A 60,948-nucleotide genomic window follows, 5' to 3' on the forward strand; every position below is an offset into this window, starting at 1 on the left:
GTTGGCGTTACCATCGTGGCTGATTCAAGTCCCTAATGACTGAGTCATTTCTTACCCATAGCGAAGTATAGTCTTCTGACTGAACTCGTACTCAGTCCCTTTCTTCGTAAAAGATCAGCCGTGATGCCACCAAAGGGACCTGCGATAGACTTCACCAAGAAGGGCGTGGCCGCAAGAAATCCCATCTACGTGTTGCGAGGAACAAATTTACAAAAAACATCATTCGTTTGCATCAATAATCTTGTCCTAGAATTAATTTTAAAGTCTGCAATGACATACTTTCAAGAGATCCTCTTGATAAAAAGGTTCAATATAACGATAAAAAGACTATACCGTCTGTATATCGAAATGCAAAATATCAAGAAGAAACATTGGAAGGCAAATGAGAATAGTGTACAGTCCCCAGTCAGAGGCCAGGTTACCAAACATGATTCCCCAAACTGGAACTGAGGTGAGAATCGACTTCCACGGTATTGCAGCATCTTCCTAAAGAACAACAATAACTAAAGTATCAATCATTGTGTTTTGGAAATTTATGCAAAGAATCCTTAAGATGCAGCCAACTCAGACATTCTTACGTTTCCTTTTTCAAAGCTTCTTTCAATGTAATTTTTCTCGTCTTCTGATATAGTGGGATGAGCTGAGGGTGATTCGTGAACGACCAGTTGCCAGGCAACAAACCACAGTATGCCAGCAGCACCTACAATCAATCAATCAATCAATCAATCAATCAATCAATCAATCAATCAATCAATCAATCAATCAATCAATCAATCAATCAATCAATCAATCAATCAATCAAACAATTAATCCATCCATCCATCCATCCATTAATCAATTTATCGATCAACCCATCCACAAGAAAACTCATGAAACCAGTAATAAGCGCTTGAAATTTTTCTGGCTTTTAGCGCTGCCATTAAATAGGTTGGGACTGGGAGAGACTAAAATAAATTCGTTTTTATAAAAAGAAAATAATAAAAAAACAAACAAACAAACAAGTGGTGTCTACTCCTCAATTGTTAAACTTCACTCACCAAAGCAGTAGAATACCGAAGCCCAGCCTCCATCAAAGCCGTACTTTGTCAAAAGCCCGGATAATGGCATTGTTATGATAGTGCCCACGTGACAACCTTGCATGTAAGTAAAATAAAAATTAGATTTAGATAAAGGAGTATACTTCGTTTACCAAACTTTCGGCAAACTTTTGTATCCTCACGAATTCTCATATATACATTGTTGCCTTTGTTTGACAGCTTTTAAAAAGGCCATGCTATCCGCCTGAATCGTTTAATAGCGTAATGTCACATCATCAGCGCGTCTGTACTCTAACCACAAACTACTCTAGACCATTCAAAACGCGAGTTTTATAGTGTTCATTGTATAAAAAAATGCATGCTCCGACTCTATAAGGAGTGTATAGCAGGTATATTTTAAATGATATTATAAAGTGGGACGCTCTGTATGCAAATTACTGAAGGTTGTGCTTTTACGTACAACGGACCTCAAGCTTGAAATGCAAGTCCACTAACCTGAGATTGCCAAGGTAACAAGTGTTGTTCTTTCCAGTGGCGGAGCCCATTTACTCCAGATAGCGTGGTTACAAGGAAATACCGCGCCCTGCACGACAAGTATGACATAATAGAGATTTTATAATAAATGTGTATTTTCAGGCAACGACACAGGCATACCGCCGTGTCACTCAATGGTAAAAATACATCTTCCTCATTTAATCACCAGAATCAAAACTTATCACCACGTTTCTTCCATTAACAGATAGTAGTAAACTCACAGACTCACAAGAAAACGTATCAACTTTGAATACTCAAAGAAAACAAAAACACCAGGCTTAAAACGCACCATCACATTTCTTGCGTTGCATAAAGATTTTCGTAATTAGTTGAGTTGTGGAAGTGGGATAGGATAAATGATCATTTTAACAACCCATTAAGATAACGCAACTCACTAGCATGAGTCCTTCTCCAGCTCTAACAGCTATCATGCCATACACACTGTACCGAGTGGCTACTGGAGTTAGAAGAGTCAACATGGAGGCGGCGAAAATAGCGTAACCAAATATCCTTGTGCCGCCTAACTTGAGAGCGAGGCAACCACCGGGGAGCTGTAAGAAGGCATAGCCATAGTAGAACGAACCCAGTACAATGCCTATGAAAACACACACGCATAAAGCCATCTTAAGAATGAGTTGCCTCTAGCCTCTTTTTGAAAGTGAGGACGGTGCATAAGTTTGTTTTACTGGTTTATACGGTTTAAGTTTTACAAGTTTTGAAATTATTTTCCAAGGCGTAGGATTGACTAGCGGATCCGCTAAAAAGATGCTGGGTTATTGGCTGTTTTTATCCAGTTCTGAAGTCGATCTTACAGTGCAACGAACTCAACTGGGGCCATCCAACATTGATCAGCCAATCATAGGTCACGTTTACAGCAAAGGAGTCTGGCTTTGGTAGTTTGTAAACCAATCGAAAATTTCAAAGTGTCGGGTTTTATCGGTGGCCCCGGTTGAGTTTGTTGCACTGTAAAAGTCTTTTCCTTATTTCATTTTTAAACGAAAAAGAGAAGCCTTGAAAAAGTGAAGTCAGGAATGACCTCACTCACTTGCCTTAAGTCCCCTTAAAACCAAGGAGACTGCAAATTAAAGTTCCAAATCGCAGCTGAAATCAGTGGATAATTTTTGTTTCTCTTAAATCATTTACACTGTGCTGCTTAATCGTTATGACTGAGTTTCGTAAATTCACAAAGTGCATTAAAGCCAAAGAAATGGATCACAGAACTCTTCATTGAGAGGCTCGGTGAACTTCAAAGTTAATTAGGCTAATCGTCCATGTGTGTCATCGTTCTTCGGCAAAAAAACAAAACAGCAAGGTTAACAGGGACTGTGATAGCATAGCGTCCTTTAACTTTCTCAGTTCTTGATCTCTGGTTAGATACGAGAAAGACGGTCAACTTCCTTGAAAATAAACAAGTAGGAGCGATTGGAAGGGGTACGGTCATGTGATCAACTTTATAGCTTTATTCAGCCGGTGTGTATTAGGTTTACTGCAACTAGTTACCTTGAAGTTTGGAATCCCAGTCAAACTCAGCTTCCTTGTGAAACAAAAATAGCAGAGGCAATATCAGACGATCAGACGGTATGTAATGAAATGTTGTCTTATCTGTTATTTGAGGAGGGAATTAGGACAAAGCGGCTGAGCTTTATCTTTACAGAGAAATTAGTGGAATAAAAACTATATTCGAACTGAGTGACCCCGAGTGAAACCTTTAGCGCAGACATGTGGTTTAATTGCTTTTTAAAGACTCCCAAACGTACTGACGCAAATCAATAATTATTTTGATGCCATAACAATATCTGATTCGTAGTGAACAGTTATTCAGTCCTGTTGTTATCTAAATTGTCATCTTTCACCTAAAATTGTTTTCCATCTTAAACCTGTTACGACCTAAAAACAAAACACGACGCATAAATCTTTGATTGACTTTAAAACTCAGACGAAAACAGTCCTTGCTTCGAATATAAAAAGATGGTTTGCTAATACAAAAACCGTGATATACACAGAAGGGAATTTGAATGAAACAACAATTCTTACCCGCACGACGGTATATCCCTTGAGTTGAATTGTGTGATTATTCACCATAGCACCTATAGCGACGTTCAAATTTACACGTAAAGCATACATGTTCATAAAACCAAGAAAAGTCATTATGACAAGAATGTAGCGCTTGGGAAAGCTGAATTCTCCGTTGGTAAAGCCAGCACCTCTCTCGAAATCCCCCTCTTTGGCATCCTTTTGATCTCCATTATGTTTTCTTGTTGTTTTCCGTTTTATTGTAGGACATTCGCAGAACTGACAAAGAACTAAAAATCTTGACATAAAGCGAAAACAGGCATAGAGAGTGTTCAGAAAACGGGTTAGACCCGACTCCAAGTTTCCCGTTGACTTTGCCATGACAAATTTATCTTTCTATAAAACTGTTTTGTTGTAAAGAAGTAAGGATTTTACTCGGTTGACAAATTAATCGTATTTCGGCGGCCATGTTTGTTCGGTGAAGGTGGTTAATTTATCATTTTTTTGCTGGTGTTTTCGTAATTCTACCTGCAGCTCTGCCAGTTATTGCCAAGCGACGTATTCTTTGTAAACAAAAGTTCTCTTTTCAATGCTATTTTACAAGTTGAAAGTCCTTACACTTAAACGGTCACCGAACACACGAGAGAAAAATTGCAGGTCTAAACTTGGAGAACCTGTTTTACAACCTAAAACAAAAGATGAGCCTACTGAATCCTTGTTTAATTTTAAAAATCACCTGACTGAAAGCAATCCTTATTTCATGTGTAAAAAATAGGACTCTCTGAGGCTTAACAAACTGAGTATTGTAAATGGAAAGAAACTTTAATCATGCGGGAAGTTCCTTTTTAAAAAGCGGCATATGATGTGCCCGCCCATTCTTCATCTATACTAATTTAGGTGAAAAACTGCAAGACATATGAATTATATTATGGCCATTGTTGGTGACGAAATATAGAATGTTTATAGAATTTCCAGCCGGTATATGAATACGCCATAAATTTTACTGGGGAATCTACCTCTTTCAGTTCAAGAAAATACCAATAATATGACCGCAGAAAGTTAAGTAGTTTTAATTAGTACGTATTAGTTTTTTGAGCGAGTCTTAGCATCACCACTGCATTCAGTGCTTTGTGGCCTAAGAACAATTCCACGTTTCAAAAATTTTCAAAAGATTTGTTGTTGGCTCTGGAAAAATTTCAAGTTATCAGTGCAATTTCTTATGGAGACAACTTTCCAAATCTTTTTAAGCTGTTCATAGTTTAATTTTGCGATCGGTTGTGCCGGACTGATATATTTGTTGAACTTTGATCATCTTAGTGCCGAACTTGGTGATTCGGCGCGCCAATTTTTGTAAACAAAACACTTGGGTTATAGGGTAAATGCGTTTTAATTAGTCAAAGTTCAATTTCGTTTAAATAACTGATCATGAAAGTCAAATGAAACTCACTATAGACTAACAGAAAAGTTGTGTTGTGTCTGTCGTCGTCGTTATTACCCATGCATTTCGTAAACAACAACAACAACTACAAAACAGTCTCGTTACACAAACGTCTTCATGTGATGTCATGTACATGTCTTGTTAACCAATGGTATTCTTTGAACCTGAGGCGTAGGCGTTCTGTTGTTATCCCCGAAAATGACTGGAGGGGAATTCTGGAGTAACACCAAGAGCTTGGCGTCCTCGCCTCGGATTCAAAGAACACTTTTGGTTACCAAGAAATAAGAAATGGCTCGCGTTAAGACTTTCGTGAATAGAGTTAAAAAAAAAAAAAAAGAAAACAACAAGAAAAAACAGAAGACTTCTTCATTGTGAATTTGATTTCACTTTAATTGAAAGGAGTTAAACTTGATTTAGTCAAAATGATATTTTGCTATAGCACTTTGTCAAAAATGTGTCTAATTGTAGCTGGAATTTTTGCTAGTTCAACAACAAACTTCAATAGAAAAAAGCCTGCCAATACTTGCTGTGATAGATATTCATTTTCAGCGCGAAACAGTTTTTCCACTTCAGCTCCCGACCTAAACAGCGAAATAAAATCCAGGAAAGAATAAATTATTAACCTTCAAACCTACCGATGAGCTGCAAAGTTCTCACTATGATGGCACTATGTATATATTATTTAAAACTGGATCAGTTGTGTAATGCAATTCCAGGCCGGGTTTAATTGGCTTAGCATGCCATGGTAAATGAGCCATTATACCATGCCCAAGAAAGAATTCCATTAAATTGTCTTTTAGTTGTTGTTGCAAAGCGAAGTCAGCAGGATCTAGCAATATTTCTTGATTGTTTTTAATAGCACAGCTATTCTACTCACGATTGTTTGATATGAGATGTTCTAGCTAACTCGGCGCTACGCGCTTCCTTGGCTATCTATAATTTCATATCCAACGAACGCTCGTGGAACAATTGTTTTTTATCTGTAGGATTTTTGCGGCTCTCAAGTCACTATAAACTTTCTACGGTCGAAGTATAACGGCAATTAACAGCTGTAGCTGTTAGCAGCTATACGTGTGATGTTTCCTAACATAAAGGCATTTTAATTTGTGCAGTTTATGACTGTACAGATAGAGCAGATCTTAGCAACGGCTATCCCAATCCATAAAGAAAATTGGGGGTAACAAAGCATTTTTAAGAGATAAGCATCAGTAAAGCATAGAAATTAACAATACGTAACAGTAATAGCATGCACGCTGTGCGCATTTCAGTATTTATTTTTATTTAGTTAGTTTTTCTTCAAGTGTTCGTTTTCTTTTTCTGGTTCAATATTTGCGAAAAAAAAAAAAAATACAGCAGATTACCGTTGATCGATGTTTGTTCATTTAAGTTTTGCCAACAAACGAGCTTCACATTGGCCATAAAAAACAGGTACTCTCTTGGCGCTGTTACACCGAGGTATAGAGAGAATGCTTAGTTACTGATTTACATTCTTGCTCTCAATCATTTTATTCGTACGTTTTCAACAAGCTTTCTCTAAGTATCAAGCTTTATCTCTCAGCCACTTTGTTGTTCAATGAGTAGAGCCACGAACATCGAGCAAATTCGCTCAGACAATTCAGTTGATCACACCAATCAAATTTTGGTATCTCACTTCATGATTACAACGCAGGAGAAAATTTTCTTTAAAAACGAACCCCTTTTTGCAACAAAATATTTCAAGTTGTCTAAGAAGAACAATTTAATCGTTTTTGGATATCTTACTTTAATCTCGTGTGTAAGGAACTCAGGTTTGCCATTCAATGAGTCTTTTGACTGTCGCTGAAAAGCCCAACAATTCCGCAAATCATAATATGCAAGGACCAATCAAAACTTGAAAACAAAAGCAAAATTTAAGCTGATGACAATGCCGCTAAAATGTGGTTCTGTCACAGTGTTACTCGTGGACGCTTGAGAGACCTCAAGACAGCTCTGAGTGGAAACACTCTCCCGCGATTCGCGTTTTCTCAAGAGCTACAGGTTCTCTCAAACTTGAACTACTTGTGTTCTCAGAGTGACTCAGAGACTCTGGTGTATACTGAAAAATTTTCACCGCAATTCTGCGGTCAAAAAGCAGAGCCGTCAACAGTATAGACAATCAAAATATTAATTTTTTTCGATTTCTGAAAAACCCATGGGATTTGTTATTAAGTACACTCTAGAGTCAAGGTGTTATATGTTTAATATTCCTGAGTACCAGGGTTATAAAAGTCATATCCTAACGTCATCAGTCAACATTTAGCTTATTAAGCGGGTTTATCTCCAGCAGATTTATCTTCGTCAGCTTTATCTTCAGCAGTTTTATCCTGTTCCGCTGTACTATCTTCCGGTTTTTCGTCGTCTTTGTTTTTGTCATCCTTGCCTTCTGCCTCCTGATCCCCTTCCTTTTTCTCGCTGTCCTCCTCGCCTTCATCTCCTTTCTTCTCGTCGTTACCATCCTTTTCCTTCTTATTTTTTCCGTCTTCCTCATCTTCTTCGTCTTCATCATCCTTGCTCGTGTCTGCCCAGGGCTGCAGATCACCTGACACCAGCAAACCGAAGATCACAATACCGATGATGTAGACTATCGCTGTTATCCAGAATACAATGCGCCACTCTCCTGCAGTCTAACAAAAGAAATAGTACGTACTTAGTGGCTGAATTAGGGGATGGCGGTACACGAGCAGTAATTGACTATAAGAAAGAGTGTCTACAGAAAAAAGATGGCGGCTGTCGTTTTACCACAATACCTTGCGAATCTCACAGCCAATAGGCACCTAGAAAGCCATATATTATTGCGAAATTCGTCCCTGTACTAACAACATTGTTCGAAGTTGTTAGAACTTTTCTGTGCATTTTTATGAGTGTTTTTAGGAATTTCGAACGCTAAGGATTATGGGTAAATGTAACAGTCGCCATCTATTTCGGTAAGGTTGGATAAGTCATTTTATCAGAGAGGTTAAGAATGACGTCTACGGCGACGTTTACGACCACGTGACCATGTTTATCTTATATTTGCCGCTTGCTATTTTGAGCTTCTCTGTCAACTCGAGTAGTTTTGCACAAGTTTGCACTATTCTCATCTTTGTACTCTTTATTTCAAAAAAACATAAACGCGAATCTCACGTTTGCCGTTTGAGGTGAACGCGGTTCTTTTTTGAGAAATTGTAGCGCAAAATGCACAACAATACTGGGAGGTGAATAGCAAATTTTATCCGAAGTTTGAGTGGCCAATCAGAGCAAGCGAAAATTTCTATCGATTGGTATGGTATGTACTAATGACTGACACGTTACTGATATCATTACTGACAGCATAAGATTGGATTGCCTGCTTTCTCGTAGTCTTAAGCCATAATTGCTTTGCTTTGAAAGGATAAATGAATGAGAGACCTTTGCAGTTATATACGCAACTTTAAAGGTGTTGCGAAAAGAAAGCTTAAAAATAAATAGATGAAAAATAAAATGCAGGCTATCTTTTCGCAACTGCTTTTAAAAGTTGCGTATATAATTGCAATGGTATGGTCTCTCGTTTTTTCTTTACCTTATTAGGAGTAACGATCCCCACAATCTGCGGACTGATGAAGCCTGGTGACGCGCCAAACACATTAGTGACACCCATGATGACGCCTGCGTACTGAGGCGCAATATCCAGGATGTTGACAGCATAGCCTGAAGCATTCAGACCTGTTATTCCAACACCAATCGTGAGGAAGGCTACAGCGAGGGCTGGCGTGGTAGCGTATCCTGTGATCAGGATGAATAATGAAGCCGTTGTACAGCCTAGGAAAAGAAACAAAATGATCGGTTTTAGTGAAGACCTCTGCGGCTGGCGGGTAACCCCTGTTAAGGACGATGCCTACTTTTCTTACTGCACATACCTGTGTATCTTAAGATACTCGGGTTTCCTATGGTTGGTTCCTGCTAATACAGGGATATTTTTACGCGGCTTAAAACTATGCGAAGAAAGCAAAACTTGGCAAGTGCTTCTGTATCCAAAAAGAAAATTTGGGGTAACCATGCATTTTTCAGAGATCTAAAAGCTTCAGTTTGAAAAAAAAAAACCCCGCCATACATTGCTTTGTAATTTACTGTTTTTTAGAATAATTGTTGCTTAATTATCTCTAAAAAATGCATGGTTACCCCCAATTTTCTTTTTGGATTTCAATAGCCCTTTTAACAACAACAATTTATTTACAGGTTCAGATTATATAAAGGGCTTGTCCCGCAAATAGCCATAAAGCTAGTCGGGGGGGGACAAGACAAAAAAAATTACACTAAATTACAAATATGCTGGAAAACGGAAAACTTAACTTTACTTAATAACGCAGATTTAGATAAGGCTATACATCAAAATTAAAGACAAAATTAAGCCCATGCTTAGATCTGCTTTCCACGCATAGTCATAAATGAAATCACACCGAAAAAACTGACTTCTTTATTAGTAGGCACCGTCCTTAAGCGGACAGCTTGGTGACAACAGTTCCTTGTACTAATATTCAGCCATTGTGTCATTTCGTTCCTTTTTGTTAGAGGAACTAGTCTTAAAACTAGCTTTTTAACAAAGCCTGGCCTGTTGTATACAATAAATAAAGTATTCTCTTATATTGGGTCTCCAAGGATGGGCTGAATGGTAAGGCCAGGCTGGGTAAGGCATTGAAAAGTTGCATGCTATCTGAAATGAAAAAGGGTTTATCGTTTATCTTACCAACTGTAAAGATGCATCGTCTTGTGTTCCTAACGCTCATCTTGGTTTTAATGAGCCAATCAACGAGCACTCCACCTGCCGGTCCCACAAATGCCTTAACGACATATGGTAAAGCCGCTAGGAATCCTGTCTGTAAATGAAGGTGTCAGAGAGCAAACTTTGGCCTGTGTTAGTGGGATTGATGGTATATATAGACACCTAAGCTACAAGTAGTTTAGCAATCTAAAAGGAAATGGTTTTGCAGGGAGGCAAACTTGTTTTGGCCACAACATATTTTTGAAAATGACCAAAGCAGACGTCTCCGTTCATTTTAGTTAGCCTGAAGAAACAAAAATGACGGATTGTACAGGATTTCGTTCAGCATGAACTGCAGCACCTCTGCTTAAAACTTTGAAGATTACTGGTTCAGATATCAACCAATCATAACAACAAAATCATAAGTGAATACGAATATATGTAACATATATTGGAACTGCGGATGAAAGATTAAATAGGAGAAAGATCCTCGCAGTTATTACGCAACTGAAGCAGTTGCGGAAAGAAAGCCTGAAAATCTGCGTACTAAATGCGAGGATCTTTCTTCCGTTTAACAAACTCATAGTGACCAAAAGGTCTGGATGGCAGCAGACATGTTATAATTTTAACAAAAGACACAACATTTTTGTTTTTACAAGACACAGTACTTTGTGTTACTTTCAACTGAAGATGACAGTAGAACTGTTAAAACATGTCTTGTAAAGCCAAAAATGTTGTGTCTTTTCTTAAAACCATAGTTGAGGTAAAAGTAACGTAAGACAACGACAAACAACAACTGAACAAAACACAAACACATGAGATGCTAAGCGAGGAAAAACACGCAAAGTTGTCAAAGCTATGTGTGCCATGCTGAAAGTAGTATAGGTGTAACTTTTTAAACTTACCTTAGCTAGGTCGAAGTGCAAAACCTCGATGAAATATTTAGGGAGACAGATCAATATGGTATACATGCCCCAGTCTGCGGTGAAGTTCGCGGTGATAATGGCCCATACGGGACCTGACATAAAAATAGATTTCCACGGAACTTGGCCTTTCTGAAAAAAAAACGGCAAAACACATTGGATTCGTCAGCTTCTACTGACTTACAATTTTACCGTTTTCGTCTTACTGAACGGAAGGGACTAAACATTATCGTGAACAATTTCCTTCTGTTATCTGTATGTAACATTTAGTTTTCTGTTGTTTATGTTCTTAGCCTGGATAATAAAATTCGTTGCTCGGGTAGTAAAACTCCGACGGGACGGTCTAAACAGTTCCTGTTTCATAAGCTTAATTTGACTTTGTTTTTTTCAAAATTGAAACACTTTGCTCCTTTCAAACGTACGTTGTAACGGAAGCGGTCCATCGTAGCGGTCCGAAAAGGAAAATTCGGACCGCCCAGGTAGCCAATCAAATTGCCCATTTTCAGCGCGGACCAGTTCAGCTATATAATAAAGTGGTACGTTAATCATTTACCTTTGCTTTTGGTAGTTTTGCTATACTCTCCTCTATGTAGTCTCTTTCCTCTGGTGTAATAGTTGGATGTTCAGATGGGGATCCGTGGATTGCAAGCTGCCAAACAAAGAACCACAAAAGGCCAATCGCGCCTAAAAGATTAATGAGAAGCAATTTGTTAAACGCACAAATATTAAGATAATTTTCATTAAAATTTAAGCCGTACAAAGGACTAAAGGATAAAGTTCTCACTAATATTGGTCTCTTACCGAAGCAGTAGAACACTGATGCCCATCCACCATCAAATCCATATTTGGACATGACGCCACTAAGCGGCATTGATAGAATAGTACCCACCGGACAACCTGTCACGTGACAATACATAGTTCGTCATGGTCGGTGCTACATTGTAATTTTTAACTTAGAACTCTGAAAAAAAATCAGTGTTTTTTCCTAGAAACACCACAAGGATTATCCCAAGTTTCCTTTCCAGTTAGGCTTCCTTTAAATTTCGACTCCTCTCTGAACAAGCTCTCAGATGGCACCACTACTGACTTTTGATCAAACTGAAAGCCCTAATATCATTTATTATGACGGAATAAACAGAATAAGAGATTTTATTCAGGACCCAAGGTACTAGGTTTGTGAATAAAGTCTGCAGAAACTTCAAATACGACGTTCTCATTTGCGCACCACCCTCGGTCCTGTGCATTGCCGACCTTTAGAGAAGGAGCCTCGATCCAAGAATGAGATTTAGGTGACGCATGGTAATCTTAAGCCCTGGTCAAACGGCGCATGATAGTCGATGATAGTTGATGATAGTCAAAACTATCCTCAAATATCATCAACTATATATCAAGCGGGTGGTCAAACGGCTCAAAGAAACTTGTGCTGAGCCGACGATAGTTCATGAATTTTTCGCGGCGAAAGAGGGCGGCAGTCTGTTTCGTTTTCCTTCAGTTGTTGGAAGAACTAACCAAAAATGAATCTAGAGAGCACTGGTGGAGAAAACAGCTGACCAAAAAACTATCATCAACTACCATGAAGAATTTAAACACGCTCGAAGTGAATGATACTTGATGAAAGTCGATGATACCGCATGATAGTTGGAAGTTAAATGAGCTCGCGAGTTTTTTAAAACTATCATCGACTATCATTAACTATCATTGACTATCGTGTGCCGTTTGACTAGGGCCTTACAAACCCAAATTTGTAAGTACTCTAATTGAGTTATGCGCTGGCCGTCTTAAATACAGTAGAATCCCGCTAATGAGATCACTATAGGGCTATTGTTTATATTAATGGTGAGTCGAAATTAACGGGGTATTTAATTTTAGATAAAAAATTGCAATAATTGCTTGGTTTTTGTTGCCTAAAAAAGAGTGGCCGTTCGTTTGATAAGAACGAGACAGTCGCATTAGGTAGGGTGGACGTAAGGCGTGATGTCACTGTGGTCCCTAACATTTTCCAACCAGGTTCTGCTCAAAGAACTTTTATTTCTTCCTGAAGTTAAAAAGTAAAATTCACCTGCAACAGTGATGGTGAAGAGTCGAGTTCTTTCTGAAGGTGGCGCCCATTTGCTCCAAATGGCGTGGTTACACGGGAAAAGAGCTCCCTAAGCCAAAAATGAAACAAATTTCAATTAAATTTTGCATCTTTGAGATCTTTGTATCTCTACCAGATTCACGAATCCCTCCTAAATAAGAATGTTTCCTAAGTGTTGCTTCTTGACAATAGGCTATTGTTGGACTAACAATAGGCTATTGTTGGACTAACAATAGGCTATTGTTGGACTAACAATAGCCTATTGTTGGACTAACAGTAGCGTATTGTTGGACTACCAATAGCCTATTGTTGGACTACCAATAGGCTATTGTTGGACTAACAATCGCCTATTGTTGGACTGACAATCGCCTATTGTTGGACTAACAATAGCGTATTTTTTGGACTACCAATAGCCCCAATAGCCTATTGTTGGGCTAACAATAGGCTATTGCTGGACTAACAATAGCCTACTGCTTGTCTAACAGTAGCCTATTGTCAAGGAACAAAACTTATGAAACATTTTAATAAAGGAGGGTTCTTGAGTCTAGCCCCTGGTTCATAAGTGTAATAAAGGCCCGTTTAAACAATTTCAACATTTTCCCAACATCCGTTCAACCAGGAGCCCATGAGTTCTCCTGGTTCAACTGATGTTGGGCAAGTGTTGGACAAATGTCGAACGGAATGTCAAAACGGCTTCAACCCCATTCAACATCTTCAAGAACAAAGAAAATGTTGAATGGATGTTGAAGGAAAGTTTAAACCAATTTAAATTTGATTCAACACACTTTCAACAAGCTTTTAACAATGTTGAACGATCTTCTCAAACGCCCCCGACAGATGGTTCAACAAAGTGTTGAACGCACGTTGAAGCAAATGTTGAAACCGTTTAAACGGGCCTGCAATGTGAAAAACACTCACGGCAGTTAGTGTGTATGTTAGGGCACGATCGGCTATATTAGGTAACTCACCAAAGCCAGCCCCTCTATCACCCTGAGAGTAATCAAAGCGGCAACACTCGTACGTGCCGCTATCGGCGTCAGCATGGTCAGGATAGAAGCGATCCCGAGACAGATCCCGAACACCCGCGTCCCGCCAAACCGCTGACCTAGCCAGCCTCCTGGGATCTGCATAGCAGTGTATCCATAGTAAAATGCGCCAAGAATAGTGCCTTGTGAAAAAAGAGAAGATACAGTAAATAAGGCAACGAAAACATGAAGTGATGAGAATATATATGGGGTCAACCAATATCGGCTTCTAATGGAGTGTATGCAACCAGACGATGTAATGTTTAAACAAACACTACAGGAAAAAATAAGGCACGGCATTCATGAAAAACAGGTTAAGTAAATTTTAACGTTGTAATTAGCATAGTATTTATATGATGTATTTTAGACTTAGATATTAACATTTTTTACTTCTGTACTATTTTAGACCTGATGAATTTTTACCGTGTATAAATAAAGGTTACTTTACTTACTTTACACCAACATGGAGGCGATGACGTCACGTGCATACATTTCATATGTAGACGGAATGTCTAACTGTGATCGAGATACCGGCTAATATCTTAGGCATAATGCTAAAAAAAGTACTACTTTCGACAGGAATGTCCTTCTGATAATCCAGTAGGCTGTCTATCACAAAACAATGCTTCCGCAATCTATACGAATCGATAATAACTTCCTTTATCATGGTTACATGAAATATCCTGATTGGGAGATGGAAGGGAGAATTTGACACCTTGGAAATGACTTCAGAGCGATGATTAAGTAAACGTGTAATTGGTATAATAAAGGATTTTTTTTTAGTAAATCAGTACCTTGTAGCTTTGAACTCCATTCAAACTCAGCTTTCTTTAAGAGAGAAGAAAAACATTCAGTCGTAATTGATTAGTAGGCAGCAGACGCTAAAATGTTAACCTCGGCCCCTCCACCTGCCATATACAATGTTGATTTAACTCAGACTAAAACCTGCCAAGATATGTTAAGAGCGTTGGACAAAGAAAGACGGGGGAGGAGGGGGTGGATAAAAGGAACTTTCGACTTTATGTTGCCGAGAAATGCTACTCCATGGCATGTAGAGTCAACTCTTCGACGTTGACGGGGCCCGACTTTTTGTTTTCAACGAAATCATACCTCCAACTCTTAGACAACGCGAGCCTCTTCAATTTCAACCTAACTTTTTGGAATTTTATTTCAAAGAGCGTATAACGCTATCCCGTGGATAAATAGTTATCCAGCAGATAAAATGCATTGCAGCCAACACATTTTATCCGTTGGATAAATTATCCGCTCTTTGCACTACTAGGTCTACCACTGTAAGGCAGGAAGAACACCCCAACTCCCCTCGGGGTACTTCCTATAAAGGACTATACGGGGAGCCTTTTTCAGGCTGAAAGTGTATAAAAATTTCACGAGCTGAAGTATAGAAAAGATATAGTAATATACATGGAAAACTGTCGTTTAGGTATTTAAAAGGGCCTTTCAAAACATCTCGAGCAGACCATCTGAAAAGAGACGTAGTGTGCCCACTGTAGGTATGTGGAAGGGGTGCCATTTTCTTTGGAATGTATATGAAAGGGTTACCTTTTATGTCAAAAATGGTATATAAATTGTTAAGTGTTCGGACCGAGAGACGGAGCCCAACAGTACAAATTCGAAATTTAACCCTCCCCCCGTATAAAACTTTGTTGAATACCCTCCTTCCGCGGGGACACCAACCTTGTTAATGGTGAATCCATTCTGCTCAATTGTGTGATTATTACACATAGCTCCTATGGCCACGCTGAGATTAACACGAAGAGCATACTGCACACAGATACCAAGGAAAATCATAATAGCCACGATGTATCTTTTGGGGAAACTGCCTTTCTTGGATTTGCCCCGTTGTTTGGTTTTCTCTCCTTCATCGTCGACGTCTGGGTCGGGTTGAGGTTCGGAGGCGTCCGCCATGATTCAACTGTTGAAGAAACGCGAGTGTAATCAAGTGCTCTGTAATAAAACTGAAGATGATCGAGTAACCGTCCTTACGTTCTGGACATAAAACCTTTTCATTCCCACGCTTTCTTCCGTTGCGAGTTTTTTTACCGTTTTTTGGCCTTCGAGTTTGTTTTGATTGGGCGATGTTTTCTGTGAAACCTTGTGCTGTTTGGCTACTTTACTAAGGTGTTTTTGGCTTAGTTCTTAGCCCACGTGTGAGAACATGATATAAAAGCGATTCGCTCTGACGAAGCACTCGAATTCTTGACCGTGGCCAAATCATAACTTATGAATTCAGTTGATAAAAACCAATATTCAAATAAAAGCACTCCAATACTGCAAAACAGGAGTAATCAAGCAGTGCGCTCTCACCCTGCTTTATCTGCAGACATTGTGTGTGCATCAATTTTTATATCTACTCGCTGCGATCCAATATATGAACTGCTACTGAAAGATTCAGAATATACCACAAAAAGACATGTTTCTGAGCTTCAAACAGAAATGAATCGATGACCACTCGACACCCACGACAAAAACGAACTGAAAGGTCCAAAAAAGTGAAAGTTAAAAAAATGAACTCGCGCGGCTAAAGCCAGCATGCGATGTCAATAAGTTTCATCCAAAGACGGAGGTTTTTTTTCTTACCAAAAGTAAGTCAAGTATGTCAAAACTAACCTGTGAAATAATTAAACAAACAAATAAACAAACGCGATAAGAGGAAAAACAAATAAACAACAGAAAAAAAATTAGATGCCTGGATGCATGCCGATCCCAATGCCGATCCCCAATCCCTGCCCCGTGTTTTACTGACAATCCAAAAATGAAACGAAGCGATGTGAACGAAACTTGCTAAGTGATGTCTAAGACAGTCTTTCTAACTTATTGGACGGCAGGTCGTCTGCGAATTTATTAAATCAAGCGATCAGACAGTGTTCAATAGAATAGTGGACCTTTTGCAAACAATGATTGCTTTTCTTATACTAAAAATTTTAAGAATTTCTTCAGCTTTAGTAGAGAAGTACTGGACCGTATCGGACAGATTATGGAAAGTGAAGGGAATAAAATGTTTACGAAGTTCTTCTCCAACTAGAATTTTTCAAATCTCAAACAAATTTTGAAAAGGAGGGAAATTATCTGTCAACAGCTATCTAATGTTGATAACACGCGAACGTATTTGTTCTGTTCCGGGTCTGGTGTTTCCATAGTTCTCTTAATTTAATTTATTTCATCTGAGAACTGGAAAAACGTTATTTATGTCGTTCGCGGTCACAGTTGAAAGATCGAAAGATATATGTGATCGCGCTTTGTTTGTATTTGGGAACTGGTACCATAAGGAATTTTGACACGAGACTCTTGACCATGATCTTTCCACACAGAATGTGGTTTACTGCAATAGCGTCAAAATGTCATTTCGTAAAATTGCTTTGAGTAGTTTTCATCACCTAAGTAACGATGAAGAAAACCTTCTGATACTGATATGATACTGTTAAATTGCTCTTTCTGATGCAGAGAAATCAAGCTAAATTATTTAACAGCTCCTCAAGACTTTTTCTAGTTGTATCAGTCGCCTATTTCGGTTCGATTTGAACATCTTATTTAATTTTCGCTTGTACTGGCCCAAAAACTAGCCTTTGATAATTCAACTGTCATAATTGGAATTTACAACGTGAACGTATAAGTATAACTTAAATTAAATGTTATAAGAATGTATTAAAATTATCGTCAATTGTATTTACTAGTTTGGACTAAACAGTGTTTGAAGAAAACCCTGATTTCGTATTTACACATTCATGTAGCCATTAAAAACAGTACTTGGAATATTGCAAGCTGTGATGTTCTTTAAATTTCAATAAATAGAAACAACTCAACTCGGAGGAATGAGCTAGTGTAATTCTGCGAAATATCGGATTGTCGGAAAAGTCATGTTGTTGATTGCATCAGAATTAGAAAGTAAATTGAGATCATTTTCACATTGCTGAACGTAAAAGGGCAGCTTCCTTTTTGTATTTTAAAACTTTAAGTCTTCTATAAAACGAGACAACTTACCTAAAGTGACAAATCTTGTGTTGTATATGATATAGCGAATATTTTCCTACAACAGGTACATGACGCAGCTTCAGTGCACTTGTAGTTGAAATCTCTGTCCGCGAAAATCTCTCTCCTGGAGAAATCTAAAATATTGCGTATCCTCAAACTTTTTCGCAGAACAAATGTAGGTCCCCTATTCAGTTACTCAGTCGCTGTTGTGGCAATTGTAAAACTCTAAAAGGATCAAAAAGTCAGCAAGAAGAACCTGTTCGGGATAAATAGACCGCCCTCGTTCCGCTTCCAGTGTTTCTACTTTTACGATTATTAATATTTTATTATAAACACTCAGTGTCTTAATAAATCGTACGAATCAAAACACAAGTGCACTCCAGAACAAAAAAATTTCCCTTTTTCAACAGCTGAGATAATATTGCCTAAAAATGAAAATCTTGGAATTCAGTTTATTATTACATGCGCTATTTTAGTACAAATTAGCAACGTGTAGATCGAATTCCACGGCGAAAATGGACCACTACTGCGCGCGCTAAAATCGAGCCTCTGGCTTGGTACCGTAATGAACACTTTAGTTTTGACATAATTCTCTTAATTTTTCCAATAAAAAATTGCAACATTTTCTCTCTCGATTATCACAATCCATTGTCTATAGCTAACTGAAGTGTCAGTCAGTCGTAGTTTTAATTAAGCGCTATTAATTTTAGTAATGATTTTTCACGCATTCCTTTTACCCATCTATCCGTTTTGATGTTCCCAGTGGGCAATAAGAAACAGGCATATTAAGTTAATAACTTTTAATAATATCTTATATAAAGAAAATAAAGAAAATAAATAACCTATTTAAAGTTGTGTGCCTAGTAGCCTAGCCTTTGAGTTGAAGTGAGGGTGGGGTTGACTTTGTTTTGATACAAACCTCTGATTTTCAAATGTAAATACAACTCGCTAGTTAGCATAAGAACGGCACGATTTTCTCATGAAAAGCAGTGAGGTTAGTATCAAAACAAGCTCAACTTCAGCCTCGCTTCCATTCAAAGTCCAGGTCACCAAGCATATTTGAAAACCCCGGACATATTTCGCCTGTTGTTTTTGCCGCGTGCAGTTTTCATGAATTACGTTTCTTGTTTGGCCCAACTTCGTGGAATTTCACTCTTCAAAGAACAATTCAAGGCAGGACAAGTTGATCCTATCCTCCTGCCCACGATAAACGGACACATGGTTTCACTTCTTCTTAAGTTTTATTGAATATCATACAAAAGCACAGTTTTCATTGTACATAAAAATCATTGTTTTTTTAAAGACGTTTGTGGGCAACGAGGGGATATGTGGTTTACTCACCGAGGGGGAAGCCCGCGGTGAATGGATCACATAAGTCACAAAAAAATATAATAAACATGTTATTTTTTCGTTTTTGATACGCCTGATATATGGATGCTAAACAAGCTAGACAATACATGAAAGATTCTGAAAGAACGCGCTGGGATTTTGACATTGCCGAATGCTACTGACAACTTCATTTCAACCACTTTTTCACCACTTTACTGCAAAAGTTGGCAGAAATGAGTGAGTCTGAGGAAGAACTTTTCCCACAAAGTAGTTTTCATGGTTCGGTAAATCCAGACAATGAATCAGAGAAATTGCTAATTCTCTAAGAATCTGAAAGAGGACTACGAAAACGTTCAGTTTAGCATTAAAGAGGCGACAGAAGGAATGTTTAGCTTTGACCAGGCTGAAGAGTATCAAGAAATCTCAATCGGCAGCGTTGAAAAGGGGACTCAAAGCGTCGAAGAGGGATTTCATCGCCATGGATGACAAGGAGTTGAGCTGCTGGCCAGGAACAGTGAACGCATCCCAAAGAACACTAAAAAAAGTAATCTTTTGGTATTTGCATGTGGACGTCTGTTAGGAAGTCTGCCTCTCTCTTCTTAAGGTGGCCGAACACAGTTTTCCAGTATAAAGGTGTATTTCCTGTTTTCCAATTCACTTATCATTTGCACGTCCTTCCCTTAGGCCCGGTTCATACGTCGAACTTTACATGAGCCGAACCTAATACCTATTAAGGTCGACCCAAACAATTAAGTTCGGCAGTTGATTCAGACGTCGAACCTAACTGAAGTCGAACTTAATTAAAGCTAAGGTGAGAAAGTAGATTTTCGTGGTCAGCGGCTGTTGTTTTTACTCAGCAAGATTCAAAATGGCGGGAAAGATGAATTCTAACATAAAAGAAATTGTTTGGTAAAATAACAAAGATAGGCCAAACACGGCTCCTACTGGTCGAGTTAGGAAGAACATCACCTTCAAAGCTTACGAGTACGTCTTGTTAAGATCTCTCTTTTCTGTACGAAAGTAAGGAAGGGTCTTTGTAGATCTCCCTTAGCAGAGGCTGATTTTCTATCAAGTGTCATTTACCAGGAGCCATAATCAGGGATGGAGACCGTAACGAGATGCCATTTTGACTTGTGGGCTTGTCCCCATGTGTTGTACCAAAAAATCGATTTTTAAAAAAATATTGCGCCATACGCGCGTGCGTGCACGCGTGTAAGCGGCCCGGATCGCGCGTGGAGAAATTGAAATTTTTTTTCTACCCGTTCAAAATTTTAAAATTCTGCCAAGGAATATCTCCTCAGTGCTCACATTTAAGGAATTAGACTCTCACAAAAGAAAAGGTAACAATTGAAAGGAGACGGGAAAAGTTGGAATAAGCGGCCTATTGATCACACGACTCTCACAGTAAAGTCAAAAAGGCGCCAAAACGGTGGCGCTGCGTGCGTTGTTACTGTCGAATGAATGTAAAAGCTTACACACTACGGACATGTACTCAGACAGGTAAGGAATTTTTTATCTTAAGTGAATTTTTTCTCAGCTGCTTTACGTGTCACATATAAGGTAGCAGCCCCACGCAAATTTGCGTGTATTCACGCGGGTTTATGACGTGAGGGGGGGGGGGGGGGAATTTTTCTAAAAATAGATTTTTTTGGTACAATTCACGGGAACGCGTAGACCCCACGCTTACGGTCTCCACCCCTGATTATGGCTCCTGTATTTACTCATCTGAATTGTTTTAGGTTAGGCACAGAAGGACGATATTCCATGACAAAGCTCAAAATGTTTTTGCGGGTTTTTAGTTTGTTTTGTAGTGCCGACATTCTTTCGCGGAGGTTGACTTCTGAAAGAGTTTTATTTATCAGGTTATCGAGGTAACCTCTGTTGCGTAATCTCTGTTTGAATAGAGTAATGTTTTCTTCAAATGTTAAGTTTGAAGATTTTGTTCTGAGAAGTCTTGACACTACGCCTTTGATAGAGCCTGTATTGGAAAGTTTCTGTCGGTTTGAAGTGCGTATGCACTTCACGAAAATATTCTTTTTTTTTTAATCTTTCGCATCTCAGACAAGTATATTCAGTTGTTTCGAAACAAGAAGAACAAGCACATTCCTCTTTTCCCGCCATCTTGTTCAGAATGAAGTCCTTTGCGCACATGCCAAGTCGATGGAATGCACAGACCTCTGGGATAGATATAATTTATATAATTTATATGTAACGTATGCATTTGGTTCGGCACATGAAAAGTTCGACGTCTGAATCGAAGTCGAACTTTTGCCGTTCTATTCGACTGGCGCAGTCGAATAGAACGGCGGGTCGACCCAAATACAAATCTGTCGATCCTAACTGATTCATACGTCGATCTTTACATGCACCGAACCAAATGATTAGGTTCGGCTCATGTAAAGTTCGACGTATGAACCGGGCCTTAGAAGGAGAAAATGTTACCCTGGAAAATACTACTAACTTGAGTACATGCATCTCATTTGTTTTTATAAGGTTTGCAACATACAATGTGCAGGTTACAGAAGAAAACGAAATTCACCTTTAAATGTAATTACATTAGTTAATGCACTTGAAGCGATACATAATGAATAAGCCCCAAAGGTGTAAAAACAGGAACTTCACTGTACTGATTCCCTCTCACAAATCAGACTGTGTTGATACCGATTGTTGTTTTATTCATTGTTGTCGTTACTGTACAGCATGATGAAAACTGCAATCAAATGCAAAGTTCTTGACATGAACATGACCGATCGAAATTGATCTAAAAGGGATCTTTGTTCTTGAAAAGCAAATAATGGCAATCCACCTGCAAAGAGACATTATTGCATGAAGAAAATCACATCAAGTAAAAAAAAAAAGTAGTTGGCCTTCGATATCACATTTCCAGCAACACAGAGAGCAGGCTTAATTAATTAATTAATTAACTATTTGAGGCTTGCTTATGCATGAGAGTTTCTCTTTATCTTATCAAATTAATACAGTGCTGAATCGAAACTGTTTAAGTCGGTAGAAAGTATCAGTTCTCGTGCTTCGGCTAAGATATAACCGTCATAATTAAAACAAATCCATAATCAACACGTATAGACGAGTCAGACACTACTGACACCGAAGTTAAAGTCTTGAGAGATCTCACTTTTACCTTCGATTTATTTGCTACCAATAATTTGATGAGTGTGGCTAAAGAGAGTTGTCGATAATCACAATCATTAACTTTTCACAGCAAAAACTTAGGAACTAGACAAGAAAACACTCTTTCAGGGACTTAGATCCATTGTTATGGTCTAAGCTTACTAGTAAAGAAAGAAATGCGCCCTCCTCAAACGACTTAAAAAATATGATCGATTGCAGCTAGTTGGAGTGATATATCGTTTCCATGGCGGAACTCCCGTAATGTAATCTTTATTCTCTTTTAACTGTACATAAACCTCTTCGAAATTTGTTTAATCGGTGTTGTATCTATCTCTTTATGGTAATTATAAGAAAAGGAATAACTCAGTTATATAAATATATCTTAGCTTCCTTTATTTCCATGATATGACCCCTTTAAGTTCCCCTTGCGTCAACAACAGAAATTGCTACAGCAAAATAACGTTGACAGAACGCCGTTCAGCTTTGTTAACAGTGAAGCTTGATGCTTCCTTGCCCTGCTATGTTTAAAGTAAAGTGCCTGACTTTCGTGTTCAACAAAGGCCATAGAATTTATCCCTCGCTGTAGTCGGCATCACACCAAGAGTGTGATATTTAATAACTGCCAACCTATTGGCAAAATCTAACTGATTATTGCACCTATGTGATTTTGCAGAAGGAGTCAAATTTTTTAAAAGTTCTCATGAATAAACCGGTTCAAGTTTAATTTGAACTTGAAATGTTTATTGCAATAAAAACAAAGAATGTGGAAGATTAGAGGCGGCATCAAAGTTGCGGAAGTTACTCAGTAAATTTTGATCATCTTAAATATCGGAAACCGAACAGGATAGTTGTTCATTGACAGTCTGCTGAACAGTATTGCTTCGTGTGCTGCGTGACATTTCACTTTGTGTCATCACGTTTTCCTCAGCGCACAGCAATACTTCCCGATATGCATTTCGGAAGTCGCGGTTTGACAGCCAATAGATAAACGGGTTGATAGTGCTTGATGTGAAGATGAGAAAAGCGTTCAGCATGAAAACTGAGCGCGGTAAATTCCCGCCTCCAGTGAACACATCAATAAAGTCAATAACAGATACCGGTATCCAACACAAAAGGAAGCCCAGAGTAGATAACACCATCGTCAATGTGGCGCGAATTTCGCGCTTTCTTCTCGATTCGTGCTCTGCCTGGCGCGGATTGTCGTCCATCTGTGCGACTTGACGGTTGCTGGATCTGATGGCGAAAAAGCACTTAGTGTAGCTGAACCCGATGAGTCCCATTGGAGAAGCGATGAAGAGAAGCTGTACAATAGTTGTGTAGATCATATTGACGTTGAAGGGGTAGATACAGAACCCCTTACCCGCGTTAAATGCGTAATATCCCCAGCCCACCAAAGGAGGGACGCTGGCGATACTCGGTAAAAGCCACAGAAGAGCGATTATTAGCAAAACATTTCTCTTGGTAAAAATGACTTTGCAATCGAATGGACGACACACAGCGAAGTAACGGTTCACGGCAATTGCTGTCATAGTCGTTTGCGAAACTATGCCAAATGAGAACATGAAGAATCCCTGCAGATCGCAAACCACCGCGCTAAACGGCCACTTTCCTGAAATGAGCACGTGCAGAGAAATTGGCATGCAAATGGTCGCCATCAAAATGTCGCTAACAGCTAAGTTCGTTACAAACATGTTTGGAACCGTGCGGAGACGGACGCTTTTGAAAACGGCGACGCAGACCATAAAATTGCCAACAAAGGCTACGATGACGAGGAGAGCGAGAAGGGCGGATTCTATTATCCGTACTGAGGTGCTGCGGTGAGCCAAGTCAAAAATCAGCTGTGGGTATTCGTCCAAGGAGGCAGCCATTGTACGTTGCTATAAGCAACTGCTTGTTTCCTCTCTCTTGTTAGCTTTCTTTTGATATCTTTGAACTGTGAAAATAAATTTTAAATTAATATATAGCCAGGATTTGAAATACGTATAGAAAGTTAAAATAAATGTGCTCTAACTTTCGGCATGGAAATATGTAAGGGTTATTTATAGACACTCAGTTATCTTTCGGGTTGAAACGTTGGCGATGAACCTAAATACAGATAGATTTTAACTCGTAAATGCGCGGATGCGCAATGAATGAGTAATCGTAACATGGGATCCAACTGCTGACCAAAGGATCGTAGGCTCTGGGAACTGGAGGTCACTCGCTCGGTCGCTCGACGTGTCGTAAACTTTATCTTAATTGAATCGGAATTTAATCAAAAACATAAATTATTCATTAGTCTACGTATAGTGCATGTACTATATTTATGTACTGTATTTATAATTTCCCATCTGTGGAGCGTTTTTGGACCACTGGGAAAAGACACTATATAAATGTATTATTATTATTATTATTTATTATTATTATGTATTCACCATCAGCCGCCATTACGGGACAAAAAACAAGGACGTCAAATCTGAACGCAACGAATAATATATTCTTAAAAGAAAACAGCTAGTAGGTGTGTTGTCTGCTAAATCCTTCCATTTACCGAAACAAAGGGGCAACTTCCTTTGAGCATGGATGTTTTCCAAAAGTTCGACTTCGATTAGCCTCTCTCACAGACGCTCTTTTGGTTCGTCTTGTTCATTGGGGAGGAAACGAGCCAAAAGAGCATCTACGAGAGAGGAAACACTTCGATAGGCGGAACTGCTCGTTTCAACAAACATCAAACGCAAACATGAAACCTTTAAAGGAGCTTACACTAAAAATCCAAGGAAACGACGTGAGTGAAAGAATCGGAAATTCTACAGTGCGTTTTAAAAATCTCTCTTCGGTGTCAAACGTATAAATCGATAAGATCATAAGGTCAACACTGAATTTACATACAGCCGAACTCAACACTTCACGCATTTCTATCTCCGACCGCGGTGAAAGTTTAAGGGTAAAATCGGAAACTAAAACTTCGCAATAAATTTCTTTCGGGGTCCAGTGTGAAAGAAAAGATCGATTCACCAGAACAAACGTAAACACTGAAAATTTGCTAATTCATAGCGACAATCACTGAGAGTCTACTGAGTACCGCAACGCATGACGCATTTCTATATTTACGTTCACTTGGCCAAAATAGCATCTTTAGCAAGATTGAAAGCTTCTTCCGATGTTATAATAAAACGCTGACAGAAGTCATCGTTTGAACGTAGAAAGGAAGATTACTATGCTGAAAACACCGGCAAGATTTCGGTCAGGTGCTAGGCAACCAAGGCGTTCACATGTATCAAGTTTAATTCGGCAAGAACACGACGCGAGGAAAACAAAATTACGGAGGTTCTTGGAAGAAAAACTGGACGCTTTTTTGGTCGATTGGCAGCCAAGTAAACCACCAAAAGAACGTACACTTCGGCACCTTTGCGTTGCTTCGCGTATTGAAAGGAATCAGAGTGCATGTGTAATTTAATTGTTTTGAGCGTTAAGCAAATAAATTTATACGTAATGCTTTCCCGAAATGCGGCATGGCGTCCACGAATCCTTGTAGCGTAGTTTGATGGGAGTACTGCTTTACGGTTATCACTATTCACTTCTGCATTCTCGAGTTGGCTCACAGGAGCCTTTTTTACAACCACAGTTGTAATATTTAGTATATGCTGTCCTGAAGAAGAATCGATGAACGAGTACCGCCGTTAACAAACCAGAAAAAGGTTCAAATCACTTGAGTTTAATGCTGAAGAAATTTGGGCTTCCTTTAGTGATACAATTCAGATGACGATCGCGCTTGCCTTATACTTAGTTTTGACGTCCACAAAAAAGCCTGTAACACTTTAAGGTGTTTGCTTTAATAATAATAATAATAATAATAATAATAATAATAATAATAATAATAATAATAATAATAATAATAATAATAATTTATTCGCTTATATTGCGCATTTTCCATGACAAGATGATCAAATGCGCATTACAATAATTGCAAAAGCACAATATGTATTTTAACAATAGGAGTATTACTTCGATTATAATAAGTTATGATTGAAAGTAAAAATATATAATAAAATGTAAAATGTAAAAATAAAAAAAATTTAAAAAAATGTATATAAAACTACTTAAAAAAGAAAAATAAAAAAAAACCAATCAGGAGCGAATGCCATAGTAAAAGTATAGTAAAAGTATGAACGAGAAGTATGAACGAGAAGCATGCAGAGAATTAAATTATACTTCTGTTTACTGAGAAACGATTTAAACTTGACAGAAGGGTACAGTTCTACTTGCGAATTAAATACATTTATTACGTTAAATGGGATTAATTGTCCGCGCGGGTTGTTTCACGTGAATCCTTCAAAAACGTTAGAGTGCCCCTTAAATCTTCGCATAAAATCCCCAGTATAAGTCCTTCGCAAAAAGTATAAGTCCCCATCCCTCACATTCTCCCAAATCTCAGACACAAAAAGTTTTCCAGTGATAAGCCTTTCTTTATATAAGTTCATGGACTGTTAAGGAGTAGCTGGGTTTCAGTCACGGTGCTAATTAAATCTGACAAGTTTTCAAGCATAACGTTTCCCTTGAATAAGCCCTCCGCCAAAACAATAAGCCGCTAAAAACCCTTCCAACTAATATAAGGCTTTTACGGCTTTTACGTTAATCCATTAAGGAAGGTTTTTGCATATTCTTATGAACTTCAGTAATCGTGTTAATACTAGGAAATATTTTAATTCATCGGAAGCTCTTGAACTGTGTTTCTCAGCTTTCGTGCCTTAAAAAAGGTTTGAGGCATTTTCGAGCGAAACAAACAATTTTTAAAAAACTTTTTGGCTGCTTTATAGTGCTACTATTTAAGTTTTTTAGAACATTTTTCCGTTAACGTTGTTATAAATCGCCTTACTTCAAAAAACACATCTTTTTGTGGTACATTGCAGGCCTCTGCCTATGGTGTTGAGTCAGGCGGACACAAAAAGTACGTCTGACGGCCATCACACTCAGCCCAAATCGCTGTTTCAAATTGTAATGTTTTTAAAACTGAAAAATACCAAAATTTCGTTTCCAAATTTGTCAAATATGAGAAGCACCAAAATTTATCGACTTTAAATGCTCGCCTTTCATGTATTAAGACAAACCTAATTTGGAGGGTGTTTTTTATTCCAGACTACACGCACCATGGAGCGCTCTTCTGAGCTGCAGTCTGTGCTTCACCTAGAAATACTTACCCACATTGTCTGGTCTATTGTACGATGATTTCAAACCGTTCTTCTTGTAGCATGTAGCTGAATTATATGGGAACATAATTAGTAGAAACAACGTTGGAGGCCATGATCTCGTAAGAACTTTTAATTTGATCATTTCACATTGTTTTAATCTGCCAAGGACGTCAACTAGAAATGTACTCAAAGTTTTAACGTACGTCGGTGCAGAGCCACTGCTTTGGTTTTGGCGTCCATTGCCATTACCTTCGTGTCTGAGTAACCGGCGTTTAGAGCTTCATTCAAAATCGGGTACCAGAGCAAAGAAACAGTGCAAAATAAAATCTAAAGGGAGAGAAATTGAGGGAATCATAAACTTGCAGAATTGGAAAACTTCCGATGTATTTTGTTATTAAAAAAGGTATGATTTTATACCACCACGGGTCAAGCCGTCACTTACATGGGGTGTGTACGTAAGATTGCTACTCGCAATTAGTATTTTGGGTTAATTGATGATGACATGCGCACTTGTTTTGACACACTGGTGGTGATGTTCACGGTAGCTCCTTTCAACTAGCTCGCGTAGAATTTAAGCGTTCGCCTGGGTTTTCCTTTTTTTTTTCTTTTTCACTCACGGGCGAATCCTCCAATTTTTCTCTGTCATCCTTATTTACACGGGGACTTTAAACGCCAAAACTTATAAAACCACTCATGGACTGGCTTGCAACGCGGACTAAGTTAAAATACGAATAACTCTTCAAAGTCGTTTCCACTTTAGAACCAGAAGACCGTAAAACAGCCAGTAATTGCATAGGTTTAGGTTTTTATTATTTACATCTGTTGAGGAAAATCTTATATGGAATCAACAGCAAACTACATGGATATATATGTTTGGTCTTCTAAGTTACGCCGCTGGAAATATCTAAAATACAGTGAGTTAGGTACTCAAACTATTAAAATACTTGAGGAAAAGTCGAATATAGGTCAAGTTTTTGGATTAAATAATCAAACACACTCAATCATATATCTGCAGGTAAAGTTTTTTATACATCAGCGGTTTTTGAAGCTTCGCATGTAAATACAATGTGACCAATATCTCATATGGTTCACCAGCCGGTAAATTTTCTCCGGGTCTGATTGGTTTAAATTAATCACGTGACGTGGCAGTGATCATCCGTGGAGCTGAGAGACACTGGATAATACTCGTCCTTAAACAAGCGTCGATTTATTCTCGCAATTCATTAACAAACAGATGGCTTTCATTGTATTTTCACCCTTTATGTTGTTCATTCGTCTTTTTAATTTCAAACTTTAATTTGCCTTAAACGTCAACTTGACGAGCTTAGAATATTAACCTTGCACAGAGTAAACAGCTGCAATTCAGACCATTGACGGCAAAGTAAGATTTCTTCTTTTATTTTCCAGTTATAAACGTAAAGAAACACTGAACGTTAAGAAAAACGGTTATTGGCCTCTACCCTCCGTGACTGTTTGCAAAAATGTTTTTACGCACGAGTCTAAAAGATCACGAAATATTTTATTTATTTAATTGCCAAAAGGTGATTAAAGTCTAGGAGAAATTTGCATACCATTTTACAGTCTGTCACTCTCCCACTTTTTATCCCTTGTCGAATTTTATTTTGTGAATTCGACTTTTTATACGTTTTTCTTTTACTGGGCCCGTTTCTTAAACGTCCCGATAACTGAAAATTATTTTGTGTGCCAATGCCCCGAACGGAAAAACATTAATGTTATTTTTAAACCCAAGGTCAGATTTATTCATAAATTTAGGTAACATATACGCAAGTTTTAACCAAAAATTCTTGCCTTATTTTAAAGGAAATAAAATAAGTACTAATTATTTACCCGAAAGGTTATCTGGTCTTTCGAAAAATGGGCTTCATGTACCCTATTCTCAGAAAGAGAGTTACTGACAAAACTGACGGCGTGTTATACTTTCAATAAAATCTAAGTTATTCTTTGAACGATACCACAAGAATTCCGCTATCCTGCATGGCAAGTTTTTCCATAACTTTTACTTGCTTGTGGGTAAAAGGTAAACAAGCGGTTGTTGATGACTTTGAAAGGCTATGTATGTTTGCTCACATCTACAAGTTTTCCTGGATCGCCGTATCAGTACTAGTCGTTTACAAACGGCAGAGCAAATTTCTCTATCAATCTGCTTTGTCCATAAATCGGCGTGAAACCTGTACTCTGATTTTTGAAGACGACTTGCTACAGAAAATTCTCCAAACTTCCTCATAGCCAAAGCTGTGGTAATATAAATACCGTTTAAGAAAACGTGCTGTTCAATCCTGACAAGACTGTTTTGCCGGGTTTTTTTTACAACGGAAACTTACCGAGGTAAAAATCTCACAACTTTTAAAAACTTAACATAAAAAAATGCCGAGAAAATGTTTCCTGTGTTAAGACTAACAACTCAGTATTGTCTTTACTGAACCTTATATCACGTTCCTGTCAATTAAATCAGTATTTTCGATTTCTTATGGACGACAAAATTTTTTAGCGATGTTTCTTGCACTTTGACAACAGTACATTCATCTACTGGTAAATCACACTCACCTTCGGCAAATGATGACTTAGCAACGATCCAAAAAAAGGATGATTTTTAGCTTAAGACAACTGTTCAGCCAACAGTCGTGTCGGTAACTTGACAGTGGATAACAACGAACTAACCTTTGTGTCCTTCATAAGTGAGTGCAGCTTGTAAGGTGTAGTTGACAGGTGTAGATGAGTTAATAAAGGGATATAGATTATCGTGCAATTAGAAACGGAGGTTGTTTCTTATTGGTCGTAATGCCCATAACCTAGTGTGCATTAAGCTAGAGCTGAATTTTCAATCTATCGGATCGTGTCAGAAGTCCATAAGTGTGGCAATTATAGAAAGATGAAGCGAACTGTTTTTGGTATAAGCCGACGGGACATTAATTTCTGGTATTTTCTGTTTGCCACCAGAATTGTTGTGCACGATTTCTGGCCTCCTTTCTGAAAACGTTCGCCGTTTGTATTGAACATCCCTTAATCCCTTAATCCTGGGAAGGTAGAGTGTGTTGCTACAATTCCATGAAGCATTGGCTCTGATTGCAAATTGCGCCAACTTGGTCAACTTGTTCCACCTATCGTGAGTTGTAATAGTGTTATAACTCACGATAGGAGGATTATTAAAAATGGCAACAGCTAAGTTATCGGAAAGCTTTAGAAACAGCCACCGCGTAGATCACTTTTAAAACAACGATTAATTTCGACTTTTTAACTTCTTCACGTTGCGACTCATCATTAGGGACATTACGCAGCCATACGACGGCAACGGCAACGAAAACTCTTTACCTAGAAATACATACCCACATTATCTGGTCTATTGCGTGATGATTGGAAACCGTTCTTCTTGTAGCATGTAACTGAATTATGTGGGAACATAATAAGTAGAAACAGCGTTTCCAGTTTCTGTTTTCCAAAGAACTTTTAATTTGATGATTTCATGTTGGTTTAGTCTGCCGAGGACGTCAAAGAAATGCATTAAGATTTTTCATGACACAGAGGCATTATTTTGCTCATTTAATCTTTTATTTTTCTTTGTTTTTAGCGTCCGTTGTCATTACCTTCGTGTTTGCGTATTAGGTTCCTCACCGACAGGCTTGCAAAGCAAATTATTAATAAGTGAAAATACGAATAACTGGCCAAAGTCGCTTCCCGGCTTTAGAACCAGAATACAGTAAAACAGCTAGTAACGGCATAGGTTTAGCTTTTTATTATTTACATCTGTCGAGGAAAATCTCATATATATGGAATCAACAGCAAACTACATGGATATATATAATTGGTCTTCTAAGTGATGCCGCTGGAAATGTTTAGAATATAGTGAGGTTCTCAAACTATTTTACTGATACTTTAGGAAAAGTCAAATATAGTTCAATAATCAAACACACTCAATCGTATATCTGCAGCTAAAGTTTTTCATACATCAGCGGTTTTTGAAGCTACACATGTTTAATAGTAATTACAGCGTGAATACTAATTTCTCATATGGCTCACCAGTAAATTTTCTCCGGGTCTGATTGGTTTAAATTGATCACGTGACGTGGCAGTGATCATCCGTGGAGAGACGCAGTGTCCATATCAGGCGAAAATGCCCGGATTGATAGTATGCTTTCTTAAACAAATGTCGATTTATTCTAGCAATTCATTAACAAACAGGTTGCTTTCATTGCATTTTCACCCTTTATGTTGTTCATTTGTCTTTTTAATTTCAAACTTTAATTTGCCTTAAACGTCAACTTGATGTGTGCGAGAATAACCAAGTTTGATTTACATGTTTGAATTTGTCTAGACTTATCTGTCATCATAGAGCGTGTTTATTGTTATATGTATTCAAAGATTGTGGCGTCTAAGATAGTGAAACAGAATAGAAATAGATTGCAGATTGTAAACATCGGAAAGAGAAAGAGAAATAAAGATTGTGAAAGTCGAAATATACAGTCCTCTTTGTGATCGGACTAGGAGCCCGTTTCTCGAAAGTCCCGGTAACTACCGGGCCTGATAAGTGTCTTTCAGGTGATGAATGTTTCTTAACAGAAGTCGGTTGAAAAATCGGTTGAAACAATGAAAATAAGTTCTTATTCACCCAAAATGTTTTCGGGTCTTTCGCAAAATGGGCTTCATGCCGACCCTACACTCAGAAAGAGAGTTAACTACTGACAAAATTAATGACGGCGTGTACTGATACTTACAATAAAATTTATGTTAATTTTTGACTGATACGACAAGACGAGTGCTACCCGGAATGGCAAGGTTTTCGACAACTTTAAATTGCTCGTGTGTCAAAGTTGAACAAACGTTTGTTGATCACTTTGAAAAGCTATTTATATTTGCTCACATCAATGAGTTTTTCTTGGTCGCGGTAGCAGTACTAGTCTTTTACAAACGACAAAGCAATTCTCGCTATCAAGCAACTTTGTCCATTAATCGGCGTGAAACGTAAATTCTATTTTTTGAACGAGACACGCTACAGAAAAAAATTTCCAAACTTTTACATAGTCAAAGTTGTCATAACATAAATACCGGTCAAGGAAACGTGCTGTTGAATCCTGAGACGACTGTTGTACCAATTTTGTATTTATTATTCAGTCCAAGGTACACATGATCTCCAGCCCGTCCGCCGCTAACACTCGTCGTCGACAGATCTTAAGGCGGGTAATTTCAGAAATTTAGCTGAAGTGGAGATCAAATCAATCTTCCAACACGGCCGCCGATAAAACATCACCATTCACAACAAACACTGACAGAAAATCTTATGCCGAAAGCTCTGAAATTCTGTTTCCAAACCAGCTGCAAGCTTTCACTTTCCCAGACAAAATCAGTATGGACGCTACCGGATTGTCTTAACTGTGTCCACGGTGTCAGTTGGAACGAGAGAGTTTACTCAGTGTACGTAGTGCGAGTCAGCTTAGTTGTATCCATATTTGTATGTAGACCAGACAGTCAGTCAGAAGCAGGAGGGCTCTGAAAAAGTCTAGTGAAAACTCAGCTCTCCTTTCTGACCTTTCTCCATCCTCTGAAATAGGCAGAGAATGCCTGTTGCTATAGTTCACTAATATGATTCCAAAATGGAATTGTTTTGCGGTACATTTTCTCCCATTCTCTTTCGCCTTTTGCCTATTGAGTTAGGCCGTCGATAAAACTCGGAACATGGAACATTCCGGAACACGAAAAACAAATAATAATAATAATAATAATAATAATAATAATAATAATAATAATAATAATAATAATAATAATAATAATAAACTGAAAAGTTATTCAATAAAATAGACATAATAGTAATCTCTTTATAAATATATTCCAAGCAAATTGCTATTTACAAGTTAAAAGTAGAACTATTAAAACCTTTTTACAATTCATTTCGATTAAAAAAGAGGTTACTTTCAATCACAATTTTTTAAAGAAAAAAAAAACAAATACCATAAAGTTACAATGCTATTCTTATTATTGTAATAATAATAATAATAATAATAATAATAATAATAATAATAATAATAACAATAATAATAATAATGATGATAATAATAAATTAAGATACAAAATAAATAAATAAAAATGAAGGAAAAATAAAACAATAACAATAACAACAACAATAATAATAATAATGATAATAATAATAATAATTATAAGTGTGAGTATATATATTTATATAAAATGAGGTTATATTGTATCCGAAAGAAATTCATATAAGAAGAAGGACGGTAGGATAAATGGGGTGTTGTAACTGACCACACTGAATGAAGGCGCAAGTACTATCCTCCACATAAATTACTATGCAGTGGATAAGTGCTAACAACACGAACTATACGTGAAAACTGCAAAGGACCGCGAACGATAATGCTTTCAGTTGACGTAGGATCTACAAGAGACCTAATCAGCCAAAAATAAACTGTAACACAAACTGCAAGGCTGATACTACGTGAAAGAGTTGACCTTGCGAGACAACAACCCGACAGAAACCGACAAAACAGGGCTGCAACCGTGGACAGCTGTTTCGTTCTTATTGGAACTCGTCAGCACGGTGTAGCAGTTCTATATGAAACCAGTAACAGAGCCAGCTCAAATAAAATGCAACAAAACCTATGTCTTATCAAGTTGTTGTTGTCTCGCAAAGTCAACTCTTTCACGTAGTATCAGCCTTGCAGTTTGTGTTAAAACAAACTATGCTATCCATTGGGTAGTGATTTATTCGGTGGATAGTGTTATCTACCCCTTAAACAATTGAGCCGTGAAGTTTACAAAGCTGACTTCTGCGCTTATAACTATTTTTCATATGAACTAAGTTTCCTGTTAGGCTTGCCTTCAGTTTTTTTTAGATAAAATCCATTGAAAATAGCATGGAAGGCCAGAGAAGGTTTCGTGGCTTTCGTTCGGGAAACGGGTCCAAGCTCCCGATCTTAAGTCCCGAGCGAGCAACAAAGGAGTACAAGTACAAAACGGTCAGACCCCAGGCGAAGACGCAAGGAGCCCGGGGAGAGTTTTGGGAAAAAGACTGCACGAACGACTTTTAGTTCCATTCCAAAAATTAGGAAATTGATTTTTTGGTCAGCGGAGCTGGAACTGATTCATTTCTGGCGCAGCGGACACGACGATAAACACGTGCTGCAAACGGCGGGAACTACATGCGCCTTCATTCAGTGTGGTCAGTTACAACACCCCATTTATCCTACCATCTCACCTACTCCGTACTTCTTCTTATATCAATTTCTTTAGGACACAATAAACTTCATTTTAAACAAAGATATCAATGTACACACACTTAGTTTTTTTGTTTTTGTTTAGCATTTTTCCTTTATTATTATTATTATTATCATTATTATTATTATTATTATTATTATCATGTAATAGTAATGATCTATTTTATTGAATAACGAATAATAAAATAAATTTTACAATCAACATGACTCTAAGCGTACTGTACAAGTATGGTTGCATGCACTAAAATTCAATAACATAATTGGAAATCAATTATTATTATTATTATTATTATTATTATTATTATTATTATTTTGTATCTTATTTTTTTTTTATTTTTCCAGTTTCGGGATGTTCCGGAATATTCCATTTTCCCGATTTTATCGACGGCCATTGAGTTAATGGACGAGAAAGTGCAGAGGCGCTTGTATTTACTCTTTCACTGACAGTAAGACTTTCTCCTGGAATGAACTACTGCATTTGTTGTTCTTCCGGCTAAGCCGATGTTGCTATGCAAATGAGAAGCATACGCTGTTCAAGCAATCTTCCAGTTCCGGTGCAAATCTCTTGTCAATTGGATTGCTTTGAGGCCTTGCTTCTACTTTCTATTGAAACGCAGTACAATAGAGCGGTGATAAGATCATCATTTACATTTCAAAGTTAGAACTTCCTGATTAATTTGCATACATTCACCACGACAAACAAGTAGCCTTGAGATTACATTTGTCAGAGGCCAACCATTTCTAAACTGATCGTGAAAAAATATGCAGAAGTCATTTCTAAAGAGCAAAAGCGACTCCAAATCGTCTGAATCTGTTCAGCGCGGCGCAACCGTGGACAGCATCGAAGAGACCAGTTCTGAGAAGAAATCAATGGAGGGTTTCGTACCGACCGTAGCTGAATACACCACGAAGGATGGGTTGAATATAAGGTGCGTTTCACTCGCCAGCCACGAAATGGCTCCTTCCAAGTTCGAAGAATTGCACTTTCTAGAGAACAAACAAGCAAAGCAGTTATTCAAGCAGTACAATGCAAAAGACACCATCAACCTGATCATGGAGGGGAGGAAGAAACAAAATAAGGGCGCTCCTGTAGATTTCATTTCCGCATTGGGATCAGACGAGGAAATTTATTCAGTTGGTGCGGATTGTGGCATGTTTGCCGCCGTTTTCACAGCCTACAGTTACCACTACAAACTCCGCACCTCGCCGGATGACTGGTGGTTTTGTGTCATCAAACAAGTTGCCCGCGCTATCGATCAAAACTCAAAGAAAAAGTCCGTTCGTGAGATGTTTGTTGATCATGAAGGAAAGAAGACCATCGAGGTTCCAGTGGAAGATCCTACCATCGATACTGTAGATTACGACCGGTTCTTTGATGAAATAACGAAGGCAATTAAAGAAAACGTCAAAGTGCCTGAGTTTGTGGATGGGATGACAGCAGATTTCAGTACCACCACGCCAGTGAAGAAGACTGTCTCGCAGATTACACTGATGCATTCGGTAAAGCATTACTTCGGCTTTGGCCTGCCGTTAGGATGCGGAATTCCAGCAGTGGAGATGCTAGGAAACGAGGAAGACTGGAAGAAATTAACCTCCAAATTAAAGGTGCTGAGGACGCTGTTGGAACCCATAGAGAACGATCTTTACCTTCCATCGGCATGGTGGGATGTGGTTCAGAAAGTTTTCTGCAAGTTGCTGGAAACGTACCAGGGGAAGCCAGATGAAAAATGGTGGAGTCACATCATGGATTATCATCAGGAGTATGCCTCAGGTATGTTTTGTTTTACAATCGACGTTTTAGTCACAGTCTGTCGAAGGAGGAGCAGAGTGTCCCAATTCAGTTCCTATTTTGTTTGAAGAAAGTAAATGACCTCGATTTTATCAGTCTGTCATGCATGGTTGTATGTATGTAAAGACCAACAGGCCAAATTCATTCGCTTTGAAACACTTCAGTTCCACTTCCCCTTAGAATTCATTTTTAAGTTTTAAAGACAGGCACAAGGCGAATTGTGCGTCTTGATCGACTATCTTTAGCGACGCATTATCGACGAAAGTTTGTGTACATGTGTAATCCGTCTTGTTCCCCTTTTTTATAATAGACGATCTACGAGAAACATAACAAGACCCGCTCCAAATGTTTTCCCAAGTTCGTCCCAGACGCATTATATTATGCGTCTCTGGCACAAAACAAAATTGAAAAAAATAGGTTTGTGTCATACCCAAGGAACTAACCAGCCCAGCGAAAAACGTTTATTTATTTATTGATTTTTTTTTATAAAGATATAACTTAAGATATTGTATGTGTTCGAGAGAAACAGGTTGTTTACAATACATCACTGCTTGTTTTGATCTTCAGGTATGTTCCCCACGAACAGGCATCACATCAGAGGATGGATCACCGACTTTTTGGAAGAAACAGAACGCAAGTATGGTCTGTTTGAACCTAAGGACTTCACAAGTGGCCTTGTTAGTGTACCACTCACCATCACACATCCGTCTGGTGCACAGGACACTGCTGCCCTAGCGGCAGGAATGTTAGGTTTTACTGTCCACAGGACAGACACTTCTGATGCGGTGACTGTCCAGCCATTCCAAGGATGGTCTCTTATTCTAGCTGACGACTCTCCTTTTGTGAAAACTGACTAAACTGACCTTGCAGAACAGCTGATGTTTGACTTTCATCAGACGTTGCCCGAGATAAAACGTTCTATGTTCCTTGACATAGAGTATGTTTCAGTAGTGAGTAAAAGTAAACCACTGCAGCCTTAGCTTTCCTTGTGAGGTGGCGTGGGTATAATTGCATTTTTTGGTTACAATCAAGTTATTGAAATCAAGTGGATTTTCAAGAAAGAACGAGCTAGAATATATTATCAACACTTTTACCTAAGACACAAGGGTAAACCTTGTGTTTGACGATCCCAGTGCAGACTTAAAGACCTTTTAAACATAAGGATTATTTAGTGTCAAATGTATATGATCGATCATAGAAAGTAGAATAAAGCAACTAAGAACATGCCATTATGCTTTGGTGATTGTCTTGCGTATTGACCCGTTACACTGATGGCGTACTTCTCGAACACATTTTGGTCCGTAAGGCTTATAAGTTTTTTATGTGTACAAAGTTTATTGTCAAACGTTCAGTTACTATTGATCATGGAAACTAAACTATAACATTGTAATGTAGATTGAGAATGAAACAGGTTTGGCTTATTCTGCACCAAAACTAAACTATTGCTACTCAAGAGAAAAAGGATCAAATTATGAGTTATTGGAAATGTCTTCGCCGTCTTCGGTAGTTACCCATCACCCCTTGCCTCAATTCCGACTAGGTTTCGTTATAATGTCAATGGTGTTTGAATACGACGTGACTTAGAAGTTAATCAAAATTAAAGAACAACAAATGAAACTTTTTAATATTCTTTTATTAAGTTACATGCCAGTTTTAAATAACAATTATGTAAGTGAGATGCCCTAATGCTTGCAGTTCGAGCGCCAATTCATGGCAATTCAGGTTGAAATATTATGGCAGAATGGCATGTGTTTTCCTGGCAATTTTTGAGATTTAACTACCAAAGTTCGTAAAATGAAGGCAAAAAGATCACATTCAAAACCAATCTTGACAAAAAGAAGAAAAACTTGAAGATGAACATGTGACTGGATGGGACCAGAATCATGTGAGCAAAAGCGTCTTAAGAGGGTCTGCATAGGGGTGGTAAATTCTCAGCCATCAGTTAAAATTTAAGCTATTACTCAGCTATCAGCTGAAATATTTCGGCCATTTCTGATCTCGGTTAACTTTTACTTGCGCGTGTTTTTGCGGTTTTGTATCGTTTCAGCAGTGTCCCTCTCGTTAGCCGAACAATCTCGAGCATTTCCGAAGATTTCCGAACAACTTACGAGTGATCCGACCTCTTTACGAACACTGCTTATCACCTTGTGATGAGCTCCGAGTCGTCTTCGTTACCAAGTTATTCTCCAGCCATTAACTACTATACAGTTATAAGCAAGTTATTTCTGAGTGAAAAGAACAAGTTTAGCCATTTCAGATATTAAACTTCTCAGCTATTAGTTAACCCCATGCAGAACCTCTCTCAAGTTTGTTAAGGAAAAGTGCATGCATTAATGTGGTTTGTTTGTCAATTTTATTTTTTCATTTATTCGCCTCTTTTTTTTTTTATTTATTTATTTTATTTCCAATGCACATTTTCTCAGCAAACAATAGAAAATATTTACAAAGAACCACTTCAAGATAACAGTTGTACAGTTTTCACCCATTTTCTTAATTCGTGCATCATCCACAGAAAATGTCTAGTTCTGCTCTTTTCCAAGGAGCGTGACCAAGACGTTTTAAATTTTTTAGTAAAAACTGCTCCCATCCCTCCCCCCCCCCCCCCCACGTTGCAGTAGGATTATGACATAAGGCGTTCGGCAAGACGACTAAAAAACCGCCTCACCCTTCGGATGCTCCCGATTACTCCGCCATAATACCGAAGATTGTAATTCTGAAAAACAAATCATAACAAAATATATTTACCTGATGGCCCCATAATAAACTTCGGCCATCCAGCAATTTTAGAATGAAGCTACCCACCTCTTCTTTAAGAAAACTGTTCTCTTGAGAGAGCAACTCTCTTTCGCTTGTCAGCATTTTTAGTTCCTCTTTCAATTTTTTGTTGCTTCTATGGGTTAAAATGCAAAATAATAAAATTAAAAAATATTATACTCCAAGAAGGAAAAGTGAATGTGAAAATCACAATTAACAATTTCTCTCTAGCTTTTGCCGAAATGTTTAGTTTTAAAAGGAACTGTCTTAAATAACATTAATCTTTCCCATTCTGTCAGAGACGCCGTTTCTATTTCAGTATCAATTTCATCCGGAATTGTAGTCGTATATCAGCAAACTTATAATTTTTGCTTTTCTTGGAACCAAAACGAGTAGCACCAAGGCCCTACCGTCTTATTGGACAAGAATAAAAATAAGTAGCATTAACGAACAAGAACTGAGGTCCACTTACTTTTGCAGTTCATCACGTGCTTCTTTCTCTGTCTGATAAGTGAAAGAAACAAGAAAAGATTAATATTTTTACGAACAATGTCTTGTATGTGAAAAACGCTGAAACTTATACCGAGAGTACAGAGACACGAATTAACACAGACTGACTCTAGATGACAAAGTGGAGACGCATATAGAGAGAACAGTTTACGAACATTGTAAGAGTTTTAAACAACAATTCAAGCTTGAGACGTCAAGGAGGCAATGCTTATAAAAAAAACAACAACTAAATCTAGCGTTATACCCCCGATTTACGACACTACACACTTTTCACGTGATAAATAATCACGTGACCGATTAACAAGATCAAACGACTGAAGAATACGTTGAGATAACATTGAAATATTTCGTTCTGAAAAACTATTTGCTCTGAGTCGACATTTTTTTTTCTTTATCATTATTATATTTCCAGAGCAGGAAAATAATCTTTTCAGAAGATGATAAGGATTGTTTAATGCAAAGAAGTTTAATTTAACTGTCTTGACTGGTAGCTTGAAAATGGCTCATGGCTGCGCTCTCAGTATAAACACCACTCCAATTTGCGCAATTTCATTCAAAGCTAACTCCTCTAGTTTTCATCGTTACCTCAATAATCTTTTCTCCTCTGGAGCATTTGTTTGTCAGCGTCTGTATCTTTTTGAACAAAGCCACCTTCTGTTTTTCAGCTTGTTCACAAATCGTTGTTTTCTCCTCTTTGATCTTCCTAAATTTATTTCTCCACAAGTCAGACTGCTGTGTGAGGGACTCTTTCTTCTGAATAGCTACGCTCAACCTGAAAAAAGGGATTTTATAGTTGCAAAGAGAGCTCATTTTTTTACTTTAAGGTTAATTCCTTATACGCCGTAAGCCCTCTTCATCGTCAAGAAAAAAAACCATGCGAGGCTTAAGAAGCTATTAACCATTTGCCCAAAAACTCCCGGTTTGCTGAAAATATCAGGACCATTAATCAACATCCACCCACCAGCTTCACCGCAACTGCCTTCTTCGTGTATGCGGATAAACACTGGCCCTTGTTACAATTGCAAGTATCGCTGTAAAGCAGTTCCGTCAGTTGTAACAGTAACATATTAGGGTTTCCACGATGACTTCTCAAATTGAAGCACTTCAATTTTGGACAATCTTTTGTTAATGAAAACCTTGCTTTTATATACTTACACTACATAATCATAGAAAATTAGTTTCGAAGAGGACTAATTATGACAATTATACAAATTAGAAACCCATATTTATTAGCTCACATAAGTTTCTACAATCATGTCTTATGGTAATAGTGGTCTCTTGTTGTACGCGCGCTTGTCCTGGGACAAACAGTAAAACATGAAGTTCACCTCTTACACTGAAACTGCCCAGTGGGTTCGGCATCATTTTAAAAAATTACTTTATGATTAATTTTACTCACTTTTTCGTGGCTTTCTCGTAACCGGACTTGTAAAAGGCGACCTAAATTTTACGAAGGAAAAACGTGTATTAGGCGATTTTAATTGTTACAACTTATTTAATACTAACTTGAGCAAACAGCATCAAACGTAATGAATTTTTCAGAAATTTATCTGGAACAATTTGATGTGGCAGGCTACTGTTCACTGAATTTGATGTTTCCAAGGCAATCAATTATTAATAGGCAGGTTTTGCAGCAAAAACTAAAATATTCTTACTATAACTTTAATGTTTTTAGCTCAATTGAGTATTCTTGGTGTCGACTACAGACTTATCGGTCAATTTTGGTGATTTTAGGCCCCATCCACACTGATGCGCGTGCGTTTTCGTTTGAAAACGCACACATTCTGATACGTTTTCGCCTATCGTCCACACTAAAACGCCCGAAAACGAAGACTTTCGAAAACGGTTTCAAAAGTGGAGACGTTTTAAAACGCATCGTTTTGAAAAACGCTCCGTTTCTAGTGTGGACAAGTGAAAACGGAGACTTTTGAAAACGGTGACGTAAAAAGCGTCACATGCCATTTGTTCCAGTCCAAATCGGAGCAATATCCAAGATGGAGGATGGTTAACACATGCGCAATGCCAGGTCCCAGTCGTTTCATCGTTTTCGGGTGTTTTAGTGTGGACAGGTCAAAACGATACAAAAACGCTAGTGTGGATGAAAATATTTTGCTTCGTTTCGCCGTGATGAAAATGGATACTTTTGAAAACGAATTAGTGTGGATGGTTCAGGTTCAGGTTCAGATAGGGCCTAGAGAAATCCAAGATAGCGGATCCAAGTAGGAGAAGGAGGAGGGAAGTAGATCGATAGCGGAAGTATATAATGCAGACTCTGTCATATTTATAATGTTATACCTGAGATGAAACTTGCTCAACAACAGAAACATCAACCTTCGAGTTGCTCTGGTTATCCAGCGTGGCCGCCTGCAGGAATATAAAGGAAAATGTTGGCTAGTTCCACCTACCAGTTCCCATGAAGGTAAAACTGAATAGTATTTGACACTGGTTATACATCAGTCGTTTCCACCATTGCCTAATGCCGTATCCTCCCCTCCCCTCCCCTCCCCTCCCCTCCCTCGGTGGACATCATGAAACTTATTCATCTCTTAAGTTTCACTAATTCCACGTTCAACAAAACAAAAACATAATTCGACTGTGCTGCTTCTGTTGCGCCTTTAAAAAAATATGTGCGAGACTTTAAATTGCTTGAACAAAAAAGAAAAACCAAAAAAGAACATATATAGAGCCTAAAAATAGATCAATAAATAATAAATAAACTAATATATTAAACCTGATGCGACAAAGCTTATTTCAGTTCTCAAATTCAAATTCAGTAACGTTTGTTTGTGATTAAGCTCACTACGAGTCGAGAACAATAGTTACGTATTTCGTATTTTAATAACTTGACAAGTGCAATATTTTCTTGATAGACAGAGGAAGTATATAACGTAGAAGCTGTTATATTCATAATGTTTCACCTGAGATGAAACTGGCTGCCCAACAACAGAAGCAACAGCCTGAGTATGAAATCTGCTGTTCACCCAGCATGGCTGCCTACGGGAAAATAAAGGAAAATGTTGAATAGTTCCACCTCCCATGAATGTCATTAGACATTTTAAGCAGGAAACAAAGTATTCGACAGCTTATGCAAAAGACATTTCCAGCATTGCACAAAGCCCTTTCCCTCCCCCTCCCTCCTCGGTGCAGCCGCTGACATTGACATTTTTATAAATCAAGCGGGCAAATGCCTCTCTGTGGGGGCTGATGGACAGATCAAACAACCTAGAGCGCTAGAATAAAAAAGAAATCAATTTCTTCGCTTCTGAACCTAACTTACATTGTAAGCGGTTGCATCCCTGTGTAAGCTCCATTTGCGTGAGACGAAACTTGGAACTGAAAAAAAGAAAAAAGATAGTGTTGAATATGAAAGTCATTCATTTCTCAACGTTTAACTAATTCTTTGTTTAACAAAATAAATATAATTCGACGGTGCTGCTTCTGGCGCGCTTCTAAACAAAAATATTTGCACGCCTTTTTTTAGTTTCATAATTCATCTGCTAAAACAAAAAGAAACATTAAAAACCGAAAAAAGGGACATAAAGCCTAAATAAATAAACGAGTGTACTAAACAGTACGAAAAAAAATTGATTTTCAATTTTTGATTGCGTTACTTTTGTGATTACAGCTCATCTGAGTCGTTTGCAGTATTTGCGTATTTTAAAAACTTAACAACTACATTTTTATGAGAATGAAAAGTGGATGGATAGCGGAAGTATATAATGTACAGCCTGTCATATTCATGATGTTATACCTCAGATGAAACTTGCTGCCCAACAACAGAAACACAAGCCTGAGTTTGAATTCCGCAGTTTACCCAGCATGGCTGCCTACGGGAAAATAAAGGAAAATGTTGGTTAGTTCCGCCTCCCAACTCCCATCAGTCATTTTCAGCATTGCACAACGCCCTTCCCACGTTCCCCCTTCCCACCCCTCCCCCTCTCACCTCGTCCCTGGGCTCACAGGTTGACATTGGGATATTGTGAAAACAAACAGAGAAATGCCCCTTGGTGGGGGCCGATGGACAGTTCAAATGGCCTAAGGTACAGTTAAAAAAGAAATCAATTTTTTTCCTTCTGGACTTAACTTACATTGTAAGTGGTTGCATTCCTGTATAAGCTCCATTTGTGTGAGACGAAGCTTGGAACTGGAAAAATAGAATAAGAGTAAATATGAAACTTATCCATCTCTCAACTTTCACTAATTCTTCGTTTAACAAAATAAATAACATTAAGCAGTGCTGCAGGCTGGTGCGCTTCTAAAAAAATGTGCGCGACATTTTCCCGAGTTATATAATTAATCTGTTTCCGTACCGCGATCAAGAGAGGATGATCCTCTCTTGCCACGATGTATTCCAAGAAGAAAGCATTTTTATTGGTTGAAATTATCAATCGTTAGTATCAGAAAGAATAAGAAAATTAGTAATAATTAATAAGAAAAAGTGACTTGATCGATTGTAAAGTATAACGACAAGCGGTAGTCGTTGGAGTAAAGAATTAAGGGTCTACCCCCCCCCCCCCCTCCTAATCTGTTAACAAACTCAACATTTGTGACTTACTACACAAGGTTGCCTGATCTCGCCTGGTTTAAGTTCATCTGATCCAATGGGCCGAAAAATTTTATCGGGCTCTATCTGCGAAGCTGTGGAGAAAAAATCATACGCTTACTCAAGATATAATGCTGAAAAACACTTATGAAATCAAGGCAATCAAGAAAAAGCACTAAATTTAACTTACATTCGCTATAAGCAGCCATCGTGAACATAAAAAAAGCTGAATGTATTGAGTAACTTCCGTAAATAATCGTAAATAAACACTCGGACTGAAAACACAAGCGATTCGTTTAAAACGCAGTCTGATTCTGAGCTGAAGAATTGCAATTATGACATAACAATGCAAACTATATTCGAAGCGCACGCGTCATTCCCACGCGCAATCCTATTGGTTCCTTGGTTTATCGAACAATCCACATTTTCTTCAAAGGGCGAGCAAGCGCGGGGAACTAGTAGGACAGCAGTTATTACAGCACTCAATAAAAATAATTTCATTCCATTTCTATCGCATTACATGGGTGCTACTCGGCTCACACAGTCTGCAGTACTTGAATATCCCCATTGCCGCGAATTAAAGGGGAAGCATTACGCAAATTTGCTCTCATTTCAAAACCCAAAAATGTGTTTCTGTCAGCAGAAACAACAAAATAATTGTCCAGTTTTGCTATAAATTATTTCCCCCTGTGCAATAAAACTGTCGATTAGTGCCTCTGGCCAGAGACATGGTAGGTCGGTATGGATTGAAACTTGAAACATTTTAGGCTAATGTTTTTCAACTTCTCGCGCAAATTTTGTTTCCAAAATGCGTTAGAGCAGATCACGAGTTGTTCCTTTCAAGAATTGAGTTGATTTTTTTTCCTCTCGTCATTCTAGAATTATTTGGCAGCTGATTGCCGGTCTTATTTCATCATTTTTAACAAAAGATATAAAAGACCCCATGATACTGCCTCTTCAAATACCTTGATTCCCACTACCAGCTCCCAGCTGACCTCTTAGCTCAGTTTGTTAAAGCGCTGGTGATCTACTCCAGAGATCGGGGGTTTAAATCCTGCCGAGGGATTTATCTTTGACCTCGGCAAATCCACATTTCCAGTCGGCCAAAAAAATTTGATCGAGCGTAATAAATCTAAGGACAAAATTTAGGACGTTTCGGCTTTGCTTCTGGTTGCCTGACAAAAGTGAGCCAGTTGGATTGTGGCATTAGTCAAACGCCTTAGGTCTTTCGAGAAGATGTACATCTTTAGACATCCAGACAACAACGAAAAAAGTCATTTTTACGACACGACTTGCAAGTACAGTCGACTCTCGATAACTCGAACCCTCGAAAACACGATCCTCTCGCTAAATCGAGTCAATTTTTCGTTCCCTCCAGGTCATTTTCTATATAATTTTACCCTCGATATAACTCGAACCGATGCCTGGGAAGACGTGAGAGGTCAAAATAAGCATTATATTGTAGTCGAACCCTTGCTAACTTGAACCAAAAATAAAAACTGTGTCAAATTTATTTATCTACAACAAGCCCTAAAAAAAAAGAAAAAAAAAAAACAGAAAGAAAAAAGAAAAGAAAACGAAAAAAAAAAAAAAAAAAGGTCCAATCTGAAAGTGGCTCCGTCCAAAGTTCCGAAGTTTCAGGGAACTGGGGACAAACTTCTACCCATCGATCCCAGGTGCTCTCTTTAGAGAACACAGAGAAAGAACGCCTGGTACATTTTCTCATCTTTGATTCTCCTTAACCTTTCATTCTCGTTTCCGTTTGCCAGAGTTGAGTTCGCATTACTTTTTCTGCCAACGATGATTTCTTCGGACGAGGAAGACAATGTGCCTCTGGTACAAAGAGCCATTCAAGGTAGGTAGTTTGAGAGAGAGAGAGGTAGAGGGGAGGGAAGGAGGTGTAAACTCGAATGTGTGTATGATGTACGGTATCTGACTTTTAACATTGATTTTGATGTTAAGTAGGGTTAGCCTTTTATTATAAAAGTTCATAAATTTTAATGGTATAGATGGTTCATGACATATGTTCTTAGTCAGCACGGTTCATACGGACACCTGGAAAAGGTGAGTCCCTGTAACATCCGTATTAACCGGTTTCGATTCCAACGCAGATCTTTTCTTGGTTTCTGACACCATCTTAGTGGGAGGGGTGGGGGGAAATACATCGGGGTTGCTTATTTATTTCTATAAAATTTGATAGCAACATATTTCTAGTGATGGTGTAAGGTAAAGATACAATTAAAGAGAGTGAAAGGTTGCCATAAGGAGAGTCCATAAAAGGACCATTATTATTTATAGAACCCCTTTTAGATAGACCACCTGGAAAAAGATTAATGTACTAATGCTCATGGCGAACTTCACGTGAATTGAGTTGCCGTAAAGTTGGCGTGAATTTCGTACTTAAAGTTGTGACGCAGAGTTCTGTCAAAGTTGGTATAGATTGTCAAAGTTTGAGTACAGTTCGCGTACAGTTGGTGTAGAGTTCGCATACAATTACCGTAGAGTTTGTGAAAAGTTGGAGTAGAGTTCGTGCAACGTTTGCGTAGAGTTTGCGTGAAGTTTGCACGTAAAGTTGTTGTAAATATACAGGAAATTATTGTTTAGGTTGATAACAACTACGTTAGTCATCGCTTGTTGTTATCTTCAGGACTAAAGATGAGTTTTGTGAGACTGACAAACGTTAGTCAAAATCTTCTCAAGTGGAGGCAACAGCCACATGAACATTCTGAAGGGTGACGTACTGAGGCCCTTTGGTTTTGCTTTCTGTTTAAGCCTGTAAATATTATAGCTTTTTTATAACCAATAAAGTGCTTCAGAATGCAGGAAAATGCATCTCTGAGAGTATAACATGTCAAAATTTTCTGGGGAGGCATGCCCCCAGACCCCCCTAGAAGGCAAGGCTCACCGGGCCTTTCGCAGACACTATGTGTTTGCAATGACTCTGTGTCTGCAACATCTACTTTAACAGGTCCAACTTCTACTTGAAAACCTACTGAAAACGCTGCTCTGTTACCCTACTCCAAATTGACAGATATTTACCATTTGACAGATATTTATCATGTGATGGCAAATAAGTCTCACCATTATATTATGTTACAGTGTTAGCAATGTTTGTAAACTGTACTGCCATTAGAATTTTCCATGTTGCTTTCAACTATTTGGCAATTTTCATATTTTGATTAGAGGGTAACTTAGTATTGAAGCCTAGATTTGTGGTTCCAGGAAGTATTTATATCCCCAGCAGGGTTTCATCTACCCCCGGCCCTGCCCCTCCCCATCCCCCACTCTGCATCCCTTATGATTTTCTGTCCCAAGGGGTTTTCACAATACTACCCATCCCCTAGAGTTTCCACATTTTGTCCATTTGTCGCTTGGAAATTTCATGCCTGTAAAAAGAACAGCTACTTATAAAATAATTTACTTGGAAGAAATGTGATGGTATTTATCAGTCAACGACTTGCTCTGACATACACTCAGAAAAACAAAATGGAGTTCTTCCAAGGAGACCCAAACCTTCTGTAAAGTCTAGTCCAGGGCCCAGTTGTTCAAAGCCTGATTAACTTAATCCTGGATTAAAGTGAACTTTGACTAATAAATAAAGATTCTTCCAAAGATTTGTGTCTGTAATTTATGACTTAAGACTTTTCTCTACCATTAGCCCAAAATTAGTTTTTAAAAACATTTTTAACAAGCGAGATAAGAACCTCAGTTAATTTTTAATCGGGGATTAGCGTTAATCAGCTTTCAAACAACCGGGCCCTGATGCTCTACCATTAGCCTGAAAGCTAGGTAGGCCATTGAACTGCATGTAAGTTCATATGAGAAACTTCCGTGTAATATAGTGTGACGAAACGACAAAACTTACGCATAACTTGTGGTCTCAGTAGGGAAAGTCAGTGTGTTTATAAGAAAATTGAAAATCATAAATATTCCATTCCGGGTGAGTGTTGTTTTTTCAAGCCAATTGCTAAATCAGTGTTGTGTAATCTTTGTCTTTTTACGATCAAATTACTTTCCAGATTTTCTTTTTTTTACAAAGAATGCCCATATAATTATAGCATTAATGGCCAATCTTGTCAGCCTTTATTGGATGTAAAGGTGTGAAATGCCACCATATCATTTTCCAAAAATGGAATCCTTCAGACATAAAGTTGCAGATGTAGAGATTTATAACAGATTTGTAAAAAGTGCACCTAAGCCCCAAATTTTTTTTTGCTTAAATAAATCTTTGCTCCTGTTCAAAATGCACTGAGCCTTTTTGTGTCTTTTTTCAATCAAATTTTGACTTTTTATAGGCTGTAAGAGTTACGAAATCTAGCCATCATCTGTCCCATGACCGAGCTAGTAAGGGGCATGGGTCTATTCCTTACATGATGTCACAACCTGCTTTGCATGCATTTTCACAAAGACTTAATACAATGCAAATCATTTTGTGACGTCAAGTAAGGAACAGACCCATGCCCCTTACTAGCTCGGTCATGGGACAGATGATGGCTAGATTTCGTAACTTTTACAGCCTTTAAAAAGTCAAGATTTGGTTGCCAAATAGCGCAATATGTTTCAAACAGGTGCAAAGATTTATTTAAGAGAAAAAAAATTGGGGGGTTAGTGGAGGCGGTTATAGTGTAAAGTCTACCAGTATTTCTCTAGGGTACTAATGTAATTGTGATGTTTTGTCAGCCAGGAGCAGTGAATGCTATGTGCGAGATTGGGCAGGCTTTCTTGTGTCACTTGGCGTGATCCTCTGTGGAATAGTTTGTATTGCAGTGGTTAGCTTGTACAAAGAAACTGTCCAAGATGAGGTGAGGTGTCTTGTTTAGATAGTTAGTACATGATTGTATGTGATATAAGGATCACTATGTACAATTGTACGGTATCTCCACAAGAACTGGGTGAAATGGACTCCAGTTGCTTACTGTATCCAATCCATCCTTGGTGGAATTACGGTTCTCCAAAGGATCCTCTTAGATATTAAGATCTTAGTTAACAAGATCAAATTGTTATTGAATCACCAGCTGGGAGGTCTATAACCCTATTCAGCCAGGGTGTGGTGGGGAGGGGAAATGGTACAAAGCTGCCAGTGCAGGGTTTGAGCATTCATAACTTTTAAAATATAAATGGAAACACCACCAAATTTTGTGAGTTTTCCTTAAATTAAACTCACAACAATTTGGTCTGAGAATTAATTGTTCCTGTGATATGATGTTTCCATGGCAACAAGATTTTGACAGCCCATAAAGATGCAGACTCGATAGATGTAATGAGATGAAATGTTAGCTAATTATGCAAAATGACTGTTGTTTAGGCACAATATTTTGGATTCATCATATCTTTTGGGGCTCACAAATCCATCCACAGGGTGTCAAAACAACTTACACAATTAGCCTGTTCCAGGTGTTTATATAGTGGAGACTGTCAGCAGGAAAAACTATCATGCAAATGAAAAATATGGCAAGTGGAAAAAAAAAAGAAGAGACTGGGGAGAGAGGATAAAATAAATCTCTCCTTCTCTCCCCAGTTTCTTTACCTCCCCATTATCTCAAGGCCTGGATCACACTTAAAAACAGACCACAAATTTAACTCAGAAAATTTATTAGAATTATTAGGATTCACGAGGGCTGCAGATTACAAGTTTTCTTTTACACACTTCAGAAGGTGATTTTCTTAAACAGCACCATTGAACATGGGTTTCACTGGACCTGGTCAAGGAGTGCTTACCTCGGACAAGTTGTTTGTTCTGGAAGATTTCACCGCAGCCATGATACAATTTAAAGCATGATTAAAGTATGGCATTTATCTTTAACTCGTTTCTTTTTTTGTTCAGTATGGAGTTGTACTGGATGCAGGATCAACACACACAAGTATGTTTGTTTACAAATGGAAAGTCAGTGATATCTTTCAAGGAACAGCTCTTGTAAAGCAGATTGGGAAGTGTACTGTTACTGACAAAGGTACAAATGTATCAATGTGCACTATCATTAGAGCACTATAAATTATTTTTAGTAATAATGATAATAATAGTAAATACAAAAGTGACCTGAGAGAACTCTTAACATGTATGAAGTGACACCTTAGTTCTTATGCCAGTGTGAGCCATTTTTACAACAGCTCGATCACCATGAGGCCTAGGTTTTGTTTTACCTGCCTACATACATTAGTGTGACAAACTCCGAAAAGAATGAATTGTTTGATTTGCAGTTGTTTTGCATATGGTCAGTTCCCTGAGATCTCACAGTAAGCTAACAGTTAATTCGTACATGTGTAATGATTTGTACTTCAATTAAAATCTTAAAATATGAAGCTTGTGTACACCTTCAAATTCACCTTCTTGTAACTGAATGATCTTGTTCCAAAAGGGTGTGCACAAATTTATGTGAATCTTAGAGGAAACAATAATTGTTTCCTCTAAGCAAGTAGACTGGCCAATTATTGGCCAGTCTACTTGCTTTCCAGTTTGCTTATGAAGACAGCTATATGTATTCAAAGTGACCCAATTTGTTTGGGTCATCTTACAGCACTGTTTTGGAGGGTAGTGCATGGTGGTGAACTTACCTTAAAGACAAACCCCTCAATTATAATATTTTGTTTTTAACTGTTACATTCAAAGAACTGGATAGGAAATGAAAGGAAGAAAGGGTTTTTCACAAAAAGGGACTTCAAAGAGCCAGGAAAAAACTTAATGAAAGTGAATGTATGAAAATTCCTACATTTGAACTGTGGAAGAAAGAAAAAATAAGTGGATGATCATTGCAGTTATATACAGCAGTTGCAAAACGAAAGCCTGAAAAAAAATTCAGGCTTGAATGGGATTTGTCAACCCATGACCTCTGTGATTCTGGTGCAGTGCTCTACCAATTCAGGCTTTCTTTCCTCAGCTGCTTTTTTAAAAAAAAGTTGCATAATTATATAACTGTGATGATCATTCACTTATTCATTCTTTCTTCTGCAGTTAAGATGTATGAATTTTCATATATTCACTTTCATTTCATTATCTCTGTGCATATACAGTATTATGAATTCACAATATGACCAGCTCCCAGTTGGCTTGATAGCTCAGTTGGTAGAGCACTGCACCAGTATCACAGAGGTCATGGATTTGAATCCCGTTCAAGCCTGAATTTTTTCAGGCTTTCTTTTCACAACTGCTTAAGTTGCGTATATACAATAACTGTGATGATCATTCACTTATAATGTAAAAAAAAAAAAATGCGGGTCAATGGTAAACAGAGTTGACGCTCTGGTTATTCCATTTTTGGACATAAGCAAACTGATCATCGTATGAGTAAAAACAACTTAAAAGGAGGTTTTAATCAATACCTTAAATCTAATATGGCAACAAATTTAAAAGCAGTTAATACTGTCATTTTGCAGATGGCCAAGTGAAAGGAATTTCAAGTTATAAAAATCCTGAGAAAGTTGGGCAGTCACTACAGAGCTGTATTGAAAGCAAAGCAGAGAAACTTATACCTTCTTATGTGCAGGACAAGTCTCCAATATACTTGGGAGCCACTGCAGGCATGAGACTGTTGAAGTAAGAATGTCCTGTGTGACATATTGCCCCAACGCTTTTTTTCTTGTATAAAGTATTCAGAAAATTGGTGTGTAAAAGAAAATTAATGGGTGTATGGTAAAATAATGTAAATGGGGCGGGGAAAAGCCACATGGCCCTGGTTTCAAGTGTGTAAATTAATTGCCGGGGAGGTCTTTGAAAACAGTTATAGCTTAGGAAAACAACAAATGGTGTGGGTGTCCTTTAGTATCCTATTCAGGGGTGAAACAGTAAAAATTGAAGGGTTTTGTAGAAAAGGGATGTAAAAATATGTCTTTTAACAAAAAGTCAGAAAAATGCTTGAAACTTGCCCAGCTTTAGTATTGTACACTGCGGATTTTGTGTGTTGGATGTGGATCCATGATTATTTGCTTTTTGCCTTAAAAACTGCCACTACATTAAAGCAGAAGCAAACTTCCTAATGAATTGTAGGGTTTAGCAATTACAGTTTGGTGGCTTTCCTTACTTTCTGACTAATCTTTTCCACAAAACCCTTCAATTATCCCAAATGTATGTACCGGTATTCGCTGCTGAATGCTTAAGAAACTGGATTTCTGTGGCATAAAAACAGGAAGTGAGAGGCATTTACGCTGAAGGTCAAATGTGGGGTACCGTGGTTACAGGAAGGGGACGTTAGTGAAACAGGAGTTTAGAAGCGGGATTCCCAAGGGTGGTGGAAAGCAAGAGTAATGGGCAAAATTTTTACCTCTGTTATTAAATAATAGTACACAACAGAAATTGTGCAACACGATGGAAGTGATTTGAAAAGAGTGTAGAACTGAGGTTGAAGAGTACCCACCCCCCCCCCCCCCTCCTCACACTTTGAGGTTCCCATATTGGTGTTTTAGCTGGAAAATTTTGTTTACCATTTACTCATGTACAGCGAGACAGATCCTTCAACAGCCAGTCAAATTCTCAAATCTGTGCGGCAAACACTAGCCAAGTCACCATTCATGTTCAAGGATAACTATGCTCGTATCATCAGTGGAGAGGAAGAAGGAATTTCATCCTGGATCACAGTAAACTACCTTAAGGGTGCACTAAATTATTCACAGGTAGGTGATTACAATACAATTGAAGGATCATTCATTTAGCTTGCAGTCCGGTAGAATAATTTAAATGCTCTGATTTTGTAGTCTCTACAGGGGAATGGATTACATTTGTCGAGGAAAATAAAAAGAAAATGGAGCGTGATGACATAGCAACAACTTGACAATAGCCTTTTACTTTAATTGTGATTCTCAAGAAAAAACAAAACAGAAGATAAGAAACGTTTCTCGCCTTGGTGAAGAGGATTGTTGAAATCCCTCAAATTCTGACTATTGTGATACATTTATGATTTTACACATAAACCAGTTGACTTTGTAGCCTAATCAGTTAAGACAAGCAGTAAGACGTCGAAATGCCTTGATTCATATCTCAAGTGAACAAATCATTTGACCCACAATCGATAATTTTTGCTTTATTATTAAGATCTTTTTTGACACCAGATGTATAATTATGGTAAGTCTCCAAAGATGCCCGGCTTTGATCCAATCCTTTGTTACGTGGTAACTGTTTTTTGTTTTCGTTCATTCATAGGCCCAGTTTTTCGAAAGCCGATTAACGCTAATCCCTGATTAAAAATTAAACGAGGTTTTCATCTCACTCATTAAAAATGTTTTTAAAAGCTAATATATTTTAAGCTAACAGCAAAGAAAAGTGTAAGGCGAAACTGAGGAACAAAAATCTTTTTGAAAAGTTTTCATTCATTAATAATTAAACTCGAATTAAAGTTAACGTTAACCTAGGAGTAGCTTAATCAGGCTTTCAACTACTGGGCCCTGGTCAACGTTTTTGCTTAAACTTTGGTCTTAGGCAAGGATTTGGCGGCAGTGCTATAAATTTAAATAAAACGTTTCTCTTTCTATTCCGGGTAATTGTGTCTTAATCTGCTGCCTAATATTTGGCTAATTCACATCACAATAATGCCGCACCCTGGATACAGTTAACACTGCCCAAATATGGTCATGGTCCACTGAATATTCGTTGTCCGTAGTCAATCCTGCGGATATGCGGTGTCAGGGAGAAAAATGGCAAAGTAAAGATCGTCTACAGCTTTTCTGCAATAAAACTGTGCTTTGTTATCAATGTGTTGAATAATTAAACAATTATCCAGCTCAATCTTGCGGAATATTCCCTGATTTTAGCCAACTCAGCCTACGGCCTCATCGGATCGGCTAAGTATCAGGCGATATATCCGGACGATTTCGCAGGGTAAGTGTTAAATATTAATCTGGTAAGTGCTTTTTCACTGATATTAAATATCTTGCCTATAGGATGCCAACCAAAATGAAAACTATGACATCATGGATGGAAGTGGAACAGTTGGTGCCCTGGACATGGGAGGGGCGTCCACACAGATAACGTTTGTTTCTTCAAACCATGCACAGAAATCTGTTGAAATAAATCTATATGGAGAGAAGTATCCCGTCTTTACACACAGCTTCTTATGTTATGGTATGAAAGAAGCGCAGAGGAGGTTCTTAGCGCAACTTGTTAAGGTAAAGTTACGTGAAGCGTTTACCCAATGGGTACCAGCATCTAATTTCTCAATCCAGTATCTCTACTTGATCAAACACACAGGTAATGAGAATAAAGGGGATGATCAACAAAGATAAAATGTCTTCATGCTTAAACAAATTCTCCCAACTAATACCATAACAGACACAGAGAGAACAATCAGGAGAATAGACATGTCGATCACCGTGGCTTAGAGGTTTTAAGCCACGGGAAGCCTTGGCCGCAGTCAAACGTAAGACATAAGAAAAGACCTTTAAAAGTAGGTTTTTTACTTTGAGGTAAGTGTTTCAAAGATATATATATATATATATTTTTTTTTTTTGTGAGTTAGTGAGTTTATTAAATCATTCTACGATTTACCAAGTCTTTTTTGAAGTGAAGTATCTTCAGACTGTTCAACTCTCAACTCTGTGTTTGTCTTTGTTTTCTGCTTGAATGTCAGAGTGCATTTCAATAGAGTTAGACCATTTCCGAGTTGCTGTTAACCTCATTATGAAAGCGAGGCTAAGTGTAAAACTTTTCATATGAAAATTAGTTTTGTTTGCATATGAATGAAAACTAAAAACTGAAAATTATGACAAAATCAAAGCAACTCGGAAATGGCCTATTGAGTGCCTTAAAACCAGCAGCAAAGTAATCACGCAGGCCTGCACAAAAATCGTAAGTGAACGCAACGAACTAATCACAACTCCAAACCAATACATGTAATGATGTCAAGTGCAGGTAAAACACGTTAAAGTAGGTCTTTATCGAGTTTGGTTTGACTTTTTATAGGTTGTGAATGGTGGCGTAAGTTTTCTTTTATTAAACCAAATTTTAAAGTCAGCAAAATAAAAGTAAACGAGCACTTTGCTCTATCACAACACAGACAAAGATAGCAGTGAGCCAATCGGAGGAGCTGTCGGTGCAAGCGCGGGAAAATGCGTGGCACAAGTCATGATAGTTTTGGGTTTTAATATTCAAAATGTTTGATTTGAATGGCTAAGCTTCACTGAGCACGCTGCACGAAGTTTAGAACCAATTAGATTTCATCAATGGAAATCCAAAGCCAGACAGATCGAGAACCCCTGATTGGGGTCAGATTTATGGCTATCTTGGAAAGCTGAAACGTCTTGTTTGTGAAAATGCACTTTTTTAAAACCCCGAAATTTGTTATTTCTGTCCTTTACCTTGCCTATCATTTTTTGTTTTTAATTTAAACAGATTTAGCAACCTGGGCCCAGTTGTTCAAAGCCCGATTAGGGTAATCTTGGGTTAATGTGAAGTTTGATTCAAGTTTAATTACTAATCAATAATCATTTTTCCAACAAACTTTTGCCCTTCAGTTTTGACTAAGACTTTTCTTTACTGACACTAAAAAATCAGCTTTTAAAATCACTTTTAACGAGCGAGATACAAACCTCGGTTAACTTTCAACGAGAGAAAAACCTCTGCTACTAATTTAGACATGAGATAGATTGAGTAATACATCACCTTTAACTAACTCTAAGTAAAACTGTTTTCAGGAGGCAAACTTGACCAAAGTTGACAATCCATGCGGACCGAAAGGCCATCAGAGGAACATGACCTCCGAGTATCTCTGGGCTGCCCCCTGCGTCAAGGGGCCAAACGAAACGAAGCATTATACCCTGACGGGGACTGGAAACTATTCTGTCTGTGCCAAGGAAGTCGGCAAACTTTTCAACTTTACATCATGTCGAGTCAATAAAAATTGTTCTTTTGATGGAGTTAATCTGCCACCCACTGATGGAGTTACATTTCTGGTGAGTTCACTACGGTATACTTAGATCCATTGAAAACGAATGGTATTCTTATATTGCCAAAGTATTGGAGTTTGAGGTTGGTGACATACGGGCGACGGGCACCGCAGAACGGAGTGTGTTTTGGGGCAATTGGAATGATTGGGCGGCAAGACGCCGTGTATGCCGCCTTGATGATGATAATAACGATGATGGTGATGATGGCGGGTGACGATGATGATGATGATGATGATGATGATAAAAAATGTCCTATTGAAGATTATAACTGGCCAATTATAGTAGACGCAAATAATGCAGTCAGCGAATCAGAACTCAGTTATCATACGAGCCTGTGCCAAGTGCGAGAATGTCACAAATACTGTGCCATGAGTTTGACCAAGAGATCATGGATTGTTAAGTGTGTTCTCTGCTGTTTTCAGGCATTTTCCGGTTACTATGGCGTTATTCATGATTTTAATCTCACAAGCAGTGCGTCGCTGGACGAACTTGAGGCTGCAGCAAGGAACATCTGTAGTAAAACTTGGAATGAAGTAAGTGATGCCACTGTTTATACTTATATCTGCTAACTTTCGTGCAATCTTCAAAAGTTCTTCAATTTTAACGTCTCTCTTTGAAGGGCCTTGAAATTTATTACAGGTACAATTCTTGTCGCTTCCTGCCGCATTTCAGCCATGAATCAATTTGTGTAAACAACCTCAACTAGCTGAAGAGTCGGTGCTTAAAAGCTGTGTCGGTTTTCTTGCAACTTGTCCCTTTGTGAAAGTCTCAAATTCCAGTCCAATGTTTTCTATACTCTTTTACTTTATGGACTATTTTTGTTTTTGTTTTTCCTTTTTTTTTTTGTTTTTTGTTTTTGTTTTGCACCGTTTGTTAATCATTTGTAGAGCTCGTTTGTGTAGCAAACTTACAAAATCTACTTTCTTTTTACAGGTCAAAGAAATTCCTTCAAGAAATCGTGATTTACTTGCACTGTACTGTTTTGATGCACAGTACATCCTCACAATTCTATCAAAAGGATATCACTTCAACAAAACACAACCAAACTTGAGATTTGTCAGTTCGGTGAGTAGCTGAACCAATGTTCAATGTTACTTGTATCACTGCAGCGGCAAACGCTAGTGTAAGTAACCTTGAGATTGACTCGCGTCCTATCCTGCTAAGGGAAGTCATAATTTTGTAGAATTCCAAAATAAAAGCTCCTTCTTCTTTCGAGATTAGCAGCCATTGGGAGCCGCTACATTCGGGCGGTCAGACCTCTAAAATACATGAACACTTCAAGACGATAAACTCACTGAACAAGGTACAATGTAAATAAGATCGTGAAACACAATTGTACTCAAAATATCTTTCCATTGATTTTATAAGTATGCAAAGCTGTACTGAGATACTGAAACCACTGGCCTAAAGTTTTGTGCTACCGCAGGCAACACTACACCGTTCGTTAATGCTAAACTGTTCAGTACATCGGAGTTGTGCTTGAGGGGGCAGTTTCTCTTTCAGTGATTTTTCTACCAATCACTGGTCCACTCTAGACAAATACACCGGCGTTCTGGTAGTAAATTTCTATCCTTCTCTCTGTACCCGTTAACAGCCTACGCCTGGTTTATTCCTTGATTGTCCAGCATTGTTTCAAGTTAATGCTGGAGCGGTTTTCAATGGATTGTCGAAAAAAATTTCGTAATTGCTTTGGTGTTGCCTTACTTTACTCTGTGATTGGTTAGTGAAACTCGCGCCACTTTATCAACTAATCAGAAGGATAAACCAATCGTGATTTGCTCGTACGCGTTTTCCCGCGCTTTAAGTGACGGTTACAAGAATTTGCTCCGAGTTCTGATTGTTCCATTGCTCTGTTTACATCTCTCATGATTGGCCAGAGTAAATATTATTTTAAAGTGGTTTTGGTTTTACGACACTCAAATGAAACCCGCTCTAACATAGTAACTCTAATCGCATTATGCTACTGTGACCGGAGTTAAACACCAACCTGTTACGTCTTACATTCTACTAATGAATATTCAGTGAACCTTTTTTGTATGTCCACACCTCGTTGCGTGTTTGCTTGTTGTTTATTAGGATGGCTTTTACGGTAAACAGCAAACAGCAGATTCGCAGTTACGTTTCCTCAAAAGAATTAGTAAACTGATAGATTAAAATAGTGCAAAATAATTGTGGCCGTAGACCCTTATCACACGGCGGCCATGTTGAGTCTCGGGGGAATAAAAAGCTTTGTTTTCGCAAGGCAAACCTAGGCCAGACGCGACTGATTCAGTGCGAGGCTTGCCGTACAAATACAAAGCTTTTTATTCTTCTGAGACTCGACATGGCCGCCGTGTGATAAAGGTCTGTTTATGCTTACGCGAAACCACTCGACTTCACTTAGAAATGGAAAACGGCGAGCGGCAAACACAACCTCGTTCCCAGGGTCGGGAAGAGGAGAGACCCTGGGAACAAGGTTGGCGGCAAACGTAGGATAATCGTGGTCACGTGGTCATTTTTGCCGTTTGTCGTAAATATGATACCAAATCTCTTTAATAACTATTTCCTTTTGTTTCAGGTTAACGATCTCTCCCTTGGCTGGGCTCTCGGTTTTATGATCAACGCTACCAATCTGTTACCTCTCCTTCCTCCGAGCTCTGTCTCTATTAATGTCATCCAAGCTGGTGTCTACCTTGCAGTTGTTATTGTCGGCGCTTTCCTAATCAGTGCTGGATTATTAGTTTGTATAATGTCTGCTGGTAAAATTTACAGGCGAAGGCAGTTAAATTCAGGAGGGTTGGTCCTTTAGGCATTCAATCATAAGCAACAGTTTGGTACGGATTCCAGGCCTTCTCCAAATGGGAATTTGTCCGTCTGCGAAGCCTAGACAAGGTCATGTGATTAAATTATGAACCAATGACAGAGAATGCTGCTGGAGTCCAATGAGAGCGAATGTCGACGATAGTTCAAATTCTTCATAAACGCACAAGAGTTTATGGTCAAACTAGAGCGAGAGATTGAAAACACACTTATCCTGGCCTTAAAAAGATCGAAAAATCTTCAGATCTTAACAAGAATCAAAAGAAATCTCATGAGAGTTTTCAGTCAAACTGGAGAAGAAACTTTCCCATTTAAAAGTTTAAGCAGATTTTTAAAAACTCTTTAAGAGGTCACGAGAGTCGGAGAGAGCACACGAGAGCTTGCGTTTAACTAGAGTTTGAAGTTGCGTCGATTATTATTACAATGTGAGCCTATTCATTGACAAATTCTTCTCAGATAGCACCAGAGGACAACAGAGTTTGTGGTCGAACAAGACCGAGATTCTGCATTCGATTCTTTAGAAAATTGTTTAAGTCTAAAAGAACGGAGGAAACTGGTCAACTGGCATGGAACAAAAGCTTAAATTGACCTCGATTCTTAAAAGAGTTCGAACAAATTTAAACTGTTAAAACAGCGCACGCGTGTCCAAGAGAGTTCATTAGCCTTTGCGGTCAAACCAGAAGAACAGTTTATATATCTAGTCGATTCTTTTCACTTAAGCTCTTTAAGATCCAATGGGACGCACCAGAGTGTTGGTAACCATGCGGCAAAGGGGCTTAGATAACTTTATAGCTAGTTAATTGTACTAAACATGTGAGTAGGTTGTGGGTTAGACCCGGCAAAGCACATGAAATTTGAAAGTCAAACAGCAGATGGATTGTTGTTTTGATTCGTTCTTTTTTTATCCAAGCTAAAGGGACAAGAATTGCTGAAAAAAAAATCACGAATTCAAATTTGAATTATTTTAATTGTAGATTTTATAAAATACCGTATAACGTTACAGAATAAAGATTAGGTATATGATTTATATTTCAATTTTATTATTCGTAGATTTTCCACTTGTCACAGTAGTTTAGTCTCGTGTGCAGATGTTCTTTGAGAGAAGATTGCGTGACAAGACCAAAGTACGCCTGCGCAGTAGGTTAATCACAGTGTGACCAGATATAATGTAACGCTCAGTGTTGAAACTGTCTCGCAACGAGGCTCGCAACCTCTGAATGATTTTTTTTTTTCACTATACAGAAATTTCTTAAACTCGGTCGTACTGAATTTTTAGCCTAGCTAATGTGTGTACGTTATGAGTAATTAATTTGTAATGCGAATAAAATCCACTTTTTCAAGTGGTTCTGCAACGGATCACTCTACCTACAATCGCTTTAGGCTGTGATTTTCTGGTATCTCAACAATAAATTAATTAAAGGTAGTTGAAATGAGTGGAGACGATTACTCCCCCACCCCCCGCCACATAATTATACGACGCGAGGTCCAGTCACCAATAGGCTCCTTTCGATGTGTTAAAATTCAACTTTATAATAAGGCTTAGAGGATACGAACAAAGGATGTTGAATAATCATGTTTATTCATTTCTGTTGTTTGTGTCCTCTTGGCCTCGCATTCAAGCTGAATTTTGATATTTCGAAAAGAGCCTATTATGCAGCTCTTACCGAGACAGACACTCAGCGGACTAGCTCTTTCTGCGGTCCGCCATTCGCACCATTCTCACTGATTCGTTTTTATTTGCAAACGCATATAGATTTTTTTCCGCGTTTTTGCCCACCGTCCACACTAACACGATCAAAAACGGAGGTGTTTTCGAGAATGCTCTCCAAAGTTTGAAAAACTTTTGAAACGAAGGTCTTTCCTTTTGGAGTGGATGACGAAAACAGAGCATTCTGAAAGCGTTGACGACACAATTAATTATGCGTAGTATTGAAACATGCGCATTAGACAGCCACTGTGGAAAACTTGCGAAAACGCTAATGTGGACGTAGCCGGATAATTTCATCCATTTCCGAGATACTAAAAAATTTTCGAATACCCGAGAACGGG

The 60,948-nt window shown here is 38.2% G+C and overlaps 7 protein-coding genes across 9 annotated transcripts in view; 2 read left to right on the plus strand and 5 right to left on the minus strand.

Annotated features, from left to right (window-relative positions):
* Window positions 1-4,059, minus strand: part of LOC146472577 (vesicular glutamate transporter 1-like) — a 7,006-nt gene extending 2,947 nt beyond the window's left edge. Inside the window, exons 1-8 of the mRNA XM_085119471.1 lie at window positions 3,606-4,059; window positions 3,072-3,105; window positions 1,967-2,166; window positions 1,533-1,620; window positions 1,038-1,133; window positions 579-700; window positions 334-486; window positions 56-185 (exon numbers count right to left, since the gene is read on the minus strand). Of these exons, the coding sequence (XP_084975597.1) occupies window positions 56-185; window positions 334-486; window positions 579-700; window positions 1,038-1,133; window positions 1,533-1,620; window positions 1,967-2,166; window positions 3,072-3,105; window positions 3,606-3,965 (1,183 nt within the window). The 5' untranslated portion in view covers window positions 3,966-4,059. The remainder of the gene's footprint in view (window positions 1-55; window positions 186-333; window positions 487-578; window positions 701-1,037; window positions 1,134-1,532; window positions 1,621-1,966; window positions 2,167-3,071; window positions 3,106-3,605) is intronic.
* A 2,322-nt stretch (window positions 4,060-6,381) lies between these two features.
* Window positions 6,382-18,074, minus strand: LOC146472578 (vesicular glutamate transporter 2-like). Its single transcript, XM_085119331.1, has 11 exons — window positions 17,782-18,074; window positions 15,478-15,715; window positions 14,577-14,610; window positions 13,726-13,925; window positions 12,740-12,827; window positions 11,482-11,577; window positions 11,234-11,364; window positions 10,663-10,812; window positions 9,743-9,872; window positions 8,579-8,817; window positions 6,382-7,664 (listed from the first exon to the last, which is right to left on the minus strand). The coding sequence occupies exons 2-11, from the start codon at window positions 15,706-15,708 to the stop codon at window positions 7,305-7,307; spliced, it is 1,659 nt and encodes a 552-aa protein (XP_084975457.1). The 5' UTR covers window positions 15,709-15,715; window positions 17,782-18,074; the 3' UTR covers window positions 6,382-7,304.
* A 4,977-nt stretch (window positions 18,075-23,051) lies between these two features.
* LOC146472579 (melatonin receptor type 1A-like) lies at window positions 23,052-24,098 on the minus strand. Its single transcript, XM_085119220.1, has one exon. It carries the CDS (start codon window positions 24,096-24,098, stop codon window positions 23,052-23,054), a length of 1,047 nt encoding a protein of 348 aa, XP_084975346.1.
* Window positions 24,099-35,184: 11,086 nt separating this feature from the next.
* On the plus strand, window positions 35,185-38,042 carry LOC146472580 (uncharacterized). Its single transcript, XM_085119332.1, has 2 exons — window positions 35,185-36,407; window positions 36,993-38,042. The coding sequence occupies exons 1-2, from the start codon at window positions 35,399-35,401 to the stop codon at window positions 37,280-37,282; spliced, it is 1,299 nt and encodes a 432-aa protein (XP_084975458.1). The 5' UTR covers window positions 35,185-35,398; the 3' UTR covers window positions 37,283-38,042.
* A 986-nt stretch (window positions 38,043-39,028) lies between these two features.
* LOC146472581 (uncharacterized) lies at window positions 39,029-41,051 on the minus strand. The gene is made up of 5 exons (XM_085119222.1): window positions 40,999-41,051; window positions 40,275-40,461; window positions 39,652-39,683; window positions 39,228-39,315; window positions 39,029-39,138 (listed from the first exon to the last, which is right to left on the minus strand). The coding sequence occupies exons 1-5, from the start codon at window positions 41,049-41,051 to the stop codon at window positions 39,046-39,048; spliced, it is 453 nt and encodes a 150-aa protein (XP_084975348.1). The 3' UTR covers window positions 39,029-39,045.
* A 465-nt stretch (window positions 41,052-41,516) lies between these two features.
* On the minus strand, window positions 41,517-44,554 carry LOC146472582 (uncharacterized). Of its 3 annotated transcripts, none has more exons than XM_085119473.1 (6): window positions 44,423-44,554; window positions 44,245-44,327; window positions 43,778-43,833; window positions 43,441-43,516; window positions 42,967-43,022; window positions 41,517-42,053 (listed from the first exon to the last, which is right to left on the minus strand). In XM_085119473.1, the coding sequence occupies exons 1-6, from the start codon at window positions 44,448-44,450 to the stop codon at window positions 41,870-41,872; spliced, it is 483 nt and encodes a 160-aa protein (XP_084975599.1). In that variant the 5' UTR covers window positions 44,451-44,554; the 3' UTR covers window positions 41,517-41,869. The 3 variants fall into 3 exon arrangements, with proteins under 3 accessions (XP_084975599.1, XP_084975600.1, XP_084975601.1); XM_085119474.1 differs by lacking the exon at window positions 41,517-42,053 and adding an exon at window positions 42,508-42,683; XM_085119475.1 differs by lacking the exons at window positions 41,517-42,053; window positions 42,967-43,022 and adding an exon at window positions 42,508-42,683.
* A 1,399-nt stretch (window positions 44,555-45,953) lies between these two features.
* On the plus strand, window positions 45,954-60,322 carry LOC146472583 (ectonucleoside triphosphate diphosphohydrolase 8-like). Its single transcript, XM_085119333.1, has 10 exons — window positions 45,954-46,087; window positions 48,913-49,034; window positions 50,057-50,183; window positions 51,604-51,763; window positions 52,665-52,836; window positions 54,100-54,324; window positions 55,849-56,106; window positions 56,523-56,633; window positions 57,034-57,165; window positions 58,658-60,322. Exons 1-10 carry the CDS (start codon window positions 46,033-46,035, stop codon window positions 58,886-58,888), a joined length of 1,593 nt encoding a protein of 530 aa, XP_084975459.1. The 5' UTR covers window positions 45,954-46,032; the 3' UTR covers window positions 58,889-60,322.
* Window positions 60,323-60,948: the final 626 nt, after the last annotated feature.

This window comes from Pavona decussata, unplaced genomic scaffold, assembly GCF_977016875.1.
Source record: "Pavona decussata unplaced genomic scaffold, jaPavDecu1.1 SCAFFOLD_98, whole genome shotgun sequence".
NCBI classification, from domain to species: domain Eukaryota; kingdom Metazoa; phylum Cnidaria; class Anthozoa; order Scleractinia; family Agariciidae; genus Pavona; species Pavona decussata.

What these genes read in the sequence shown, in the direction of transcription:
- LOC146472578 (XM_085119331.1), bottom strand. Translation starts at nt 15,708, where the DNA reads ATGGCGGACGCCTCCGAACCTCAACCCGACCCAGACGTCGACGATGAA. An exon ending in ATGGAGTTCAAAGCTACAAG is followed by an intron (nt 13,926 to 14,576) that starts GTACTGATTTAC and finishes TTTTTTCACAAG; the next exon opens with GCACTATTCTTGGCGCATTT. An exon ending in CAAAACTACCAAAAGCAAAG is followed by an intron (nt 10,813 to 11,233) that starts GTAAATGATTAA and finishes TTTTTTTTTCAG; the next exon opens with AAAGGCCAAGTTCCGTGGAA.
- LOC146472579 (XM_085119220.1), bottom strand. Translation starts at nt 24,098, where the DNA reads ATGGCTGCCTCCTTGGACGAATACCCACAGCTGATTTTTGACTTGGCT.
- LOC146472580 (XM_085119332.1), top strand. Translation starts at nt 35,399, where the DNA reads ATGCAGAAGTCATTTCTAAAGAGCAAAAGCGACTCCAAATCGTCTGAA. An exon ending in TCATCAGGAGTATGCCTCAG is followed by an intron (nt 36,408 to 36,992) that starts GTATGTTTTGTT and finishes TTTGATCTTCAG; the next exon opens with GTATGTTCCCCACGAACAGG.
- LOC146472581 (XM_085119222.1), bottom strand. Translation starts at nt 41,051, where the DNA reads ATGCCGAACCCACTGGGCAGTTTCAGTGTAAGAGGTGAACTTCATGTT. An exon ending in GAGGAGAAAAGATTATTGAG is followed by an intron (nt 39,684 to 40,274) that starts GTAACGATGAAA and finishes TTCACTTATCAG; the next exon opens with ACAGAGAAAGAAGCACGTGA. An exon ending in ACAGTTTTCTTAAAGAAGAG is followed by an intron (nt 39,139 to 39,227) that starts GTGGGTAGCTTC and finishes TTTGTTTTTCAG; the next exon opens with AATTACAATCTTCGGTATTA.
- LOC146472582 (XM_085119473.1), bottom strand. Translation starts at nt 44,450, where the DNA reads ATGTTCACGATGGCTGCTTATAGCGAAT. An exon ending in GATGGCTGCTTATAGCGAAT is followed by an intron (nt 44,328 to 44,422) that starts GTAAGTTAAATT and finishes TTTTCTCCACAG; the next exon opens with CTTCGCAGATAGAGCCCGAT. An exon ending in GGGATGCAACCGCTTACAAT is followed by an intron (nt 42,054 to 42,966) that starts GTAAGTTAGGTT and finishes ATATTCCTGCAG; the next exon opens with GCGGCCACGCTGGATAACCA.
- LOC146472583 (XM_085119333.1), top strand. Translation starts at nt 46,033, where the DNA reads ATGATTTCTTCGGACGAGGAAGACAATGTGCCTCTGGTACAAAGAGCC. An exon ending in TCTTAGCGCAACTTGTTAAG is followed by an intron (nt 54,325 to 55,848) that starts GTAAAGTTACGT and finishes AACTGTTTTCAG; the next exon opens with GAGGCAAACTTGACCAAAGT. An exon ending in ACTTGAGATTTGTCAGTTCG is followed by an intron (nt 57,166 to 58,657) that starts GTGAGTAGCTGA and finishes CTTTTGTTTCAG; the next exon opens with GTTAACGATCTCTCCCTTGG.